Genomic DNA, 72,089 nt, shown 5'->3' on the forward strand with positions numbered 1-72,089 from the left:
TCCGCTGAATCCTAATTTGAGTTCGGCCATTGCATATGTCACTGGTATAGGATAGCAGCTCCATGGCAGGCTACCCTTATCCCTTGTCACAGATGGCTGTGGTTTCATTGTACTTAGGTAGGGCACACTGCACTTTAAGTCAGTGTGGCCATAAGCATACCAGGTCCCATGACATTCTAGCACCTATAGGGCCAGATTCATGGAATCTTTGCACTGGTGCGACGTGACCTTGCCCTGCCATCAAACACCCTGATTCACAGAGCTCTGCCAAGTGTATTTTTACAGAGTAAAGTCGCTTTGCACTGGTGCAAAAGTGGTGCCAAGTCACTCTGCAGTACAAACGTACTCTTTGCACCGCTCTGTGAACCAGGGTGCTTTTTGGCAGTGCAACGTCACTTGGAAGCACGGTAAAAGTTGCATGAATCGGGCCCTTAATGTGAAAACCCCTTAATGTTGCTTAATGTGCTAAAATGAGTAAAAAAATAACGTATGTGCTAAGGAACTCTTTGCATTGCATGTTTCATTGCACTTCTGTTTTTACTTCGAATTATATACAATTCCGATAGCACAGCGAGTAGAGTGCTCGCTTTGACATCTGTGCAGAGGCTGTTGACGCAGGTTCGAATCCCGGCATGGCCAAACTCACAGGCCGATTCATGGAATAATTAGCGCGGCGCAAGTGGCCAAAAACGTGCGATTCGCAGTGGAATAGCGAAAATCGCAGTGGAATAGCGAAAATCGCACGAAAAGCAGCGCACATCGATTCATGGAAGGCCGTGCGCGAGAAAACCATCGGACATGCGATAAGAAAGTGCGCGGCGCACGTTGGCGCACAGGCCATCTAACGGCATGCGCCAGGTCACAGCGAAAATCGCACAGTCCACAGCGAAAATCGCACATCGCACATAGCGCGGCGCACGCAACAAAAGTAGGCGGAACACGGGGCGTAACACTCGGAATGGGGAACAACTTGCCAAAATGTGGGCGTCACGGGGGAAGCACAGGGTAAAAGTGCGCAGAACGCCCACACGCTCGCCTACAACACGTATTCATGGAATAGAATAGGTCAAAAAAGCGCACGCTCAAACCAGCGCACAGGCACAAACACGACCGCCACAAGAAAGCAGGCGGTAGCGTCTCAGCGGCTGTAAGAAATGTGCGCCAAAAGGAGCGCCAACAAATAGCACCCATATACTGCCATGATGAATGTCCTATACTGTGGCCCTCCAGGACAAATGAGGTGCAAAGGGGTACCCACAAACACGGACACGCTGACAAAAAATACGTGTGCGCGGGAAGTCTCACACATGATTTGGCCGGGTACGTGGATTTCAGGGGTGCGCGGGAAGGTCCACACGCGATTACAGCAGGGTACGTGCATTTCAGGGGTGCGCGGGAATTTCCACACGCGAATAGCCTGGCCGCGTGTATTTCAGGGGTGCGCGGGAAGTTCCACACGCGATTACAGCAGGGTACGTGTATTTCAGGGGTGCGCGGGAAGTTCCACACGCGAATAGCCTGGCCGCGTGTATTTCAGGGGTGCGCGGGAAGTCCCACACGCGATTACAGCAGGGTACCTGTATTTCAGGGGTGCGCGGGAAGTTCCACACGCGAATAGCCTGGCCGCGTGTATTTCAGGGGTGCGCGGGAAGTTCCACACGCGAATAGCCTGGGCGCGTGTATTTCAGGGGTGCGCGGGAATTTCCACACGCGAATAGGCTGGGCACGTGTATTACAGGGGTGCGCGGGAAGTCCCACACGCGATTACAGCAGGGTACGTGTATTTCAGGGGTGCGCGGGAAGTTCCACACGCGAATAGCCTGGCCGCGTGTATTTCAGGGGTGCGCGGGAAGTCCCACACGCGATTACAGCAGGGTACGTGTATTTCAGGGGTGCGCGGGAAGTTCCACACGCGAATAGCCTGGCCGCGGGTATTTCAGGGGTGCGCGGGAAGTTCCACACGCGAATAGCCTGGGCGCGTGTATTTCAGGGGTGCGCGGGAATTTCCACACGCGAATAGGCTGGGCGCGTGTATTACAGGGGTGCGCGGGAAGTCCCACACGCGATAACAGCAGGGTACGTGTATTTCAGGGGTGCGCGGGAATTTCCACACGCGAATAGCCTGGGCGCGTGTATTTCAGGGGTGCGCGGGAATTATCACACGCGATTTGGCTTGGTACGTGTATTACAGGGGTGCGTGCGAAGTTACACACGCGATTAGGCTGGGTGGGTCCTGTCACCCTCGACGGCCCCTGCAGGCAGCCCACAAAACAGGGGACTACCCTGCACACCTGCTCATGTCTCCCACCACCCCCACCCCCCACCATCCAGGGGCAGCCTCCACCAGGCCCCCACCCATGTCCCCTATCACCCCCACCCCCCAGCAGTGCAGGGGCAGCCTCCACCAGGCCCCCACTCATGTCTCCCACCACCCCCAGCCCCCACCATCCAGGGGCACCCTCCACCAGGCCCCCACTCATGTCCCCTATCACCCCCACCCCCCTGCCACCAGGGGCACCCTCCACCAGGCCCCCACTCATGTCACCCACCACCCCCACCCCCCCAGTCACCAGGGGCAGCCTCCACCAGGCCCCCACCCTTTTCCCCTATCACCCCCACCCCCCAGCAGTGCAGGGGCAGCCTCCACCAGGCCCCCACTCATGTCACCCACCACCCCCACCCCCCCAGTCACCAGGGGCAGCCTCCACCAGGCCCCCACTCATGTCTCCCACCACCCCCACCCCCCACCATCCAGGGGCACCCTCCACCAGGCCCCCACTCATGTCACCCACCACCCCCACCCACCCAGTCACCAGGGGCACCCTCCACCAGGCCCCCACTCATGTCTCCCACCACCCCCACCCCCCCGCCACCAGGGGCACCCTCCACCAGGCCCCCACTCATGTCTCCCACCACCCCCACCCCCCCGCCACCAGGGGCAGCCTCCACCAGGCCCCCACCCATGTCTCCCACCACCCCCACCCCCCAGCAGTGCAGGGGCACCCTCCACCAGGCCCCCACTCATGTCTCCCACCACCCCCACCCCCCAGCAGTGCAGGGGCAGCCTCCACCAGGCCCCCACCCATGTCCCCTATCACCCCCACCCCCCAGCAGTGCAGGGGCAGCCTCCACCAGGCCCCCACTCATGTCTCCCACCACCCCCACCCCCACCATCCAGGGGCACCCTCCACCAGGCCCCCACTCATGTCACCCACCACCCCCACCCCCCCAGTCACCAGGGGCACCCTCCACCAGGCCCCCACTCATGTCCCCTATCACCCCCACCCCCCAGCAGTGCAGGGGCAGCCTCCACCAGGCCCCCACCCATGTCTTCCACCACCCCCACCCTCCCGCCACCAGGGGCAGCCTCCACCAGGCCCCCACCCATGCCTCCCACCACCACCACCCCCCCGCCACCAGGGGCACCCTCCACCAGGCCCCCACTCATGTCACCCACCACCCCCACCCCCCCGCCACCAGGGGCACCCTCCACCAGGCCCCCACTCATGTCACCCACCACCCCCACCCCCCCAGTCACCAGGGGCAGCCTCCACCAGGCCCCCACCCATGTCTCCCACCACCCCCACCCCCCAGCAGTGCAGGGGCACCCTCCACCAGGCCCCCACTCATGTCTCCCACCACCCCCACCCCCCAGCAGTGCAGGGGCAGCCTCCACCAGGCCCCCACCCATGTCTCCCACCACCCCCACCCCCCAGCAGTGCAGGGGCAGCCTCCACCAGGCCCCCACTCATGTCACCCACCACCCCCACCCCCCCAGTCACCAGGGGCACCCTCCACCAGGCCCCCATCCATGTCCCCTATCACCCCCACCCCCCAGCAGTGCAGGGGCAGCCTCCACCAGGCCCCCACCCATGTCTCCCACCACCCCCACCCCCCAGCAGTGCAGGGGCAGCCTCCACCAGGCCCCCACCCATGTCTCCCACCACCCCCACCCCCCAGCAGTGCAGGGGCAGCCTCCACCAGGCCCCCACTCATGTCACCCACCACCCCCACCCCCCCAGTCACCAGGGGCACCCTCCACCAGGCCCCCACTCATGTCCCCTATCACCCCCACCCCCCAGCAGTGCAGGGGCAACCTCCACCAGGCCCCCACTCATGTCACCCACCACCCCCACCCCCCCAGTCACTAGGGGCAGCCTCCACCAGGCCCCCACTCATGTCTCCCACCACCCCCACCCCCCACCATCCAGGGGCACCCTCCACCAGGCCCCCACTCATGTCACCCACCACCCCCACCCCCCCAGTCACCAGGGGCACACTCCACCAGGCCCCCACTCATGTCTCCCACCACCCCCAGCCCCCCGCCACCAGGGGCACCCTCCACCAGGCCCCCACTCATGTCTCCCACCACCCCCACCCCCCCGCCACCAGGGGCAGCCTCCACCAGGCCCCCACCCATGTCTCCCACCACCCCCACCCCCCAGCAGTGCAGGGGCACCCTCCACCAGGCCCCCACTCATGTCTCCCACCACCCCCACCCCCCAGCAGTGCAGGGGCAGCCTCCACCAGGCCCCCACCCATGTCCCCTATCACCCCCACCCCCCAGCAGTGCAGGGGCAGCCTCCACCAGGCCCCCACCCATGTCTCCCACCACCCCCACCCCCCAGCAGTGCAGGGGCAGCCTCCACCAGGCCCCCACTCATGTCCCCTATCACCCCCACCCCCCCGCCACCAGGGGCACCCTCCACCAGGCCCCCACTCATGTCACCCACCACCCCCACCCCCCCAGTCACCAGGGGCAGCCTCCACCAGGCCCCCACCCATGTCTCCCACCACCCCCACCCCCCAGCAGTGCAGGGGCAGCCTCCACCAGGCCCCCACCCATGTCCCCTATCACCCCCACCCCCCAGCAGTGCAGGGGCAGCCTCCACCAGGCCCCCACTCATGTCACCCACCACCCCCACCCCCCCGCCACCAGGGGCACCCTCCACCAGGCCCCCACTCATGTCACCCACCACCCCCACCCCCCCAGTCACCAGGGGCAGCCTCCACCAGGCCCCCACCCATGTCTCCCACCACCCCCACCCCCCAGCAGTGCAGGGGCAGCCTCCACCAGGCCCCCACCCATGTCCCCTATCACCCCCACCCCCCAGCAGTGCAGGGGCAGCCTCCACCAGGCCCCCACCCATGTCTCCCACCACCCCCACCCCCCAGCAGTGCAGGGGCAGCCTCCACCAGGCCCCCACTCATGTCCCCTATCACCCCCACCCCCCCGCCACCAGGGGCACCCTCCACCAGGCCCCCACTCATGTCTCCCACCACCCCCACCCCCCACCATCCAGGGGCACCCTCCACCAGGCCCCCACTCATGTCACCCACCACCCCCACCCCCCCAGTCACCAGGGGCACCCTCCACCTGGCCCCCACTCATGTCCCCTATCACCCCCACCCCCCAGCATTGCAGGGGCAGCCTCCACCAGGCCCCCACTCATGTCACCCACCACCCCCACCCCCCCAGTCACCAGGGGCAGCCTCCACCAGGCCCCCACTCATGTCTCCCACCACCCCCACCCCCCACCATCCAGGGGCACCCTTCACCAGGCCCCCACTCATGTCACCCACCACCCCCACCCCCCCAGTCACCAGGGGCACCCTCCACCAGGCCCCCCTCTCATGTCTCCCACCACCCCCACCCCCCAGCAGTGCAGGGGCAGCCTCCACCAGGCCCCCACTCATGTCCCCTATCACCCCCACCCCCCCGCCACCAGGGGCACCCTCCACCAGGCCCCCACTCATGTCACCCACCACCCCCACCCCCCCAGTCACCAGGGGCAGCCTCCACCAGGCCCCCACCCATGTCCCCTATCACCCCCACCCCCCAGCAGTGCAGGGGCAGCCTCCACCAGGCCCCCACCCATGTCTCCCACCACCCCCACCCCCCAGCAGTGCAGGGGCAGCCTCCACCAGGCCCCCACTCATGTCCCCTATCACCCCCACCCCCCCGCCACCAGGGGCACCCTCCACCAGGCCCCCACTCATGTCTCCCACCACCCCCACCCCCCACCATCCAGGGGCACCCTCCACCAGGCCCCCACTCATGTCACCCACCACCCCACCCCCCCAGTCACCAGGGGCACCCTCCACCAGGCCCCCACTCATGTCCCCTATCACCCCCACCCCCCAGCAGTGCAGGGGCAGCCTCCACCAGGCCCCCACTCATGTCACCCACCACCCCCACCCCCCCAGTCACCAGGGGCAGCCTCCACCAGGCCCCCACTCATGTCTCCCACCACCCCCACCCCCCACCATCCAGGGGCACCCTCCACCAGGCCCCCACTCATGTCACCCACCACCCCCACCCCCCCAGTCACCAGGGGCACCCTCCACCAGGCCCCCACTCATGTCTCCCACCACCCCCACCCCCCCGCCACCAGGGGCACCCTCCACCAGGCCCCCACTCATGTCTCCCACCACCCCCACCCCCCCGCCACCAGGGGCAGCCTCCACCAGGCCCCCACCCATGTCTCCCACCACCCCCACCCCCCAGCAGTGCAGGGGCACCCTCCACCAGGCCCCCACCCATGTCTCCCACCACCCCCACCCCCCCGCCACCAGGGGCAGCCTCCACCAGGCCCCCACCCATGCCTCCCACCACCCCCAACCCCCAGCAGTGCAGGGGCAGCCTCCACCAGGCCCCCACCCATGCCTCCCACCACCCCCAACCCCCAGCAGTGCAGGGGCAGCCTCCACCAGGCCCCCACTCATGTCCCCTATCACCCCCACCCCCCTGCCACCAGGGGCACCCTCCACCAGGCCCCCACTCATGTCACCCACCACCCCCACCCCCCCAGTCACCAGGGGCAGCCTCCACCAGGCCCCCACCCATGTCCCCTATCACCCCCACCCCCCAGCAGTGCAGGGGCAGCCTCCACCAGGCCCCCACCCATGTCCCCTATCACCCCCAACCCCCAGCAGTGCAGGGGCAGCCTCCACCAGGCCCCCACTCATGTCCCCTATCACCCCCACCCCCCCGCCACCAGGGGCACCCTCCACCAGGCCCCCACTCATGTCTCCCACCACCCCCACCCCCCCGCCACCAGGGGCAGCCTCCACCAGGCCCCCACCCATGTCTCCCACCACCCCCACCCCCCAGCAGTGCAGGGGCACCCTCCACCAGGCCCCCACTCATGTCTCCCACCACCCCCACCCCCCAGCAGTGCAGGGGCAGCCTCCACCAGGCCCCCACCCATGTCCCCTATCACCCCCACCCGCCAGCAGTGCAGGGGCAGCCTCCACCAGGCCCCCACCCATGTCTCCCACCACCCCCACCCCCCAGCAGTGCAGGGGCAGCCTCTACCAGGCCCCCACTCATGTCCCCTATCACCCCCACCCCCCCGCCACCAGGGGCACCCTCCACCAGGCCCCCACTCATGTCACCCACCACCCCCACCCCCCCAGTCACCAGGGGCAGCCTCCACCAGGCCCCCACCCATGTCCCCTATCACCCCCACCCCCCAGCAGTGCAGGGGCAGCCTCCACCAGGCCCCCACCCATGTCTCCCACCACCCCCACCCCCCAGCAGTGCAGGGGCAGCCTCCACCAGGCCCCCACTCATGTCCCCTATCACCCCCACCCCCCCGCCACCAGGGGCACCCTCCACCAGGCCCCCACTCATGTCACCCACCACCCCCACCCCCCCAGTCACCAGGGGCACCCTCCACCAGGCCCCCACTCATGTCACCCACCACCCCCACCCCCCCAGTCACCAGGGGCACCCTCCACCAGGCCCCCACTCATGTCTCCCACCACCCCCACCCCCCAGCACTGTGGGGAACCTGCCAGCAGGCCCCCACACATGTCCCCCTGGCCCCAGGTCCTGACGATACACAATCATGGCAGTAATGGCCAGCATACCCAGCACAAACACCCAGGCAAGGATTGCATCCACCCACATAGTGAATGCAATCACATGACACAACCCCAATGCCAAGTATGCAAAAGAACACATGTCCGTCACACACACATACACAATGGGTGCAAGTGAATGTCAAAACCCATATCATGACATGTAACAAACCAATGAGAAAATAACACAAGTGTAAGAAAATATAAAAAATGTGGCTAAGTAAATAAATGGTCCATGTCCGAGAACAAAAGTGATAAACAAAAAAACAAAGGAATAAAAAATTAAAATGAATTTGTCCAAAGCAATATCATGTCATAGGAAATTAATGAAAAACCATTACGTCATGGTGAAAACAATAAGAAATCAAAAAAATGTATCTCCCAAAAAAACAAACTATATACAGGAATGTTCCAGGGTCCATGAGCCCAACACCAAAAATGAAACCTACCACTAACTAATGAAAAATATATGTACAAAAAAGTGGCCATTGTCCGAGCGGTCCAAAATAATAAAAATAAATAAAGGAAACCTAGCACTAACTAACTAAATAACTATATACAAAGGCAGCGGGCAAGTCCTGCGGCTCACTTGGTGATGTTGCTGGCCAGGGCATCATCGAACTCCATGTCGATGTCCTGGAGGCGGGACTCTGTCCTGGCCCCGAGGTCTTGCAGGGACAACCCCATGTCCACCTCAAACTCCCTGCGAGCTTCCTCGAGGCACTCAGCCCGCCTCAATGCCCGACGCATGGAGAACTCCGCCCTGACCATGGCGAGCCGCTCCTCTTCCGCCCGCTGCCGCTCCGCACCTATCCGCTGGCCAAACTCCTCCCACACGGAACACACCACCATCCCAGGGTTGCCCTGCCCTCCGGCCGATGCCTGCCCCTCTGATCTTGATGGCCCCGAGCCATGATGCCTCCCACGTCGAGCCCGCTGCTGCCTCCGACGCCACTGCCTCTGCCAGCACGACGGCATCCAGGCTGATGGAAACCACCGACGCCGTCGTGCACGTGCCCTGCCCGATGATGCCGTCACATCTTCCATCTGCTGGGGTCCACTTGCTGTGTTGTCCACCCCTGCTGGACCTCCGACTCCCAACTGTGGCAGGGATGGGATCCCCACCGAGCTGGCTGCATTGGTCGGGGCAGGTCCACAGGGGGCCCTGGTGGCATCTGGGCCGGAAGACGGCAAGGAGAACGACCGGTGGATAGCCTGCACAGAGGAGGAGAGGGCCGTCCGATTGGCCAACACATGCAGGAAACCCCCGAACATGGCCGATCCCAATTGGGCCACGTCGGCACGGTGCACTTCGTGATGACGTGCGTGCTCCTCCCGGGAAGCACGCACGTCATCACGAATCGCAGCCGTGCGCATCGCGACCCCAATCAGGACCTTCTCCACGCGGCCAGGGGTTACCACGTACGCAGGTGGAGGGGAGTCAGGTGACATGGACATCCCCTCTACCTGCGGACGGGCCTGGGACGGGGCATCCCTGCTGGTGCATGGTGGTGCACTCACAGGGTCAGGGACAGTGACATGCACAGGCCCCTCCACGGTGACCTGTGCTGCCTCCTGCCCCTGGCCCTGGACTGCACCACTTGCACCAGCAGGGATGCTCCCACCAGGCCCCATGTGTGCACCAGTGTCGGCCTCCTCCTCCTCTGTGCAAACCACCAACCTGGATGGCTCCTCACCGTCTCCCGCCGTAGCAGGCCCCTGTGGGGCCTCACCCACCCCTTCCGCTGCAGCCGTGGGGGCATCCCCGCCGCCTTGCTCCACAGCGCCGTCTCCGCCCTCTTCTTCACTAGCCGCTGCGTAGAGGGAGACAAAGGACACAAGCATCAGGCTACTGTACAATGGTCCCCTAGACAGGAAGCAATAGCAGATGAGCACCACTGTCAAAGTACACTTCCATCATGTCCCTCCACAACACATGGGTCAGTCCAGGCAAAACACACACAGTAACAGGCATGGTGCATGCCATGGACATTTCCATGCATGTCCAATGGACTCTAGAAACATTCAATGATATGTAACTCACATGCATCATGGCTCATGTATATCACATGCACACACTTCACTTCAGTCACATCCATCTGGCCCCAAACACACCGAACACAGGCGAAACAAGGGTAAGTTGGGTGCGTCACTGAATCTGTGCATTGTCACACACATGTGTCATGCATCCATGGCATGCACAAGTCACAGACACGCAGGTCAGGCACACAGACATGGCTACCATATATGTACCTGGCATCAGCACCCATCCTTCACCCCCATCCATGTCCAGGTACAGAGACTGGCATGCTCTCATGTCCAAAATCTGCATAGGGCTCCCCATGCCGCATTTCAACACATGCAACAACCATGTGGGTCACACATCACTGGTCGCACATGCATTACCATGATGTCCCTGCACACATACATGCATACATGGCCCATGGCACACATACAGGCAAGTATCATAGAACCAGCACACCGCAACATGCCCTGTCTCACACAGTAATGCTTGGACACATACCGTTCAACTCCAGACGGGCCTCCCTCTCAAGGACCTGGGCGTGGAGCGCTGGGCGTACGCGTTCCAGGACCCTCTTCTGGATGGAACTCATGCGGCCCCGGCCCCCCTCCACGAGGCGCCGGGCCTTCACAAGGGTCCTGGACCTCAAGTCCTCCCAGCGCTTCTTGATCTTCTGGACGTTGCGGGTTGCAACCCCCTCCGCGTTGATGGCAACCACACAGTCGGCCCAGATCCTCTCCCGTCCTTCCTTGCTGGCGCGGGACGATCCAAAGAGGGCATCATACTGCCCCAGGACATGCTCCACCAGGACACCAACTTCGGTGGCAGTGAAGCTGGTGCCCCTCTGCCCCTCTGGCCTGGGGTTGCCACTGGTGCCAGATGTGGAAGTGCCCGACATGGCAACCCCAGAGGCAGGTGTTGGTGGGCAACTGGGTCCTGGGGCTGGGCTGTGGAGCGATGTAATCCCAGTTGGGAGTCTTCAGTTCCAGCAGGGGTGGACACAGCAACTGGACCCCTGCAGATGGCTGATGTGCAGGCACCAAATGGCAGGGCACGGTGGCAGCAGGCAGGCAGGCAGGCAGGCAGCAGCAGATAGCACGTGGGAGGCTGCTCGGGGCACTGGGGGGCAGTAACTCGGCCTTCTGGGCAGGAGCGTGGTGTTCCGTGTGTTTTAGGGTGGCCAGCTTGATACGGAGTGATTTGGCACGTGAAAATCCTGCACGTCAGCGTGAAATCCGAGGAAAGGCCCTTAGCGCGTAAGCGCGTCAGCACGCATACGCGATTCTATTGGACCAGAGTCCCTCAGCGCGTAAGCGCGTCTGACGTGACCCGCACGGGCGTTCCCCACTCAGCACGTGATGACGGAACACACGTGGAAATACTGCACGTCAGAGTGTCATCGCGTGATTGGCCTATGAACGTGTATTTCGTTGCGTGTAATTGGACAAAAGTGCGCGTACACGCGATTGGCCTATGTACGTGTATTTCAGGGGTGCGCGGGCACTTACACATGCAAGTACGTCAGCGCACCTGTATGGCTGCTGTGTGGGAATTTCCACACGCTATTGGAGTGGGAACTAGATTCCAGGGGTGCGCGGGTCACACGCTGTATCCCGTGGTGCGTGTGAATTTCCACACGCTATTGGACTGGGAACTGGATTCCAGGGGTGCGCGGGTCACACGCTGTATCCCGTGGTGCGTGTGAATTTCCACACGCTATTGGACTGGGAACTGGATTCCAGGGGTGCGCGGGTCACACGCTCGCCTAGAACACGCGCAAAGCATAAAATTGCGGACTTTAACAATAACAAGCTCAGACGCCAGGATGAACATACCGTTCCTAGCAGCAGTGGCAGTGGGCTACCAAAGGAGGAGGAGGAGGATAGTCAGGGCCAGAATATTCACACCCAGAACCAGCCTTTTCGGGATGCCTGATGACCAGGTGTATGGGAGGTACAGGTTTCCACCACACATCATACTGGACCTGGTGACTGAGTGGGAGGATGACCTCACATCACCCACCCTGTGCTCCCAAGCACTCAGCCCCCTGGAGAAGGTCCTCAATGTACTGCACTTCTTAGCCACTGGATCATTTCAGCGGACAAGTGCCATAGTGGGTGGGGTGTCACAGGCCACCCAGTCACGCTGCCTACACCAGGTCTTGTCTGCACGCCCATCAGTCCGCAGGCACATATACCTGCCCAGAACACCTGCAGAAAGGCATGCTGCCGCCCTGGATTTTTACGCTGTGGCACGATTCCCCAAAGTGCTAGGTGCCATCGACTGCACCCATGTGGCTCTACGTCCCCCCAGGGCATCTGAGCACATCTATAGGAACCGCAAGCACTGGCATTCCATCAACGTGCAGGTAGCATGTAATGCCAAGGGAATCATCACCTCAGTATATGCCAACTATCCCGGCTCCACCCACGACAGCTTCATTTACCGAATGTCCACCCTAAGCCGGGACCTAGAAGCTGGGCGGCATGGCGATACATGGCTGCTTGGTGAGTATGTATGCCACTGCACATGCATGCATGTTGGATACTGAGCAAGGTCACAACCCCACCAATGATACCAATCACCACCTCCACAGGGGACAGTGCCTACCCTCTCAGCCCCCACATGATGACGCCAATTCGGAACCCCACCACGCCACCCCAGGTAAGATATAACACAGCCCACATTACAACCAGGGGCATAGTGCAGCGCACATTCGGAGTGCTAAAGTCACGCTTTCGCTCCCTTGACCGTTCTGGCGGGCAGCTGTTATACGCTCCCCCAGTAGTGTGCAGGATCATAGTGGCAGCATGTGTCCTGCACAACGTTGCAACACGCCGGGGCCTGGCAGTGGACATGGTGGTGGCCCCACATCCCCAACCACATGCACAGCCGCTGCGCATGGGAGGGGAAAGGGCACGGGGGGAGGCAGCCCGTACACAGCTAGTGGCTAATTACTTCACATAGAAATCACACCCCTGTGGAGTGCACACTGCCCTGGCACATTCCATCTGACAATCAATGATGACTCAACCTGACACTGATCCTGAATGTCTGGAGAATGAACCGGGAATACCATGTCAGCCTGAGATTGTTCACCTGGAAGTGTCACAATGTGTGCATCCCTACCCACACAGACACCACCAATGCAGTTTTGTGAAGTTACACATTGAAGCAGCTAAAATGAATACCCACTTGCAAAATGCAACAAGAGGACAGTGCCATGTCAGCCAACCCAACCCCAGCACCGCCACACGACACACCGTGCCATGTCATGCTAATTGCAGGTAAACAAAGTAATCCCCACAACATGACATCAGTCTCACTATGTACAGTGGCACTATTAGAAACCTGCAACACCTGAAATGCTCACAGCAATGCCGGACCAACAACATACTTGAGCACGTAGTACCATTAACATGACATCACAAATGTTACAAATTAGTAGTCTCACCACCTGGAAATGCCTGCACTCCCACCACTACCAACTGTGCAGTGTTGTCGCCATGTAGAGTTGTAGGTGCACTGCTGCCAACATGATCCCCATCTCCAGACTAGAGGTCCTTGTGTGGACATGAGGAAGGGACCTGCAAATTGGGAGGTAGACACAGAAGAAGAGTTACACATCAATGCAACATGCAGTGTACAACACAACAGCAATATGCACTATGAATGTATACACAGTATTGACTACAGACTGGCCACACAGCTCATGGGAGTCCAACGTCACTGTGTAATTCACTGTCACTTGGGCACACCCTTTGCAAGCCCATGGAAACGGGAAGCAGGAGGGGTGTGTGTGACTCAAACCCAAGCATCTGAACCAAATACATTACAAGCCTTCATGTGCCCAGCCACAATGCAGCGTATGCCCACAGGAACCACGGAAGCCAACAGATCGAAGCCAACAGATCGAAGCCAACAGATCGTCCCAAAAAAATTGGGAATAAAAGAAATCAAAATAAAAATAAAAATAAGAAACAATCAAAAATGGCTATTGATGGGCCCGGGGGGGTTGGGGAGGCCACCCAGGAGGTCCGAGGACAGGATGCACGCCAGAACCCACCTGCGTGGATCCTGGGAAGATAAAACACCTCCATGGGCTCATGGCCCACACGGCTACCCTATTGTGGGAGTATCACTGCTGTCGCTATTATCACCCTGTGCAGCTGCATCCGGAGGTGGTTGCACTATGGGAGGCAGCCCACGCAAGGCCCTAGTCTGCTCCTCCATGGCTGCAAGCATGCGGGTGTGGTAGGTCTGGTTCTGGAGGATGAGTGTGCGGAGGTCCCCATGCAACAACTCACGGGATGCCCGGACCTCCGCCCTCGTTGCCTGCATCTCAGCTGAGAGCGTACGGGTGAGACGCTCCAGCTGCTGTTCTGTCCTTTGTTGTGTTGAAGCCTCAAGCTCAACAAGAGTCGTCCTGAGGTGAAGGAGCTCCTGCCTCAGGGCTTCCCTGTGGCCCTGGGACTCAATGGAGATGGCCTCCTGCAGAGTCGCCAGTGCCGCCCGCCTGTCCCTGTTGGACCCCAACATGTCCTCCCTGTGTGACTGGCAGATGGAGTCGGTTGCCTGCTCTAGTCGCTCCATCAGCCTTTCTGGGGGGACAATGGAAGTGGCCACCCTATCCATGGCCTGAGCCATCATCTCGGATGATGCAGCCTGTTGGGTTGCCATACCGTAAATGGATTGCTCCCATGCGGTATTGCCGGGTGGCGTACGGCCACCACGTCGGCGGGCACCACACCTGTCTGGGGCAAGGCGGACTGCGCCTTGCTGTGCCGGCACTGCCTGAGGCTGCAGGACTGCATTCCCCCTCTGATCTGCTGGCCCAGGAACAGGATCAGATGTCGCGGAGTGTGACCCTGCATCCGTAACCACCAAAGGCCTAGCTGCCAACACTGACATCCCCATTGAGGGTTCTGACCCTGGTGCAGGTGGGTGGGACAGAACAGATTCCCTCCCTGGAACACTCACCTGCGACGGCACGTAGGTCTCATCATCCGAGTCAACAGCTGAGTACAGCTCGGGGGAGGTGCAGCCAGAGACACCCCTTGAGAGCACGACCTGCAGCACTTGTGGGTTTTCACCCACCAGCACACCACGTCCCTCACTGGTGGTTGGTCGGCCCTCGGACCCCTCCTGGCTCTGCACCATCTCCACAACCCCAGCAGTATCAGGTGCGTCTTCCCCTGCAATGACATAATGACAAAGAAATGGAAACCCGCATTAGCACCATGGCACACAATGAGGGCTGTGAAACAAGAGAACCAGTACTTGATTGACACATGTCCCACATGACTAAGACCCTCCCATGCATGCACCCTCACTGCGTATGAAGGGCAGGCAAATGGCACACACTCATTACACAAAGATGGAAGATGAACACATTTCATGCATGCTGCCTGGCAGTGGCATCACACATTGCCCTGTGATTGCCAGGTGACACACACATGCCATCACACAGATGGCATGTGCCATTGCTATTGAGTGTAGATGGAGAGGAGGGCAGCACTTATTCATTCTGTCCAGTTCCCACATGCAATAGCTTTTCTAATTCTGACAGGTCTGCTTTATCACCTGGAGCTGCCAGTCCAATATGGTCCAATTGCACAGGGACATGTGTGAACATATGATATCCAGGTAACAAAGTAACTCCACTTTACCATGGCCATGCCATACATGTGACTAGAGGACTGAGGAATGCCTAGTATAAGTGGTGGAATGCATACAATCTGTCTGATTGAACATAGGAAAATAATCAACAATGTAGTGGCAAGGTGACACTTCAAGGCCAACTTGGGTGCTGTTGGGCTAGATGTCTACTGTTGGCAGAAGGGATACTGCAATGGCGAAATGCAGCTGCCCAGGATGTCTTGCATTAAGCACATGGCTGACCCATTCGACTCAGGCGCACACACTCTCACCTGGCACACAAACACATGCCCTCACACACACACCATGCACATGGATGACACACACATGCATGTGCACTCACCGGACAATGCCTCGTAATCAGGCAGATCTCCCACGCCTTGGATCTGTTCCTCCATGACGTAGGTCCCAGCGACTGACTCATGTGGAGTGAGTTCCATGTCTTCTACTGGAGACCCACCTCCAGTCACTAGAGTTGCGGCATGACTTGAGGCCAGCTTCTTCTTTGCCCTGCGCTTTAGGTCATTCCAGCGCTTGTAGCAATCATTGGCTGTGCGCCTCACGATTCCAAGGGCACTTACGATGTCCGCAATGGTCTGCCAGTGTGCCTGGCGTTGTGCAGGTGTGGTCTTGGATCCTGCAACAATGACCATCTCGTTATCATGTCCGGACACATACTCGACAAGTGCATTCAGTTCCACATCCGTGAAGCTGGGCTTCCTCGACGGACCGGACTGTGTAGCCGTGTCGGGGGCATCAGCCTGTGCCGGACGAGCACTCTTCCTCTTCCGCTTGGAAGGTGGTGGTGATCCTGAGTGTCCTGCGCCGCTCTGGACACTAGGGGCAGGAGCCCTGGTGGGCTCTGTATCAGGTGTGTGGGATTGCACACTCAGCATGGGAGTTGGTGCAGGCATTGGCTCAAGTGTAATGGTGTCATGGGGAATGTCAGCAGAATGGACTAGGACGGACACTGTCCTGGCTGGGTGTGTGAGAGCTGGGGTGGATGGAGCTGCAGCTGCCCCTGCAGCCTCTCCGCCCTGCCTACTTGGGGCAGCAGATGACCTTGCTGCCCCAGATCCACGTGGCATGATAGCATCAACGTGCACCAGCGCACGTGTCGTAGCCCTGCTGACCTGGAAGTCAGCCATGGAGTCAGCCAGGTCTGGTGCCACAATGGGCTGGTCCAACAAGGGCTGAGCATGGATGGTGTCAGCCACTTCAGCCTCAACGGGAGGGGGGGAGGGGGGGAGGGGGGGGATGATGGGTGCCCTTGACTGGTCCTCCACACATGGGGGGACAGGCTCACCCTGCAAGTTACGACCACGTCCCCTACCGGATCCACCACGGCCACCACTTGTGGCTCTTCCACCTTTGCCACCCTTACGGAATCCTCGCCTCCCAGCCATGGCACTGATATTAATGTGCGTATGGGAGTGGCTGTAGACAATTGTCCTGGGCAATTGGGGGTCAAAGGGGTTGGGTACCAGATGGTAATTGTACCCTAGTGCTCTAGCACGGCTGATTGTAACCCCTGGGGAAAGATGACGGGTCACGCAACGCACAGGAGGCCCAAAAAAGGGAGATGACGTGCACGCAACCCCTCCTAGACCACGTGTGCAGAAAGAAAAACCTGCACTACGCTGTGGCACCCAGTAACACAAGAATGAACGTATGCGTGTCACACGCAGCCTAGAATGACCTCTGAAGGGGTAGGCTACACACGGGGCAAGCACAGAAGTTGGATACGTGCGTGACTCACCGTCTGCCAGGTAAAAGAGCGTGAAAAATGAGCGCGTTTGGCTGGCTAAACCCCCGCCAAAAGAAGATGTGTACGCTGTCTGAGAAGACAGGACAACAGTAGAAGGGGACACTGTTTGAGGGAACAGGCCCAGGTAAACCAGTACAAGAGGAAAAATAGAGAAAAAGCTGTCAGAGGTAACAGGGAGTACGAACTGGAAACGCCGTGAAGTAAATCGCGTGTGAAACGACAAGAAGTACAGAATTCACCCACTCGCTCTCCACGAAAAGCACGTACAAGGAAATGGTGTTCTACATGTACCTTATATACAGGCCCACACGTACAGCGTCACTTACGCAGCGTGTACATTCACCAATCACACGCTTTGTCACTCCTGCGTGTAGATCCATTTTCACCAATCACACGCTTTGTCACTTCTGCGTGTAGATCCATTTTCACCAATCACACGCTTTGTCACTTCTGCGTGTAGATCCATTTTCACCAATCACACGCTTTGACACTGGGACGTGTCACGCAACAATTTCCTGCACGTGCAGGTGACTATAGGCGCGCATATGCTGTTGACGGGTTTACGCGCTAAGGGCCTTTCCTCGATTCACACGCTGACGTGTGGGATTTCACTCCCTATCAGGCTGTCCACGCGTTCACACACGAGAGACCATGCTCCTGGCCAGGAGGCCAAATTACTGCCCCCCAGAGCCCTGAGCACGCTCCCACCTGCCATCTGCTGCTGCATGACTGCCTGCTGGCCACGTGCCCCACAGTGCTGGTGGGTGGGGGTGTTGGGAGACATGGGTGGGGGCCTGGTGGAGGCTGCCCCTGGTGGCGGGGGGGTGGGGGTGGTGGGGGCATGGGTGGGGACCTGGTGGAGGCTGCCCCTGGTGGCGGGGGGGGTTGGGGTGGTGGGAGGCATGGGTGGGGGCCTGGTGGAGGCTGCCCCTGCACTGCTGGGGGTTGGGGATGGTGGGAGGCATGGGTGGGGGCCTGGTGGAGGCTGCCCCTGGTGGCGGGGGGGGTGGGGGTGGTGGGAGGCATGGGTGGGGGCCTGGTGGAGGCTGCCCCTGGTGGCGGGGGGGTGGGGGTGGTGGGGGGCATGGGTGGGGGCCTGGTGGAGGCTGCCCCTGGTGGCGGGAGGGTGGGGGTGGTGGGAGACATGAGTGGGGGCCTGGTGGAGGCTGCCCCTGGTGGCGGGGGGGTGGGGGTGGTGGGGGGCATGGGTGGGGGCCTGGTGGAGGCTGCCCCTGGTGGCGGGAGGGTGGGGGTGGTGGGAGACATGAGTGGGGGCCTGGTGGAGGCTGCCCCTGGTGGCGGGGGGGTGGGGGTGGTGGGGGGCATGGGTGGGGGCCTGGTGGAGGGTGCCCCTGGTGGCGGGGGGGGTGGGGGTGGTGGGAGACATGGGTGGGGGCCTGGTGGAGGCTGCCCCTGCACTGCTGGGGGTTGGGGGTGGTGGGAGGCATGGGTGGGGGCCTGGTGGAGGCTGCCCCTGGTGGCGGGGGGGTGGGGGTGGTGGGAGACATGGGTGGGGGCCTGGTGGAGGCTGCCCCTGCACTGCTGGGGTTTGGGGATGGTGGGAGGCATGGGTGGGGGCCTGGTGGAGGCTGCCCCTGGTGGCGGGGGGGTGGGGGTGGTGGGAGACATGGGTGGGGGCCTGGTGGAGGCTGCCCCTGCACTGCTGGGGGTTGGGGGTGGTGGGAGGCATGGGTGGGGGCCTGGTGGAGGCTGCCCCTGGTGGCGGGGGGGTGGGGGTGGTGGGAGACATGGGTGGGGGCCTGGTGGAGGCTGCCCCTGCACTGCTGGGGGTTGGGGGTGGTGGGAGGCATGGGTGGGGGCCTGGTGGAGGCTGCCCCTGGTGGCGGGGGGGTGGGGGTGGTGGGAGACATGGGTGGGGGCCTGGTGGAGGCTGCCCCTGCACTGCTGGGGGTTGGGGGTGGTGGGAGGCATGGGTGGGGGCCTGGTGGAGGCTGCCCCTGCACTGCTGGGGGTTGGGGGTGGTGGGAGGCATGGGTGGGGGCCTGGTGGAGGCTGCCCCTGCACTGCTGGGGGTTGGGGGTGGTGGGAGACATGGGTGGGGGCCTGGTGGAGGGTGCCCCTGGTGGCGGGGGGGTGGGGGTGGTGGGAGGCATGGGTGGAGGCCTGGTGGAGGCTGCCCCTGGTGGCGGGGGGGTGGGGGTGGTGGGAGACATGGGTGGGGGCCTGGTGGAGGCTGCCCCTGCACTGCTGGGGGTTGGGGGTGGTGGGAGGCATGGGTGGGGGCCTGGTGGAGGCTGCCCCTGGTGGCGGGAGGGTGGGGGTGGTGGGAGACATGGGTGGGGGCCTGGTGGAGGGTGCCCCTGGTGGCGGGGGGGTGGGGGTGGTGGGGGGCATGGGTGGGGGCCTGGTGGAGGCTGCCCCTGGTGGCGGGGGGGTGGGGGTGGTGGGGGGCATGGGTGGGGGCCTGGTGGAGGCTGCCCCTGGTGGCGGGAGGGTGGGGGTGGTGGGAGACATGAGTGGGGGCCTGGTGGAGGCTGCCCCTGGTGGCGGGGGGGTGGGGGTGGTGGGGGGCATGGGTGGGGGCCTGGTGGAGGCTGCCCCTGGTGGCGGGAGGGTGGGGGTGGTGGGAGACATGAGTGGGGGCCTGGTGGAGGCTGCCCCTGGTGGCGGGGGGGTGGGGGTGGTGGGGGGCATGGGTGGGGGCCTGGTGGAGGGTGCCCCTGGTGGCAGGGGGGTGGGGGTGGTGGGAGACATGGGTGGGGGCCTGGTGGAGGCTGCCCCTGCACTGCTGGGGGTTGGGGGTGGTGGGAGGCATGGGTGGGGGCCTGGTGGAGGCTGCCCCTGGTGGCGGGGGGGTGGGGGTGGTGGGAGACATGGGTGGGGGCCTGGTGGAGGCTGCCCCTGCACTGCTGGGGTTTGGGGGTGGTGGGAGGCATGGGTGGGGGCCTGGTGGAGGCTGCCCCTGGTGGCGGGGGGGTGGGGGTGGTGGGAGACATGGGTGGGGGCCTGGTGGAGGCTGCCCCTGCACTGCTGGGGGTTGGGGGTGGTGGGAGGCATGGGTGGGGGCCTGGTGGAGGCTGCCCCTGGTGGCGGGGGGGTGGGGGTGGTGGGAGACATGGGTGGGGGCCTGGTGGAGGCTGCCCCTGCACTGCTGGGGGTTGGGGGTGGTGGGAGGCATGGGTGGGGGCCTGGTGGAGGCTGCCCCTGGTGGCGGGGGGGTGGGGGTGGTGGGAGACATGGGTGAGGGCCTGGTGGAGGCTGCCCCTGCACTGCTGGGGGTTGGGGGTGGTGGGAGGCATGGGTGGGGGCCTGGTGGAGGCTGCCCCTGCACTGCTGGGGGTTGGGGGTGGTGGGAGGCATGGGTGGGGGCCTGGTGGAGGCTGCCCCTGCACTGCTGGGGGTTGGGGGTGGTGGGAGACATGGGTGGGGGCCTGGTGGAGGGTGCCCCTGGTGGCGGGGGGGTGGGGGTGGTGGGAGGCATGGGTGGAGGCCTGGTGGAGGCTGCCCCTGGTGGCGGGGGGTGGGGGTGGTGGGAGACATGGGTGGGGGCCTGGTGGAGGCTGCCCCTGCACTGCTGGGGGTTGGGGGTGGTGGGAGGCATGGGTGGGGGCCTGGTGGAGGCTGCCCCTGGTGGCGGGAGGGTGGGGGTGGTGGGAGACATGGGTGGGGGCCTGGTGGAGGGTGCCCCTGGTGGCGGGGGGGTGGGGGTGGTGGGGGGCATGGGTGGGGGCCTGGTGGAGGCTGCCCCTGCACTGCTGGGGGTTGGGGGTGGTGGGAGGCATGGGTGGGGGCCTGGTGGAGGCTGCCCCTGGTGGCGGGGGGGTGGGGGTGGTGGGAGGCATGGGTGGGGGCCTGGTGGAGGCTGCCCCTGCACTGCTGGGGGTTGGGGGTGGTGGGAGGCATGGGTGGGGGCCTGGTGGAGGCTGCCCCTGCACTGCTGGGGGTTGGGGGTGGTGGGAGGCATGGGTGGGGGCCTGGTGGAGGCTGCCCCTGCACTGCTGGGGGTTGGGGGTGGTGGGAGGCATGGGTGGGGGCCTGGTGGAGGCTGCCCCTGGTGGCGGGGGGGTGGGGGTGGTGGGAGACATGGGTGGGGGCCTGGTGGAGGCTGCCCCTGCACTGCTGGGGGGTGGGGGTGCAGGGGGACATGAGCAGGTGTGCAGGGTAGTCCCCTGTTTTGTAGGCTGCCTGCAGGGGCCGTGGAGCACATGTGAGGACCCACCCAGCCTAATCGCGTGTGACTTCCCACGCACCCCTGTAATACACGTACCCAGCCAAATCGCGTGTGATGATTCCCACGCACCCCTGTAAAACACGTACCCAGCCAAATCGCGTGTGATAATTCCTGCGCACCCCTGTAATACACGTACCTGGCCAAATCGCATCCCTGTAATACACGTACCCAGCCGAATCGCGTGTAAAACTTCCCGTGTACCCCTGTAATACACGTACACAGCCAAATCGCATGTGATAATTCCCGCGTACCCCTGTGATACACGTGCCCTGGCTAATCGCGTGTAAAACTTCCCGCCTACCCCTGTAATACACGTACCCTGGCCAATCGCGTGTTAAACTTCCCGCGTACCCCTGTAATACACGTACCCTGGCTAATCGCATGTAAAACTTCCCGCATACCCCTGTAATACACGTACCCTGGCCAATCGCGTGTTAAACTTCCCGCGTACCCCTGTAATACACGTACCCTGGCTAATCGCGTGTATAACTTCCCGCCTACCCCTGTAATACACGTACCCTGGCCAATCGCGTGTTACACTTCCCGCGTACCCCTGTAATACACGTACCCTGGCTAATCGCGTGTATAACTTCACGCGTACCCCTGATATGCACGTTACCCGCTTTGCGTTCCTTGTATGGCAGCCCTGTAAACTGGTCCAGGGTTAGCGCAGCCCTTTGCGATGATTTTGCGATTTTGATGGCTTTTCCTTGCGCGAGGGCGTTCTTGGGGGCGTTACTGGCGCTGCTGCAGGGTCGCTGCGATACTCTGCGCCACGGCTGGTTTGGGAGCCTAAAATCCATGAATACGCAGTGCGCGGAAATCGGTTTTAGCGCACGTGCCTGGCGCAGTCAATCGCACGCGGACACTCTGCGCCAGCCGCTTGCGACACTTTTCTGCGAAATTCTATGAATTACCCTGTCAGTCTTTCATCCTTCCGAGGTCGATAAATGAGCACCACACACCGTGGGTAATAAGAAGCAGTGCTCAGATACCTGAGCGTTCGTAGCGCTATACAAATGCTAAATTATTATTATATATACACATGCTATACAAATTAAATACAGGGGACGGTTTCATTTCCTTTGCATGTTACATTCAATTGTTTAGAAATATGGTCACATGTGTGTTGTAACCACCTTGGCTCCAATGTGTAATCCGGGTAAAAGCGTAGTTGGACTTCTTGTAAAAAGAGTGTTGGATAAGATTCCTTACCATTCTAAAACACAAGCAATATGGCCGTGTGTAGCACATTACATTAATCAGTACCGTAGAGAAACAGTGTATCTGGCCTTTTCAGGGAACGTTAATATTTCATTAGGAAACTATGCACCTGCTGCCATAATTATGTAATGAAGTAGTAATAGAGACTTGTAATGAGCTCAACTAGTTATGTGAACATGAAGTTAGGGTAACTGCACACATTCACTGCTGTTCTGGGAGGATAGCTCAGCGGCAACGTGCTCGCCCTGGTAGCAAGACAACACGAAGCAAAATATAAAATAAATAGAATGAACTCCCTACCAGTCAAACTTAGGGCCCAAGGGCCTCATTCCGAGATTGGAGGTAGTCATTTGCGCCATGACTGCCTCCAATAACGGTACCGGCACCGGTCTGGTTCCATGGGGACTTACCGGTCTAGTCCGACCTTTGCGGGACCGGTAAGTCCCCATTGAAAAAGCCATTCCGCATTCCCATTGAGCCCTATAGGGCTCAATGGGAATGGGGAAGGCGCTAATAACGGTACTGCAAATTGCGGTACCGTTATTAGCTCTGAAGTCCCTTAACGGGTCCCGTCCATAACGCCTGGTCAGACCAGCCGTTCAAGGAAGGACCCGCTAAGGGACCTCGTAGTAGGGCGGTAAAGGATTACCATCACTGGTCTCCTTAACGGTGCCCATTATCCCTTACCACCCTACTCGGAATGAGGCCCCAAGACTCCTTCTGGATTTTTTGTAAACAACTGAAAACCCATCGCTTTGTCCAAGGCTTGGGTGTGATTGTCTATAATGCACTGTCACAAGTCCCTCTATGCAACTATGTAAAGAATGCACTACCTTGCATGAACTGTATCAAAACGTGCTCATGCTTTTTTATCTCTGCACGCTCATAACCATGTAAACAATGTAATATTATCTGTAAGAAAAGCGCCCAGATGCTCTTGGGTTAGGTGTGCTATATAAATAACTGAATAAATAAATAAATCGATGAAAGGCGAAGTGGACTTGCTGCTTTTCGAACCTGTGAGATGCAGGTTGCACATATAAGGGTATGTGGGCCAGTGGTGAAGTGGCTAACTTTATTCAGAAGGCCCGTGAATGCATCTCAGCTTTCCTACTTGACACGATTGGTATGATCCTGGGCAAGTGAAACCATTTCCCCATGCTCCTTTTTCAAATTTTTCCTAATTATAAACAATTAGCCAAATAGCTTGAATGTCATTTTAGGTGCTATTTAACAACTAGACCTTTAAGCTCTGCTCTTCATGGAAGAACCGAAAAGGTATCCATTTTGCTTTGTTTTGCTGCACTTGTCCCTTGACACACTCATTCGCAAAGACCTGAGCAGCAGGCAGACAACCCAATGGATCTCTAAATCAGCTCCCAAAATGAGGCACTTCATAAACGTTTGAAAAGGAATTCTGAGGAGTTTTGTGGTATAAGTGATTACATTTTGACCACATATTGGCAGGTGATTTAAAACATCTGAGCAAAAGGTACCATTTATGGGCCTTATTTACAAAGCATTTTTCAATGGGGATTTTGCCATTGAAAAACGTTTTTCAAAATAAGGCCCTATACGTATTGGAGTCTGCTGCCCTGCGGCTGCATACCTTTTAGGTGGCTCTTTACATTGTGTCAAGTGTCATATACAATAAGCACGTGGAAGTGTTTTGTCTAAAGCTAATTCATCCCATGCCACAAAGCTATATGTTTCACATTCTTTGCACAGGGACAAGCAATACAAAATGAATGGATTTGCTCTGGTAATTGCCCATGCAGCCTGCCCTATACCATGAAGCAGCTTGTAGGTTAATTTGCTGTTGCAATCTGTTGTTTTTTTTTTTTGCAAAGAGGAACAACAACCTGAAAATGAGAAAACATAAGAAAACATTATCTGTGATTTATTCACAAACACACTGATGTTCACTTATATAGCAGGTAAAGTATGTGGGTCTGATTCATTCATTTAGTCAGAATTGGTATATGTTAGGCAGAATCACATGCAGTACCCTTTGAGACCACTACATGCAATTAGGACTACAAGTGTCAGTACAATTTCACCTTTGGTACAAGCCTGTACTACACAGTATTGTGGTACCGATGGCTGGGCAGCCAGACTTATCTCAAGAGTAAAGTGAGCAGTACAATGGATTACACAAAGGGGCAACAATCACAGTAATTCAAATAACCATTTACTCAAGGTTTCTTGGTAAAAGAATATACATTTATTTACACAGTCATTTGGAAAACATTACACTAGCAAGAGCAGCTCAATATCATATACTAATATACTGCAAATACAACTAATAAGTTACTGAACACGTTCAGCTCCCCTGAAGTGGGAGCAAAATAGGACTTCAGTTACTTTTAAAAGGGGTAAAAAGACAAGGTTAAAAGAAATCAAAGGCACAAATACTTTCAAAGGCAGGGCAAAGGGTTTCAGTTCACTACAACCTGCAATTCAATTCAATAGGTCTCGTCCAAAGTCGATGGTTCAGAGTCCTGTATAGGATAGCACAGTTCTGATGGCAAACGGTTAACCCTTTGCCACCGATCTTCGAAGAATTTAGTCAGACGAAAAGTTAGATGTTGGTTTAGGGAAGGACAAGCCTTCAAAGTCAGGAAAGTTTCACAAACTTTCAAAGCGGCTGAAAAGATTTCCTGACCGCATTTGCACAGTACCTTTAAAGTGAAGAAGAGCTGTAGCGGAGGCAGTTGTTCCTGTCAGTTCCTGCAGATCTTGCTGTTTCTGAGCTTCAGCCGTGGGGACAAGAAGGAGGACATCGGGAGGTTCCTGCACTGCCCAGGGAAGAGGCCGCAAGCTTGGCAAAATGTCAAGACCACAAACTGGTATCCTTCCCACTGGCTATCTGGTTTTACACAGCACTGTGCAGAGAAAATTCGACCAGTATGGGGACGGTGTGCAGGCAGGTTACGAGTTGGTTGTTCCCACCAAACTCAAGGGAAGAAGTTATCCTTGAGGTGCTTCTCTGTCCATGGAATTTCAGGCAATTCGGACCTGCAGCAGGGCTTTACCGGTGGACCAGGAGTTGCAGCAGTTGTCTTCCTTCAGCTCGTTTTCGGTTCTTTCATTCCAGTGGTCGACTCTTCTTTCCACGTCCCAGAAGCCTGCTTTTAAGCAGTTTTCCCCATTCATTCCAGCCTGACTGTCACTCACACAGCAGCGTGGCAGTCCTTGCCAGACAGCCAGCTGGCCAATCATGCCAGAGTGCATTCAGTTCTCCTAGGAGACTAAGCACAGGGAGTTTCGGGCACCTCCCTCACACCCTGTCCACCCCAGACACTCTGGCGCCAGAGTAGGGCTTCAGCACTGAAACTCATCAAAGGGCAACAAACAAAGGGACCAAACCTGGTTTGGCATGCAGAGTTGGACACTACAAGGACCTTTCCTAAAAGAAACGGCGAAATAAGTCGACCGGAGTCTGTTTTTACAGATTGGTCTTGGGCGCCATATTGGAAAACATGGCTGACCCGATTTTTAGCTACCGGTGTTCGCGGTTGGGAAAAATCATGGTAGATTGTTTAAAACCACTGCCACAAGCCATTTAAAGAAGGAAAGTGTAACATCTGACTGTTGCATGAGTGTTCAGACTCAGGGGATGCTAGGCAACCCCTCCAGCACTCTATAAGAAGATAGTGTATGATGGGTCTGTAAATTTAAAAAGACTAGTAAAGTCAATTTAACTTTACAGGCTCTGGGAGACAGTAGTCAGTCCCAGAGAAGGTATTTAAAACTTGTGGAGTTTAAAAGACACCCCTGTGCCACTGCACTAAAGGTGCTGTGTGACACATAAGAAAAAGATGATGCCTATGGAGTTGTTTAACAACACCCTACCCAAAGAACACAAAAGTAAAACACATCAAAATACATGGAAGAGTGGGAAAAAAGGCTCACACTCTTCGCAGGTAAATATTAAAATCCTAGAAATCCAGCAAAGTTGCTGGGGGTCTCAAAAGTTAAGGGAAATTAGCACATTTTGAGAATCCTCCCCAACAGTATATTATCATTTTTTTTAAACATTTTGCATATAGAAAAATCAGCATTCCAATGCAAGACATGAACAAAATGCATTCACTCCACGTTGGGCCGAATAGTCTGGCTCTCACTCCTGCCCTGATCCTGACATTCAGACAGTCACCTTTCATAAATCCAGCAGATTACATGTTGTGCTTTCATATGCGGAAATCTTATATTACTGGGATTGTGGACTGGTTTTTATGTTTTCCAAAAAACTCTTGGCTATGGCGGTTTGGTCTAACTTGGCGACATATTCTTGCTGGTTTTTAACCTTATATTAGAAAGTAGTTGTGTTGTGTGCAGACGGTCGCGTCTCACCGGGTATTAGGGTTTTGCCAAGAAAAAAAAACCAAAAAAGGAATGTAGGTAAGGTTAGGTAATCCGGAAGGAGACTGCGCCCAATATTCAAAGTTGAAATATATTTATTGTTATACAAAGTGCCCTTTTATGATGACACGTGTTTCGGTCTACCATAAGACCTTTTTCGAATAAGGGCTATTATCCTATCATAGCACCATATATTGATAGTAACGATTCACATCTGTACATTTCAAGTGCAATCCATTTCGAAGATCAAAGAACAAAAAGCAATGATACCAAGAAAATAAATAATGGTAAGAGTAAAAAAAAAAAATAATAGAAATAAAAAGCCAGACACAAAAAGGGTGGGGGAAGGGGATGGATAAGTAAGGGATACAAAAGTAGATGCAAACAGTTAATTAGGTTTGTGCTAATTAGTATGTATCCATTAAAACTATGAATTAGTGTTCAACATTTTACCTTCGAAGTCCTTTAATGCCCCTGTATAGTTTTGGCAAGTTTATTCCATATTGAGTTGGGTTAGATCCCTACGGATAGGAACATTTTAAATGTCATTTCTGTGACCCACTTGTATTACAAGAGAATATATACGTGCTTCCATCATATTCTCCTATCAGACTGTGGAGTTTAAAATAATCTTTCAGATTTTCTTCTATAAATAGATGAACTATTAATGTTAGAGTCACTAATATTACGCTTTGAATAGCAGACAATACGATAGATCTCCAAAAATACGTCATATCGCGGTGCGGGCTCCGCTAAAAGGGAACTGCACGCGTACCCGTGCCGGGTAACTTTTTGCCTAGTTCATATATGAGCCTTGAATTGTTAGACGGTCTCTTACCTTGACTAGGTCTCCGCGTCTGATCGCGTACCGCAAAAATCTCGAGGGGGCGCCATGTAGTCGTCCTCTCTGTATATATTGGTTAGCTCAGTGTTACTATGGTAGCGGACCTCTGATGAAGTCCTTTGTCTCTGTTTTAGTGAGGGACAACATGGCGGCCATGTTGTACTGTACTCGCTTGAAACCGAGCACAGTATACATGGTGCACGTTATCGTACTTTGATTATTATCACTGAATGTTAGTCATTAATAGTCCATTTAGTTTCAAGATAAATTGTGCATCTTTAATGTTTTAAAATTCAAAGTCAGTGATTACTGCTTAGATTTTGTAATACGTGCTGCAAAGTGAATTGGCAAGCCTCAGTGCCTATTTTCTTAGGCGCGTTACGCTAAGATTGTGAAAAAGCTAGATGTTATATATACATTAATGAGTGTCTTTGGATGCGAGCGTTACTCTTTTTGGTGCTTATTACAGCATTTTATTTTCTATTTCTAATGGATGGTCGGCCAGTCTGGAGGCTATTATGATGATAGTACCAAGTGTTAGAGGGCAAATCTAGGCCCTTATTCAATCCCTTATTCAAACTAATGCATTTAATGATGAGAGTGTAGTAGATACCAAATTATATACTAACACTTTTTAATCAATTTTCAATTTGAGATAACTCGTGAGCCTTGTCTGTTTAAAATATATTTTTGTAGTTACTATTTTCCTTTCTGCAATGCGTGCTTACAAAAGCGAGGTAACATTCCTCTGTACCTGTGTACTTGGGCGTATTAGGATGAGATTTATGAAATAACTGGGTGTTATATGAACATTAGTGTTAGTGGAAAGCCCCAGTCTATGGGCTATTAAGGTGATAGTGAGAAGTGTTGTACAGGGCAAATCTCTATCCCTTCTTCAAGTTTGGTACGTATTCACGATAACAATATAATAATTTCAAAGCTCAAATCCATGTCCAAACTGATGCACTTTTGATTACCAGTATATATTCCTGCATTAGGGCATATAATTCTAATAAATTATAATTACATAGTAGTTTCTCAGGTTTCTAAAGAAAAGACACCATTTCATTGTCTGTGTTAAGACCAAGAATCGTAGCATTCAGTTTATAAATTATTTTCGCCTCTGTTTGTCTTAGTTTCTTTTCCCTGTCACCTCCTCGCCTTCCTGGTGTCCCTCTTTGTAGACCAATAAACTTGATGTCTCCCTTGTTGTCCATTTGATGTTTATCTTGCCAATGGCATGCTAATGGTAGTTTTGGGTCTTGACTCCCAATTTTCGCTAAGTGTTCTCTAATTTGGGTTCTAAGTTCTCTGATCGTGCTGCCAATATAAACCAAATTACACACACAAATGATTCCATAGACTACATATTTTGTCCTACAATTGATGGATTGTCTTATCTTCAGGGTCTTGTTGTTGGTGCTGCAAAATTGATCCGTTTTTGAATGTGCATATTTGCACATTGTGCATGTCCCACATTTTCTGAATCCGTTAGTTGTTACTTTTAGCCAATTAGATGTTTCCTCCATATCTGACTCCGCCGCTAAATTTGATAGCCTTAATTTTTTTTTCAAAGTTTGCGCTCTTTTAAAGGTGTTCCTAGGTTTATCATCAACATAGTTGGCAATATTGTCATCTAATTTTAGATGACAATATTGCCATTAAAATTTACCGGCGGAGCCAGATATGGAGGAAACATGACTATTAATGACTAACATTCAGTGATAATAATCAAAGTACGATAACGTGCACCATATATACTGTGCTCGGTTTCAAGGCAAACCGAGTACAGTACAACATGGCCGCCATGTTGTCCCTCACTAAAACAGAGACAAAGGACTTCATCAGAGGTCCGCTACCATAGTAACACTGAGCTAACCAATATATACAGAGAGGACGACTACATGGCGCCCCCTCGAGATTTTTGCGGTACGCGATCAGACGCGGAGACTTAGTCAAGGTAAGAGACCGCCTAACAATTCAAGGCTCATATATGAACTAGGCAAAAAGGTTCCCGGCACGGGTACGCGTGCAGTTACCTTTTGGCGGAGCCCGCACCGCGATATGACGTATTTTTGGAGATCTATCGTATTGTCTGCTATTCAAAGCGTAATATTAGTGACTCTAACATTAATAGTTAATCTATTTATAGAAGAAAATCTGAAAGATTATTTTAAACTCCACAGTCTGATAGGAGAATATGATGGAAGCACGTATATATCTTCTTGTAATACAAATGGGTCACAGAAATGACATTTAAAATGTTCCTATCTGTAGGGATCTAACCCAACTCAATATGGAATAAACTTGCCAAAACTATACAGGGGCATTAGAGGACTTCGAAGGTAAAATGTTGAACACTAATTCATAGTTTTAATGGATACATACTAATTATCACAAACCTAATTAACTGTTTGCATCTACTTTTGTATCCCTTACTTATCCATCCCCTTCCCCCACCCTTTTTGTGTCTGGCTTTTTATTTCTATTTTTATTTTTATTTTTACTCTTACCATTATTTATTTTCTTGGTATCATTGCTTTTTGTTCTTTGATCTTCGAAATGGATTGCACTTGAAATGTACATATGTGAACCATTGTATACTTTGTTCTTTTCATGTATATCTATCGTTACTATCAATATATGGTGCTATGATAGGATAATATCCCTGATTTGAAAAAGGTCTTATGGTAGACCGAAACACGTGTCATCATAAAAGGGCACTTTGTATAACAATAAATATATTTCAACTTTGAATATTGGGCGCAGTCTCCTTCCGGGTTACCTAACCTTACCTACATTCCTGGTTTTTATGTTGTTGAGATATCTCAGCACCTAACTTTATGTAGGAGATATCCATAGGGTAACAATTGATGCAGGGAGATTGTTGTCACCCCCAATCAAAAACGCCACACCAACATACCTGTTTATATAATTCAAAATAGCTCTGTCTATGAACCATACCATACCACACAGATCCCTCCCCCTTTAACAGTAGGTAATCCAAGAACCAAGCCGTTGGGCAGCACAAATATATATTTATTAATTAATATGTAAAATTGATATTTACACAAAATCACACAGCATGCCACCTCACTCTGTGGCCCAAATGCTTTCCTTTCCTGACAATTCACGTTTTACACAAATTGGAAACACCAGTTGCTTTAGGATAACACAGATCACAGACTCTTTCACCCCACTACTGTACAGTTTTCCTTCTTTGGTTATTTCCACCCTGGTCATAGAAACAGAGGTATACAGAATACCTCAGAGCCTGGGTCACTCACAAAATACTCTTAATGTATGGAATTGTGCAGCACCCTGGACAAGAAGGAACAATTTAACTTCATAGTACACTTTGCATGGGGTTTACTTTATAACATGTAGCACCTTGAATGCTGACCGGATAGTACGCTTGGCAATACCCTTTACATAAAGTTTAATTAAAACAACATGCAATACTTTTCTATTGGAAGAAACAATTTCACACATGCAGCACTCTTTATTTTTAATCTCCCTGCACACTTGGCAATGCAAGCAATGTTGGAGCACAACAGACTTTTAAACACAAAATACTTTTTAATATATATATGGAACCCTTCTTTCTTCACCACAATGCAATGGAGAAGCTCTCTTCTACCAGGAGTCACTTCCTCTCTATTTGTAAAGGGTATGCTTTTAATCAGGGACTTCACTCTATTTAATTTGCCAAGTCACCTTTCTGCCCCCACACAAACCCAGATATTCAGTTTACATTTAACACCCCTCTTCTTTAAGGCAGGGTCTGATAAATGGTGAACAGTTTTATTAGTACACCACTTCCCTATAGGGGATTTTAGTATTGGCCACAATAAGGTAAGGGACCCCTACTTATTTTAAATGACTATACTGTTCATCAGTGCTAGGAGAGCGATCAGAGGTTTCAATCTCCACCAAGCTCATCCTGCATTCTTTGAGCATATGGGAGTTCATTAAATGATTACTTAGTAAAAATGCTAAGGATCTGCTTGGTCGGCCCATCCAATGAAGAAGGGGAAGATATTAAGTCAAACAGAACCACAAAAGACTTGGTTTGGTTGGACAAGTTACTTACATAGAATATCTCAGGGTTTTGTGCTCAGGAAAAGACACCACTTCCTGGATCATCTCATCGGGAAAGGACAGGGATCTAGTCAGACTTCAACCTCAGCCAAGGATAGCATCCAGCATCAATCACCCTTTATATGTCTCTCCTTGTATGGATTCCAGCTTCTGTCTTTCCCTGATTTCCTCCACCTCCCAGGCATTGTTGGTTTTCCTGCAATGTATTTTTAGCAGTTGCCACTCTGATGATTTCAGACAGACCTTACCTTTTCCCACTGCGCACCTCCTTACAAATGTTTAACCACTCCCCAAAATATCCAAATTAGGAGAGATTGACCCAATAGCTATTAACTCTGATTGGACATCTATTTTCCTCCCATTAAACCCTTGAGTGCCAAGGATGAGCTAACTTGTCCTTAGCACCACGTTTGCAGTGCCAAGGACGAGATAGCTCATCCTTTTTGGCATGTCCTTTTTGGCACTAAATTCTAAATACAGAGACTCTCCCCTTTCCAATGACACCTTCCTTGGAGCACTCCCTCCATGCCCGGTAGTGCCACTAGACCACCAGGGATCTGTTTTTGAAGTGGTGGGGGAGGGTTGAGGGGGCTGCTTACTATGTATGTCTTCCCCTCTTGCCCCCAAAGCATGGAGCAGTACATTTTGGCCACCCTGGCGGCAGATGGGGACACTAATGTGCCCATCTGCACCTAGGGAAGGGGCAATAAAAAAAGTATGTTTTTCTTGGGCTTGTTGTGAGGGGTGGGGGGCACACTAAACCATCATGGAAGTTTGTAATAGAAAAGCGCTGGCCCTCTCCCCTGACCCCTAATGCAATCTACCCCTAGATAGGGTTACATGAGGCCAACAAGAACTGCAGGATGGTTGGAGGTGAGTTCTCCGGCCTTGGGCATCCGTCTCCCATGTGGGTCTACCGTATTCAAGTACAGCTGTAGTCAAAGGGAGCTCTGGCAGGGTCCCGACCTTTCCCGGAGGGAGAGGCTGGCCAGCCAGATCTCCAGGATAGTTGGGCGTAATGTCTCTGGCCTCGGGTGGCTGTCTACCATATGGGGCGACCATCCACAAGTACAGTGGCTGTCCTAGGGAGCCCCAGAAGTGTCCCCTTCACTTCCCCGAGGGAAATTCTGGAATGCAGCCCTACCAGCACTCCAGGATGGGCCTGAGTGCTGTCCCTAGCCTTGGGTGGCTGTCACTCATGTGGGTTGACCATCCACAAGCCCAACAGCAGTTCCAGGGAGTCCCGGAGGGTCCCTGTCCTTTCCCAGAGAAAAAAGATGTAACGTAAACCAGCCAGAATTATACGATGGCTGGAGGTGATGTCTCTGGCCTTGGGCACCTGTCTCCCATGTGGGTCGACCATCCCCAAGTCCTGCAGCAGTTACGGGGAGCCCCAGCAGGGTCTCCATTCTTCCCCGGAGGGAAAGGCTGTAGCACAGCCTCGCCAGAGGTACAGGCTGGGCTTGGGGATGATCAACACACATGGGAAACGCGTGTCCAAGGCCTGGGACATCACCCCTAACCATACTTGAGCTCTGACTGGGCAGCATTACAGAATTTGGAAAAGGATGTGGAGACTGCCGAGGCTCCCTGAAACTGACGCTGGACTTGTGGACGGTCACCCCACATGAGGGACAGCCACTCAGTGCCAGGGATATCACCCCCGACCATCCTGAGCTCTGGCTAGGCAGCATTACAGAATTTCCCTCAGGGAACGGATGCAGACCTTGCCGGGGCTCCCTGGGATGGCCATTGGAATTGTGGACAATCGACACTTTTTCTTTTCTGTCGAGGTAAGTGCAACCACATATGTGAGGTACTGTTTTCATCCAGACACCTGTGCGAAAGTGGGAAGGTAGGACATGTGTTGTTGGTGGCGTGTTTCAGTGGTTTCCAGGTGGGAAATGTCTGGAAATTGTGTTTTTTCCCCTAAATTTCAGAATTTGCCAGGACTTGTGGATAATATATTCTAGGGCGATTCACCCAAGTCAGACCTCTGTGGATTCCCACGAGTGTCTTCTTTTCAGAAATGCATGGGATTTCCTATTTTCCTTGGTGGCTGCGACACCCCAGGCCCAAATCTGTAGGTTGTGCACATGAGCAAATTGCTGAAAAATCTGCTCTCCTGAAACACTTTGGGATACCAGTGGTTTAGCCTTTTCCCTTTGCGCCCAAGTAGGTGCACCCACACATGTTAGGTAATGTTTACGTCAGGACACATGTGGGAACACGAGAAGGTAGGACATGTGTTGTTGGCTGTGTGTTTCGGTGGTTTCCACTTGGGAAATATTTGGAAATTGTGTAATTTTTCGTATATTGACATTCTAGGGTGAATCAAGCAAGTCAGACCTCTGTGGATTTCCACAGGTATCTTCTTTTCAGAAATGCATGGGGTTACCTGTTTTTCTTTGTGGCTGCGATACCCCAGGCCCAAATCTAGAGGTTGTCTCCACAAACGCTTTGGGGAATAGCAGTGGTTTAGCCTTTTCCCTTTGCCCAGGTAGGTACACCCACACTTGTGAGGTACCAATTTCATTGGGACACCTGTGGGAATGCAGGAAGGTAGGACATTTGTTGTTGGTGGCGTGTTTCGGTGGTTTCCAGGTGGGACTTGTCTGAAAGTGATGTTTTTTTTTAAACTAAATTTCATATTTGCAGGGATTTGTGGGTGATACATTCTGGGGTGATTCCCCCAAGTCAGAACTCTGTGGATTCCCACGGGTGTCTTATTTCCAGAAATGCATGGGGTTCCCTGTTTTCCTTGGTGGCTGTGACACCCCAGGCCCAAATCTGTAGGTAGTCTCCCCAAACCCTTTTATGGATAGCACTGGTTTAGCCTTTTTCCTGTGCGCCCAGGTAGGTGCACCCATACATGTGAGGTACTGTTTTCATTGCGACACCTGTGGAAACGCCGGAAGGTAGAACATGTGTTGTTGGCAGCATGTTTTGGTGGTTTCAGGTGGGAAATGTCTGAAAATATTTTTTCCCCCCTAAATTTCGGACTTTCTGGGGCTTGTGGGTAAAACATTCTCGGGCGATTTGTGCAAGTCAGACCTCTGTCTCTGTGCATTCCCATGGGAGTCTTCTTTTCAGAATTGCATGGGGTTCCCTGTTTTCCTTGGTGGCTGTAACACCCCATGCCCAAATCTGTAGTTGTCCTCCTGAGCACATTCCTGCACAATCTGCTTTCCCGAAACACTTGGGATTACAAGTGGTTTAGCCTTTTCCCTTTGTGCCCAGGTAGGTTACCCACACATATGAGGTACTGTTATCATTGGGACACCTATGGGAATGCATGGAACCTAGGACATGTGTTGTTGGTGGCGTGTTTCGGTGATTTCCAGGTGTGAAATGTTTGGAAATTGTGGGGTTTTTCCTAAATTTCGGACTTTGCCAGGACTTGTGGGTAATACATTCTAGGGCGTTTTGTGCAAGTCAGACCTCTGTGGATTGCCACGGGTGTCTTCTTTTCAGAAATACATGGAGTTCCCTGTTTTCCATGGTGGCTGTGACACCCCAGGCCAAATCTGTAGTTTACCACATGAGCAAATTCCTACAAAATCTGCTCTCCCGAAACAATTGGGGTTACAAGTGGTTTAGCCTTTTCCCTTTGCACCCAGGTAGGTGCACCCACACATGTGAGGTACTATTTTCATCGGGACACCTATGGGAATGCAGGGAAGGTAGGACATGTGTTGTTGGCGATGTGTTTCAGTGGTTTCCAAGTGTGAAATGTCTGGAAATTGTGTTTTGTTTCCAAAACTTCTGACTTTGCCGGGGCTTGTGGGTGATATATTCTATGGCAATTTGTGCAAGTCAGACCTCTGTGGATTCCCACGGTTGTCTTCTTTTCAGAAATGCATGGGGTTCCCTGTTTGCATTGGTCGCTGTAACACCCCAAGCCCAAATCTGTGAGTTGTCCACAGGGTCAAACATAGTCTTCCCCAGGGCGGTTAATGTACCAGTGCTTTGGCCTTCTCCATTTGCGCAGAGGTGGGTACACCCCAACATGTGAGGTACCATTTTTTTCAGGACACCTGTGGGAATGTGGGAAGGTAGGACATGTGTTGTATTCTCTTGGTTTTCATAACCTTTTCATACATTTGCTAATGCACTTTGTTACACAACCCTTTCATTTAAAAAATGTAACCTACATTTAGTCACTGGTTTAGGCATTTTACGCTTTTGTGACCTGTACAAGTCACCTACCCTTCAAAAGGTCTGCCTGTGCTCTTTCAAAAAATGTATGCTTGCCATTCCTCACCACATTTGTTTTCCTTATTTACACATGCTAAATACGTCTGTTTAGGCCATCAGCATACAAATCCTGTGTACAATGGCTCCGTTTTTGGCTTGTGGTACAGCTTGTTTTGTGAAACATTGCGAAAAATGTGTGATTTTCTAACTAGAAGAGTCGAGGGAATGTAGCGGTGCATTGCTTTTCTCAATTTTCGCAGAAGCCATTACCTTACAGGTCCAACCATGACAAGCACATACCTTTTTTGATGTCATTTTTCAATTCTTTCCCCAAACTATGGGAATTTTACTTACATAGTTGTTGCCTGATCTGCACAAAGGGCCCCTTCCTAAACTTGGAATTATGTCTACTTTAAAGAAAGGTATGCCTTTCTGTCTTCCCATTCAGCTTAACTACCCTCCTCTTTCATTCCGACCGTGCATGTCCTATTGAAGAAAAAGGGGTACAATCGCTTACGTCTCACAAAACTGATGGTAACCTTAAAAAATATGTTTTTTAGCTTCCACTCATCCTGTTCATGAAAGCATGGGAAATGGCAAATTCAGAACAGCAAACCATTTGTTCCTAGCTCTTACAAGGAAATAAACCACACGCTCCTTTGTACATCATTTTATTGGCATTTAAAAACATTTGCTCTCTTTTCGGTTATTTTCTCTCACCCTCATACAGCAAACTAGGATTCTAAGCAGAGTTTTGATCGCCTACATGTGGCAAGAAAACAGGCCAGATTTGGCCAAGATACTACATGTAACAAAAAAGTTACAAGGGATTGAATGGCAACATACCTAAATCACCAAATAAGGGTTTGGCACTGGAAGTGAAAACTATTGGCATTTAAGGGGTTAAACAAAGCCTAGCCTCTTCTCTTTCGATTAGTTCCTTTAGTTACTAAGCCTTAATCCTTAAGAGTTATGACTCCACCCATCTGGAAAAGCATTTTCACAACTTCAAATATGCAGTGCAAAACTAGAATGTGGCATTTTTTTTAATTTACTAATGAACATACTAACATAGATATTTATGAACTGGTCTGACCATGCTGGACTTAATGAAATGTGTCTAGTTTCAGCACGGGATTGCAGGTTCAATTGACAGATTTTTGTAATGTATTCAACAAATATAACAGTTATCAACAAGAGATTTTCTATACAGATATTTATTTCAACACACTGTCATATATCTGAATCTCTGCTTCAAATAATTTCTGGGAAGCCATCATCACATTTTAACTCCTTACTTTGAGTGTTGAATCATTGGATGGAGCTTTCCATGATCTTGTAAAAGATATTTGAATTATGTCTTTGAGAGTTACAGTTCCCGAGATAATGGCCAAAGTATGTTCCTCCATACACCCCTATTTACAAATAATAACATGCATATTTTTCCCTCCAGTTTACAGTCATATTTATTTTCTCCCAAAATCTGTGATCAGGCTTGGTTATCTCCCACAGTTTACAGGAACCTGCCAAAAAGTAGTACCTTAGAATTGTTTCAAGGCTAATGGACTGGACATGTGATTCCTTATCTACTTTGAACAGAAGGTACAACACTGCCCCTTTACTCATGTCAAATGTTTTCAGCTCAGAGAAAGACCACAATTGTTAGGGAGGATTCTCAAAATGTGCTAATTTCCCTTACCTTTTCAGACGCCCAGCAACTTTGCTGGATTTCTAGGATTTCTAGCCTTTATTTCTACGCTTCCAAGTATTTTGTGTGTGTTTTACGTTTGCGTTCTTTGGTTATGGAGTTTTAAAACAACTCCATAGGCATCACTTTTTTTCTGTTTGTCACACAGCACTTCAGTGCAGTGGCACAGGGATGTCTTTCTGACTTCCCAAGGTTTAAATACCTTCTCTAGGACTGACTACTGTCTCCCAGAGCATGTAAAGTTAAATTGACTTTACTAGTCTCATTAGATTTACTGAACCAGCACACACTATCTTCCTATAGAGTGCCGGAGGGGTTGCCTATCTTCCCCCGAGTCAAAACACTCATGTAACAGTCAAATGTTACCTTTTCCTACTTTAAATAGATGGTGGCAGTGGTTTAGATCAACTACAATGATTTTTCCAGACTGCTAACAACGGTAGCAAAAAATCAGGTCAAAAATGTTTTTCAATATGGCGCCCAAGACCTATCTGTAAAAACAGACTCCGGTCATCTTTTTTCGCCATTTCTTTTAGGAAAAGTCCTTCTTGTGTTTGTCTCTGTGCGCCAAACCAGGTTTGGTCCCTTTGTTCATTGGCCTTTGGCGGGCTTCAGTGCTGAAGCCCTCCTCTGGCGCCTGAGTGTCTGGGGGGCAGGATGTAAGGGAGGTGCCCGAAACTCCCTGTGCTTAGTCTCCTAGGAGACCTGAATGCACTCTGGCATGATTGGCCGGCTGACTGTCCAGCAAGGACAGCCACCCTGCTGTGTGAGTGACAGCCAGGCTGGAATGAATGAGGGAAAACTGTTTAAAAGCAGGTCTCTGGGACTTGAAAAGCAGAGTTGACCACTCGAACGAAAGAACCGAAGATGAGCTGAAGGAAGAGGACTGCTGCAACCCCTGGACGACTGGTGAAGCCCTGCTGCAGATCTGAATTCCCAGAATCTCCAATCGACAGAGAAGCCCTTCAAGTTTAACTTCTTCCCTTGAGTTTGGTGGGAATAACTAACACCGTAAGCCACCTGGACAACGTCCCCATCTGGTCGAATATTAATCAGAGTGCTGTTGAAAACCGGATAGCCAGAGGGAAGCAAACCAGCTTGTGGACTTTAAGGCACTCAAACCTTAAACCAACGTCTTGCTAAGCTTTTGGCCTCAACCCTGGGCAGTGCAGGAACCTCCCGACGTCCTCCTTCTTGTCCCCACGACTGAAGCTCAGGAACAGCGAGATCTGCTCGAACTGCCAGGAACAACTGCCTCAGCTAAAGCTTTTCTTCACCAACAAGGTACTGTGCAACCGCGGTCTGGAAATCTTTTCGGCCAGCGAGAAAGTGTGTGAAACTTTCTCAACTTCGAAGGCTTATTCTTTCCTAGACATTTTGTCAAACTTTTCACCTAGCCAAATTCTTCTAAAAACCGTTGCAAAGACTTTACCGTTACTACCAGAACTGTGCTATCCAATACAAAGACTCTGAACCATTGACTTTAGCCCAGGCCTATGGGATGAATTGTTGGTTGTAGTTTACTGAAACCCTTTGCCCTGCCTATGAATGCATTTGTGCTGTTGATTCTCATAACCTTGTCTTTCTACCCCTTTTAAAAGGATATGAAGTTACATTTTGCTCCCACTTCAGGAGAGCTAAACTTGTTCATTTATTTACCGGTTGTGTATTTGTGGTTTATTAGTGTGTGATATTGAGCTACTCTTGCTAGTGTAATGTTTTCAAACTGACTGTGTAAATAAATGTATATTCTTTTACCAAGAAACCTTGAGTAAGTGTTTGTTTGAATCACTGCATTAGTTGTTCCTTTGTGTAACGTGTTCTATTGCTCACTTACACTCTTGAGATAAGTCTGGCTGCTCAGCCATCACTATCACTTTACTGTGTAGTACAGGCTTGTACCAAAGGTGAAATTGTGCTTACACTTGTATTCTTAATTGCCTGTAGTGTTCCCAAAGGGTACTGAAGGTGATTTTGTCTAACACTGGTGTACAGCGGCAAGGCTAAAGTATACAGGTTACATTTAGAGTGCTACTTTTACTTTTGTTCAAAAAATCCTCATAAGGCTAAGCAACACTAGAGGAGCAATTGTTTTATCATGAGAGATATGCAAAAAGGTTGAATTGATAGAAAAGTTGTTAGAATACCAAAGTCTGAGGAGTGGTTCTGGAACCCCCACCCCTACAGCAAATGTGGAAAATGTTGATGAGGATGATAATGTTTCTGAGAGAAACTCAAATGTTATGGATGAGTTAGATGAGGAAGAAGAGTCTCAAAATGTAGGCCCTGTTTTACCTCTATCTGCTCATAGGTCTCAACCTTTGAGAACATGGACCCCACTAGATCCAACACCAAGTCCTGAATTTGTCTCTTTAGAAAGAATGAGACTTGAGTTAGAGTTTAAAAGAATCCAAGCTCAAACTGAAAGCAAACATTACGTATTTAAACTCAGAGAAATGGAGTTGAGCCATGACCTTCAAATGAAAAAGTTGTCTCTTGAAACTGGTTCTCTCCCAGGGTCTTCTAGGTCTTCCAGTCCTAAGAGGCCTTGATTGCCCAAAAATGAATTAAGTATGTATGAGGTTAAGCTTGATATTTTGGATTGGTTGGCTGCTTTTGAATATAAGCATGGGATTCAAGCCATTACAGGGAATCAGCTGATTCCTTGCCTTTTTTCTAGGCTACCCCCTGTTGCAACTGGTGTGGTAATGGAGTCGGGGGATATAGACAGAAAGGAATATGAAACTGTGAAGCACTTGTCTGACTCTCAGGAAATTGATCCAAAGAAGTTAGCAATGGCTGCTGACTTGTGGGTTGCCAACAGGACCGCTCACACGGAATCTGGGGTAACTCAGAAGAAGAATGAGGGGAAGCAGAACAATAAAGATCCCAAAGAGAATTCTAATACCTCCACTCCAAAAGAGGGGCACAGATATAACAAGGGTAAGCCTCCTGGGAAACCAAATCAGGCTAGTGTACCTCCTGGTGCCAAACCAGAAGGAGGTCAGAACAAACCCCTATTCATAAAGACATTTGGAAAATGTTATGCTTGTGGGTCAACTGACCATGTGAAAGGGGATCCCAGATGTAAGGGTAAACCTTCAGGGATCCACACTGTCTCCTTAGCCTTCTCCCCAGAGGATGAAGTACCAATGGCAACTGGAAACTTTCACTTACTAGCTGAGGAACCCATGAAAGTCTCAGCCAGTGTTTCTTTAGTATCCCTTGGTCTATGGGAACAGCAGAATATGGATGTGTATCACTCTATTGCAGACAATACTAAAGAGTATTACAAAGACAGTGTTCTTGTGAATGGTCAGGAGACCCCTGCCATCAGAGACACTGGGGCCAGCATAACTGTAGTTGATGAATCATTTTTCAAGGTTGAGGATGTTGCTAAGGCACTCAAATTCCTAACTAAGCTTGCTGGAGGCCCTGTCCAAATGCTTCCACAGTTACCAGCTCTCATCCAGTGCAATGACATGACTGTCAAGATACCTGTAAGTGTGCAGAGTGAAGTTCCTGGGAGAGTCCTGTTGGGGAATGACTTAAAAACTCTTGGAGTTGTATCAAGCACCCCCAGGCCTCCCAGCAAACTGAAACAGGAGCAGGCTAGGAAGGTCAGAGAGAGTACCTTAAAAGGCTCTCAAGAGGAGATTATAGAGGAAACTATAACTCCCAGTCGACAGGATTTACTGACTACAATTTCGAAAAAGAACGAGGAAAAGGGAAACCTAAAACCTCTAGGAAGAAACCAGCCAGCACTCCTGTGCTACCAACAAGGACAACCCTGAGAGGACTGTCCAAAGTCACACCTGTGACTCCTACACCAGCTGATGCTGAGTGTGTGGAACAACCTTGTGTGGTTGAATCAGCTGCTGAGGAATCAGAGCTGGAAGAGGACCTTGCTCCTGTTGGAGATCTGGATCCTGCAGACCATCCTGAGCTGCAGTCCTAACTGGCAGAAGGTGGACCCTGTAGGGCAGACTTCAGCAGAGGTCAAAGAGAATGTACTACTCTTGAAGGTCTTCACCAACAAGCAGCTTCCCAGCTGGATGGGCAAGAGCCAGGGAAGCATAGGATGTACTGGGAAGATGGCCTCTTCTACAGTGAACCGACTGAGTCTATCCCAGGGGACTACAGAAGACTTGAAGTGCCTCTTGAAAGCAGAATCCAGTTCCAACAGTTAGCCCATGAGATACCTTTGAGTGGTCACTTAAGTTTTAAGAAGACCAAGGGAAGGCTCTCTTTACATTTCTACTGGCCTAAGTTGGGGTCTGATGTGGATACGTTCTGTAGGAGCTGTCACACTTGCCAAACCTCTGGCAACAGTGGAGCCAAGAATGAGGCACCCTTAGTGCCTCTCCCAGTGGTGGGAGTCCCTTTTGAGAGGGTAGGATCGACATTGTTGGTCCCTTAGACCCTCCAACATCTTCATGAAACAGGTGTATCCTGGTTGTAGTAGACCATGCTACTAGGCATCCTGAATCTATACCTATGAGGACTGTTACAGCTCAGACTGTTGCTAAGGCCCTACTTGGTATTTTTACCAGGGTAGGTTTTCCTAAGGAAGTCATCTCTGACAGGGGATCCAATTTTATGTCCCACCACATGCACGTTATGTGGAAAAACTGTGGAGTAACTTACAAGTTCTCAACTGCCTACCATCCTCAGACAAATGGGTTAGTAGAGCGGTTCCACCATACAATGAAGAGCATGATAGGTACTTTAGAGGAACCCCTTATGGGACCTTCTACTGCCGGTTCCATGTCATTTCATCACGGGATTAAACAACGATGGGTTTTTCTCCGTTGATATTCCAACGCGAAAACTCATCATTTTTAAAATGTTTATTTTTATTTTTTGGGGGGGTTCCCCGTCCCAAACTCCATCCCCTTTAATTATTTAACTATGCCCGAACACCCACACCCCATCTATATATATTTGTTAACCCCCCTATAAAATTCTATGAGTTTTCACGTTGAAATGACAACGGTGAAAAACCCAGCATCCTTTCATCTCATCATGAAAGGACGGTGTACCCTACTGCCACACCTTCTATTTGCATATAGAGAAGTCCCTCAGGAAAGAGTATGCTTTAGTCCCTTTGAACTTCTCTATGGCCATCCAGTTAGAGGCGCCGTGGCCCTAATTAATGAGGGGTTGGAGAGTGCTCCTTCCCCAAGCCAGTGAGAGTCACTGACTATGTGATAGGTCTCCGGAGGATAATGTCACACATGATGGCATAAGCATCAGATAACTTGAAAGCAGGTCAGGCTCTGGTGAAGCATTGGCACGACCAGAAGGCCACATGGTTGAGTTTTCCCAAGACCAGGTAGTTCTAGTTAGGGTACTTACAAGGCAGAGGGCCTTACAGGACAAATGGTTAGGACCCTTCAAAGTTGTGGGTAAACTTGGAGAGGTCAACTATCTGGTGGATTTAGGCAAACCTAAGGAGGCTCACAGAGTCTTTCACATCAACCGTCTAAAAGCTTATGTCTCAAGACCAGAAGTAGAAACTTTGCTTCTAGCTTCAGCCCAAGAGGAGGAGGAAAGTGAACCTCTACCTGACCTACTCAGAGGCCAGCCTTTAGACGAGAACATCGAAGGAGTTAATCACTGTTCTACTTTGACACCTGTACAACAGGAGGAGTGCAAGTTTCTGTTAAATCAGTTTGCCTCCCTGTTTGCACTATCACCAGGCTTGACCCCTTGGGCCAGCATGATATTCTCACTGGTGACTGTTTACGGACACTACACCGTCGTAGCTCGACCTGTTCTCCGTCGGACGTTCGATGCCCCGTGACTCCTGCTTGAAAGGGAGGACACTCAAGAAGGGTCGTCGATTCCCCGACGCGGAACGCTACAATGCCAAGGTACTTTGGGGTTGCAGAACTATTGGAAAGTCTAGTGTGAACAATATATGGACTAGGCTTGTATCTTTCTTCTACAAGTTGCCCAGGTGGGGGGATCTCCTCACAGAGCTGTGTTTAACAGTAGTTACCAGTATTCTGCCAATTGCTCAACCATCTTGCTTTCCTTCCTCTCTCTACTGCTGGTTTCCTCTTTATTTTGATCTGTGTGTCATACTGACCCTATACACTTTAATGAGATCTGATAACGTTAGTGGTACTACTTTAGAATTGTACATATTTGCCATTGTTGATTTTCGGAGTACAAAGTGAGTTATCGTGATCGTGTATATGACCTTGAATATTAATTATATAAAGACTGTGTTTTAACCGATACAGTGTGTGGACATTCCGTTGTGGGTGCTTGGGGACTACACTCTACTTAAGAACCAGCTCGCATCACCTCTTGAGAAGCTAGGCCTTGATTGCTCGTCCATTGCTACCAAAATAGAGAATCTTGGCAGGGGTCTCTGTGTCTCTCCTCTACCAAATAGGGAGCGGAAGTACAGACCCCCCCTCCAGTTTTTACAGCTGTTGTTAGCGGTGGGATGCTTATCCAGCAAGTGGAACTCAAAAATAGGGATCTTGAACTCAAAGACAAGGACACTGAAAGTCAGCGAATCCAGTTAGAGAAAGCTGAGTGTCAGTTGCCCAGCAACCAAGTTTATGAAAGATTTGGTTGGTGTGTATGCGGAGGGTTCTGATATCCTCCAATGGATTGAAGCGTTTGAAATGGCTTGTGCAATTCACGATGTTGATAAGAGAGATTGGGCTAAGTGTTTGTTAAGCAGAGTGCCTCAAACTGGATATGACTGTATTCTGAATCTGAGTGTGGAAGAAAGGGGTCAGTATGAGTGCATGAAGTCTGCTTTAATTGCCAAGTTTGGCAAGACGCCTACCCAATATCTTAAACGGTTCAGGGATTTTAAGAAACAAGAGAATGTGTCTTGGATTGACTGGGTGAGTGCTGCGCACATGAACATGATGGGGTGGATTGATGGTTACAAAGTGAAAATGTTTGTTGAATTGTCTCACCTCTTGTTTTTTGAGCATTTTTCGGAAGCCTGTTAACCAGAGCTGCGTCATTATGTTGCTGACCAGAACATTTTGGACCCCTTTAAGCTGGCTAGGTTGGCTGACAAGTGGGTCTCCCACCGGGTGTCCCCTAAGGACTCCAGTGAGAAGGACAAGGACAAAGAAAAGGGGACCTCTCAGAAAGCTGAGGAGTCCCAAAAGCAGTCACAGTCAGGTAAACCAAAACCTTCCTCTCCGAAGACCCAAAAACCTAGTGGGGATAAGTCTGTTGTGGGTGGGAGTAAGAGTAGTGGTCCGCCTGCTGCAAAGCAGGGTCCCAGTGGTTCCAGACCATACCCCGCACTCCTGGCACTTGTTGGGATTGTGGGGCTCTGGACCACCGAAGGGGTGAACCCCAAGTGTAAGGGTAAGGCACTTGGAGTTCAGGCTGCCAGCCTGACCTACCCCTACTCCGTACCTGAGGTGGAGGCCACTGTCCTCCCCTCCTCTACTGGAATCACCTTTGGTGCTCCCGTAGAGATTTCCTTAGTGTCCCTTGGGGCCTGGGACCAGTACGCAGAAGTACTGGCAACTATCCCAAAAAAAACTTGTAGTGTCCTCTTGAATGGCCAGCCTTCTACTGGTTTGAGAGACACTGTGGCAAGCATAACAGTGGTGGACAGGACCCTGCTCAAGCCAGAGGACTATGTAGGTGCTCCTCTGAGAACCACCAGGTTAGCTGGTGGGCCTCCCAAATTATCGCCTGTAGCCTTAGACAACATTACAATTGGAGACAAGACAGCAAAGCTTCTGGTCCTGGTTCAGGACAACGTACCTGCGAACATTTTGTTGGGAAACGATTTGGTCGAGTTGGGGATGATCACGGATGATCTACCCATGGCTGCTGTGGCGGTCACCCGATCGCAGGTCACACAGGGTCCGGCTGCAAGCCCGGTATCCTTGCCGATGGGGAAACACAAGGCACGAAAGAAACGGAAGAGTAAGAAGGTCGCCCCTGTGGAGGGAGACCCTGCTCTTCCCGCTGTTCCGACAGCACCCATTGGGACCCATGCTCCGGACGGGCTGGATCCAGTGGTAAATCCCGTCTCAACTCCTGTGGGAGACAGGCCAGAAAACTTTCCTGTGGGAGAGTCTCTTAACCCAGAGGATCAACCAGACCTTGAATGCTTGTTAGCTGAAGGAGGACCCTCCCGGGTGGACTTCTGTAAAGGACAGAGAGAGTGCCACTCTCTCGAGGGTCTGAGGACACAGGCCCTGTCCCAAGCACAAGGAGAGGTGCCTAGGACATTTCAGATTTATTGGGCGGGTGAGCTCCTTGTTAGTGAGCCCACTAAGCCTGAACCTGGTACCCTCAAGAGGTTGGTGGTTCCCCAGGTTTACAGGCCCTTCCTGCTGCAGTTGGCACATGAGGTGCCCTTGGCTGGTCACCTTGGTACCAAGAAGACTAAGCAGAGGCTCTCTGCCCATTTCTACTGGCCACGGATGGGAGTAGTGGAGCCCCCCTGCAGGACCTGCCCAACTTGTCAATTGTCTGGCAAGACTGGAGGCAGAGTCATCGCCTCACTGGAACCATTGCCAGTGGTTGGCACACCGTTTGAGAGGGTGGGCATCGACATCGTCGGTCCCCTTGACCCTCCCACGTCAGGTGGACATCGGTTCATCCTATTCTTGGTAGATCATGCCACCAGGTACCCTGAGGCTATACCCCTTCGGGCTGTTACGGCCAAGGTGGTTGCCAGGGCGCTCCTGGGCATTTTCACCCGTGTTGGATTCCCTAAGGAGTTGTCTCTGATAGAGGATCCCACTTCATGTCGAGTTACATGAAAACCATGTGGAAAGAGTGCGGGGTAACCTACAAGTTCTCCACCTCTTACCACCGTCAGACCAACGGTTTGGTTGAGAGATTTAACAAAACTCTCAAGGGCATGTTAGGCGCTTTGGAGGAGCCCTTCAGGAAGAAGTGGGATCTTCTCCTGCCATGCCTGCTGTTTGCCTACAGAGAGGTACATCAAGAGGGTGTTGGTTTCAGCCCCTTTGAGTTACTCTTTGGACATCTCGTGAGGGGGCCCCTTGCCTTGATCTGAGAAGGTTGGGAGGCCACCCCTCCAGGTCCCGCCAAACAAGTGGTGGACTATGTGTTAGGCCTCAGACGGAGGATGGCACAGATGATGGGTCAAGCAACAGCGAATCTTAAGGCCAGCCAGAAATTGAATAAGTTCTGGCCTGACCTTAAAGCAACGCAAGTGGATTGGACTCTGACATGGGAGCCTCGGGGGTAGCCCCTCATGTATTCCATGTTAACAGGCCCAAGCCTTTCCACAGGCGAGCCGAAGTCTCATGTCTCCTGCTGGCTTCAGGGCAAGAATAGGATGAGAGAGAGCCCCTTCCTGATTTGCTACATAGCAACCCTCAGGATGGCTCCGTGGAGGGAGTACATCTCCTTCCCGATCTGACAGCAGAGCTGCAGAGGGCCTGCAGGGCTTTGCTCCGGCAGTATGCCTCTCTGTTTTCACTGACACCAGGCCTTACACCGTGGTGTAGGCACGAGATTGACACTGGTGACAGTGTGCCTGTCAAAAGCAGGTGCTACCGTATGTCAGATACCGTCTAGAACCACATCCAGGCTGAGGCCGCCAAGATGTTGGATCTGGGTGTTATTGAACCCTCAACCAGTCCCTGATCCAGTCCTGTGGTCCTTGTCCCCAAGGCAAGTTCCCTGGCATGTACCAAGGATTGGAGCTTCTGTGTGGACTACCGAGGAGTGAATGCAATCACCAAAACTGACACGCACTCATTGCCCCGGGCTGATGAGCTCGTGGACACGATAGGTGCTGCCAAATTTGTGAGCACCTTCAACCTTACCTCAGGCTATTGGCAAATAGCTCTGACGGACCATGCCAAGGAAAAGACGGCGTTCTCAACACCAGAGATACTCTACCAGTTTAGAGTCATGCCTTTCGGGTTGAAGAACACCCCTGCCACTTTCCAGAGATTAGTTAACCATGTGTTCAGTGGGCTGGAAGCCTTTTGTGTGGCTTACTTAGACGACATTGCCATCTACAGTTCCACTTGGGAAGAGCATTTGACGCATCTGGATAAAGTGTTACAGCCGTTAAAAAGGTCTAACCTCACTATCGAGGCCAGCAAGTGCCAGATAGCTCAGGGGAAGGTCACATATCTTGGTTATGAGGTCGGAGGGGGTCAAATACAACCTCTCCCCAGTAAAGTACAGGACGTACATGACTGGGAGACTCCCACTACTCAAACACAGGTGAGAGCCTTTTTGGGCCTCACGGGGTATTATCACAATTTCATGGCAGACTATGGAACCATAGCTGCACCCCTGACAGCTCTGACTTCGCCCAAACAACCGAGGAAGGTTAATTGGACAGAAGACTGTCAGAGGGCCTTTGATGGCTTGAAAGGAAGTCTGTGTAGTCCACCTCTGTTGTGTGCGCCTGATTACAGCAAGCCCTTTATCGTTCAAACTGACGCCTGCGACACCAGAACTGGAGCTTTTTTGTCCCAGTTATATGACAAAGGAAGAGAACATCCGATCATATTCATCAATAGACAATTTAAGGGTAGGGGACTTAGGTGGGATACTGTTGAAAAGGAATGTGTTTGTATAGTTTGGAGCCTTAGGCGTTTTAGGCCCTACCTTACCGGGTCTACCTTCAAGGTCCAAACTGATCATAAGCCCCTTAAGTGGCTTATGCAGATGAAGGGTGAGAACACGAAACTGCTAAGGTGGTCCATTATTCTGCAAGGGCTAGACTTTACCATTGAGCACAGACCAGGGAAGAGTCACGATAATGCAGATGGCCTTTCCAGAAGGTATGTTGACAGTCTGGATGAGGGTGTCTATTCCGTAGGAGATTAGGCACCCTAACCTCAGTCTGGGGGGGCCACTGTGATGCTGGAAATGCATCGGAGGGACAGGGCCTACGTATCCTTGTCCTTTGCTGCTTTTTATCGTGTGTTCTTTTGTGTTTTCCGCATAGGAGTTCATGTGGGACTCCGGGCAGTGCAGCTCTCTCTCTTTTGGTTTGGTGAACAGACCCGTGGGATACCCTTATGGCACCCATGGGTAGGGGTACAACCCTGTGCCCCTAGTGTATGTTTTTGGGCACCTGTGTGTGACACACAGAGAAGGGTATGGGCTGGTGGCAGCTCTGTGCTGAAATGACTGGTGCCCTGAGTGTCCTTAATTTTGGGATGCCCAGGCCCTGTCATTGGAATCGTTAGATTCCGGATGGAGACAAAATGGCCCCATGGCCTCTTGCCTTCCATCACCTGTTACCTTGATCTTCCCGAAGTCCCGGGAAGCCCTGCCTCTGTCCCTTCCCCCTGACTGGCTGTTGGGTGGAAGTTCTGTATATGGTAGTGTGGGAAGTGCTGACCAGACTAACTGGAGCCTTCTCAACGACCGTATGTTGTGGGTACGCCTGTGGGTGGGACCTGGGTGAATGGAGTGTGTGACGAATACACATTCTATGTTGTGGGTGTCTAGTATCTGGTGTTTGACACAATGACTGAAACAGCCCTGTCCGAAACCGGTATGAATGCAGCTTGGAGTATCGAATGGCTCGGTACTTGTCCCAATACACTTAACTTGTTGAGAGTGTCTGGAGAGAAGTGAATGGCCTGAATGCACCGTGTGCCTGATTGGCTGCCTGCCTGCATGAATGACCGTTGTCGTGATTGGATGCTTCAGTGTGACCCAGCGGAATGAATGGGAGATGAACAGTATATCTGGGGACCTGTCACTGCTAGGAATCGTGTTCGGAAGCTGAAGTCCACTACGACGAGTAACTGGAGTATCTGAAGCTTAACCTTAAGCCCTGCTGGACGAGAAGCATTGCTGTTGCTCTCCTTCACAATCTGAAAGCTTCTGTGCCTCAACGACTGACCCAGAGAGGACCTGGTAAGGCACCCTCTTCCTTCGTGCACAGCTGATCTTTGCCTAAGCTCCCTGGTAGACAGACCTTCGACAGGCTGCCGACCCGATACTGGGATTGCTGTGGAACTCCAAGGAGAAGCGCCAGGACTGTTGTCTGCCACTGTCGCCGACCGCCATCGCCGACTGGAGCCGCCATGCTCCTGTTGCCTAAGAACTTCATTGATCCAAGGACGCTCTCATCCACATCGTCGCTGCTGTATCCTGCTGGAGAAGGCCTGACCGTCGACGCACCGAGGAGCATCCACCTGTGGGTTTCCCGCCACCCAAAGACCACAGAGACGCTGACGACTCGACGCCCTCGCTGGGCAACAGTTCTTTGTGGTCCAGAACTATCGACACTGAGGTGCCCCGCACCCCTCTTCCTTGCAGGATGTTTATGCTTCCCCGTCAACGAGTACCACTAGGAATGACACGGACACTTCACCGTCGTAGCTCAACCTGTTTTCCGTCAGATGTTCGACACCCCGTGACTCCTGCCTGAAAGGGAGGACACTCAAGAAGGGCCGTCAATTCCCCGACGCGGAACGCTACAACGCCAAGGTACTTTGGGGTTGCAGAACTATTGGAAATTCTAGTGTGAACAATATATGGACTGGGCTTGTTTCTTTCTTCTACAAGTTGCCCAGGTGGGGGGATCTCCACACAGAGCTGTGTTTAACGGTAATTACCAGTATTCTGCCAATTGCTTTCCTTCCTCTCTCTACTGCTGGTTTCCTCTTTATTTTGATCTGTGTGTCATTCTGACCGTATGCACTTTAATGAGATCTGATAACGTTAGTGGTACCACTTTAGAATTGTACATATTTGCCATTGTTGATTTTCGGAGTACAAAGTGAGTTATCGTGATCGTGTATATGACCTTGAATATTAATTATATAAAGACTGTGTTTTAACCGATACAGTGTGTGGACATTACTTTGTGGGTGCTTGGGGACTACACTGTACTTAAGAACCAGCTCGCATCACCTCGTGAGAAGATAGGCCTTGATTGCTCGTCCATTGCTACCACAATAGAGAATCTTGGCAGCGGTCTCTGTGTCTCTCCTCTACCAAATAGAGAGCGGAAGTACAGACCCCCCCTCCGGTCTTTACAGCCACCGAGAAAGTGCGTGAAACCTTCCCAACTTCAAAGACTTGTCCTTCCCTAAACATTCGTCAAACTTTTCGACTAGCCACATTCTTCTAAAAACCATGGCGAAGACTTTACCGTTACTACCAGAACTGTGCTATCCAATACAAAGACTCTGAACCATTGACTTTGGCCCAGGCATATGAGATGAATTGCTGATTGTAGTTTACTGAAACCCTTTGCCCTGCCTATGAATGCATCTGTGCTGTTGATTCACATAACCTTGTCTTGTTACCCCTTTTAAAAGTATATGAAGTGCCATTTTGCTCACACTTCAGGAGAGCTAAACTTGTTCATTTACTTACCAGTTGTGTATTTGTGTTTTATTAGTGTGTGATATTGAGCTAAACTTGCTAGTGTAATGTTTTCAAACTGACTGTGTAAATAAATGTATATTCTTTTACCAAGAAAACTTGAGTAAAGGCCTCATTACATGGAAGGCGGTAAGGGTTAACAGTCACCGGTAATGGTACCGGTGACCGTTAACCCTTACCGCCTTACTACGAGGTCCCTTTGCGGGTTGGTACTTTAACGCCTGCTTTTTAGCAGGCGTTAAAAACCAACCCGCAAAGGGACCAGGGTGCTAATTACGGTACCGCAATACCGCGTACCGTGTAATGAGGCCCTAAGTGTTTGTTTGAATCACTGTATTGCTTGGTCCTTTGTTTAACTTGTTCTACTGCTCACTTAAACTTTTGAGATAAGTCTGGCTGCTCAGCCATCGCTACCACTTTACTGTGTAGTACAGGTTTGTACCAAAGGTGAAATTGTGCTTACCCTTGTAGTATTAATTTCCTGTAGTGTTCCCAAAAGGTACTGCAGGTGATTCTGCTTACAACTATTTGCCTTACCTTTTACATATTATTCAGAGTTCAACCCTTTAAGCCTGCATCTGTATTTACACAGTTGTCCTTACTTCACCCCAATAGAGTCCTTGGTCATGCATGATCACAGCCCCCTTTCTGGCCCAGAGAGCTTCAAAGAGATTTTTATATAGAACGGAGATCAGAGTTTGACCCTTGCATCTGATGGTGGAAGGTGAACAGGTCTGGGCCTTTGAATTTTATGAGAAACATGTCTTTTGGGCTAAGCATGTCTTCTTGCATACATAACTGGTAGGTTTGAATGTTACAATTCATTTACACATGTGGCCTGCTTTAATATCTTACATCATTCCACTAATGCCCAACTTCAAATTATAATCCACATTTGAATGGTTAATGCCAGGGTGTTTCCACTGTTACAGTTCCTTTCAATCCACACTGCAAAAGGCCTCATTTATTTTCGGTCTTGTCCTTCGAACAGGGGGCACACTTAATTGTATTCTTCCTTTTTGTGTCAACACTGTTGGGGTATTTGAAAGTGTTCAAATTTCCATGCTGGCCTTTTTTGTTTGCCAGTCAACAGTGTGCTTTCAAATCATAGGAATGTATTTCTGCATTATTAGGCCCCGGTCCGCTAGACACAGTTTCCTATTGTCTTGGGGCAGAAACGACCCCACAGTCCCCACTCCTCCCCCTGCTCTTTTATCAAGGTCATACTCCTGGGAAAGAGCTGGGCAGTGTGGGGTTTGAATTTGTGTACACTTAAACCATCGGTTTTTCTTCATTCTTTTCAATTGAGAATATCACACCAGGGACGGTATTGCTTTCCTACTTCGCAGGGACGGTCTTGCTTTCCATCTCCTGGATTCCCAGGATATAAAAGGGGCCTCCTTCCTTCTTTTCCCAGGATCTTTGGCCCTTTCTGTACTCTTCATCTGCCGGTGCCCAAGCTTGAAGAATGAGGTTAAATTTCTAAATAAAGGAGTAAATAGAGTTATTAAGCATTTTTATTTAAACCTTATAGCTCCCAATAACATTTCTGAATAATACATTAATTTTTCATTGATTACCATTTTAATATAATTACTCACTGGTTATTTATTTTAGTTTCGATATATGGTTTTAATCTTACCTTTCATTCCTCAGATGGTTCCTCGGTTCTAACCTCAGTGAGTTCCTCAACCACTCTTAAAGCTAGTCTGGGATGACAGCTTTATAACTGATTGATTTGGACCCATTTCTCTTCAGTCTGTTCTCTTTTTGGGATGCAGATCTTATAGACAACAGGTGATATGTTGTCAACAATCTCAAAACTTCCTTGGTCTGGTTTCTGGTACAGTTAAACCTTGTCACCCACCTCATAATCCTTTTTCATGGTCTTCAAATCATAGTATGCTTTCATCCCTTCAGCTGACTTCTCTCAGTTGTGCTCTACAATAGCAAAAGCATGCTGGAGGTGCTTCCTTAGGTTCTCAATGTACTCATGAGTAGTGGACACGTTAATCAGCGTCTGCTCTAAAGTTCATTAGAGAAGATGCTGAGGTTGCACCATTTTTCGTTCGTTCTTAAGTTCAAATGGAGAAATTTCTGTTGCAGAAGATGGTGTAGACCTAATAGCCATAAGGACAAGTGGTAATCACATATCCCAACTTGGTCCAGAGTCAGCCACAAACCTCTTCAGTGTGCTTAAAATTGCCTTATATCTCTCAACCCCTCTGCTTGATGCCCGGCCTTAGGTGATTTGGTGTTTTTGTTTTTTTTTACCCCTAGAATCTCCCACATCTTGGTCATCACCTCACTGGTACAATGACTTCCTCTGTCCAACTCAATCCTTTTTGGGAGGCCGACATTAATAAATATGTGGTTGATCATTAATACAGCAGCTGTCCCCAGTTCAAGATGACATTCTACCAACTTTGTAAACTAACATGTTACAGTCAACATGTATTATATACAGGCCACTGCGTGAGTTGTCAGGCACAAAAGATCAACACATATACTATATATTGTAGAACGATTTGATCATCTTTGAATTCCACGGTTAATTCTGTTGCTCGTGACAGTAAAATGTATGCAAATAAGGTGCTGTGTGCAACCTAAGCCAGAACAATACAAGGGCCTTTCATAAGGTGCTGTGTGCAACCTAAGCCAGAACAATACAAGGGCCTTTCATAAGGTGCTGTGTGCAACCTAAGCCAGAACAATACAAGGGCCTTTCATAAGGTGCTGTGTGCAACCTAAGCCAGAACAATACAAGGGCCTTTCATAAGGTGCTGTGTGCAACCTAAGCCAGAACAATACAAGGGCCTTTCATAAGGTGCTGTGTGCAACCTAAGCCAGAACAATACAAGGGCCTTTCATGTAATCACATGCAGTGATTACAACATGTTCCAGTTTAACATCATTTGTTTTTAATAAAGTCGAGTCACTTTATTATCCATTTCCATATATTTAAAATATGTAATGTATACACCGCTGTAACTGCCATGACTAAAGCCACTATCCCATATGAAGCTGCATTGTGTAATTATGCTCAGTGACCGTAATATGTTCCAGTTCAATAAAACCTTTACAAAAATGGCACAGGTATTTTTCATCACATTTAGGCAACCCAATAAGGTCTGTTTTTAGTTTCTATGGACACAGAACCAGTCAGCATGGTTGGACACAACAATGCAGTCTTTTTCTATGTCTCACAGCACAACAGTATATTCATCATGCTTTCTGTTTCAATGTGAGTTGTAGAGATACTCTTGCATGGTAGGTTATTTCATGGGTAGTTTATTTATTTCAGGTTAACAGGCTTTAGCTTCCTTCAACAGGTTTCAACTTAGGAGCTAGTGAGATCTTGTGGAGAGCCCACTGGCTCCCACCACCCAGGCTACATCTTCATTCAACTGCCTTGATGAGAACTCCAACCACACCACATTCCACTCAGACACACAAGGTTCCATGCTGACATTCCACACTGACATCACCACTCACCAGACCATATTGACAGGGACCAGGGTCAGACATAACACATTGCAACGTGGCAGCCAGCTATCAGACTTTGATCTCACGCTGCATGAATCGCTTGTTGCAACTGAAGGCCCCATCATAGGTAAGTTATTATTCCACCTTTGCTAAATGCGGTCAAGGAGAGGCCTGTTTACACCTAGCGTTTATATTTCTAGTTGACTGCTATGTTTCCATGTATTATTATGCAGGGAACTGCATTGGCTAGCTTTATCACAAGCCACAGCCCCTGCCATACATTATCCGAGCACTGGTCAACTACCGTGTGTCACGCGTAACGAGTCGCGCGTAGCCTCACCATGCATTCACAAATTCAAGTCAGGATCCATAATAATTCATGCCACCTACCAGGCTCATAGTTGTTGTACATAACGTGCTGTTACAATGCCAGCTCTTTATTTAACTAGTAATAAGAGTGGCAGGTATGAATAAACAATTATACATGTCACTTATGTTTTATCACCTCTGACCCATCTTATGCAACTGGCATGCATCACATGGGGAAGTATCCTAGAATGTTATCTGCAGCAACATATGAAGACTGAACGAATTGCACACAGATCACAAACCGAATTAACTTTGTTGTGCCCTACACAATCGCACAGCAGCATGCTGTGAAATTGAATGTGTCAGACAGTGATGCTGACATTTTGCTGTTAAGAGCACCAAGATTACAGAGTTTTTAGTAGAATTGTTTGGAACGTCTTTTACTAATGTAAGATTACTTTCTCCTTTTATTGTTTCATTTGTTGTCAATATATGGTTTGGTTAAATGTGTGTCTATTTGCTTGCAATAGATGTTTGTAATTCAGCTGCTGATATTATTTACAACAGCCAATAGAAAAACCTTACAGCACTGATTAACAGCACCGCTCGATAAACATGTTGACTGCTTTCTTAAAATGATTGTGGGCTATTTTGTTATAGCTCTTGTGGCTATTTCGGAAATATTTGTCTGTTACTTGTGGGCTTTGTTGTAAAACCTTTTGTGATCATTTTTGAAATATTTTGTCTGAGGTGTTAAAAACTATATTTGGAATAACACGATACACTTTATGTGCTTCTAAGAAATGTGCCATTCATTTAGATTTCAAAGAGAGGCACACCTTGAAACTGTGTATTTGTTTGTTGCAATTATCATTTTGGTTGATGTTTGGGTAGCATCACCACGGTTTCATTGCAACTCCAGTTTATATATTATCCCGGGAGAGTAGCGCAGGTTCTCAGTTTGCATTCCCAGACTATTTGCACTACATTCAACATGTACTAATTTCCTCTAGAGGGGTGAATCACTGGCCTGATGAAATCTTCCTGCCTGTTGTGGATTAAAGGGTAACTCTGGTCAATGGAGCTCTGTGTGATTCCTGATTAAAGTGACTGGTCTCCCTTGATGCTGTGGTGAGACTATACTTTCTGTCTCCCTTAATCCACATACTTATACCTTCTGAATGGAGTCCCCTTGCAGGGATGACTACTGTAACAAACAGTCCCAGACATGACATTTCCCTGTCGATCGATACTGAAGGCAGGAGCTGGCATCAGGTTGACACAATGCATACTCAATGGCATTTGTCTCCTTTGTTAGCCTCTACAGCCAGGACCCATATAGGCCTGTTTGAATTAAACTCTAATTAGCATGTGAGGCTGCCACCAACAGAGCTAATCAAAAGGACAGGGTGGATCCATGAAGCCTTTGTTAGTTAATTAGGCTGGCCATGGCAGGGGAAAGTTTGGCCCTTCACCTTTTGAGATGAAATGTTGTAATCCTGGCTGTCATATCCCAACTAAATCTGACCGGGCAGACTGCACCTGTAGGCTGTGTCCACCCAGAGTACACAGGTCTTTGTGTATGTTGTGGGGTGAGCATAGGAATATGCGTGCGTATTAGCCCCACATATTTTCTGGAGGTTGAGCTACCATCATTCAATTTCATTTAAAATTTCAAAAAATGCCAGGTGAGCGCACACCCACAATGTGGATGGTCGAATTCCTCACATCCACATCTCCAGGCCCAAAGTCGGGACCACATTGATCCTGGTGGTTTGCTCTATTACCCAATCCAGTGCCCTGTGCTTGTGGAAATCGCCCTGGAAATCATGAACGTGCTTGGTAATTATATATTTGGGCAGAGAGTGGAAGTATATGGTCACAAATTCCCTGCTATTTGTATTCACCCGCCTGGAAGTCAGAGCAAATGCACATTTTAATTCTTGTGCAAACTCCCTAGGTGCCCGATCTTCCCCCATTGTAAGTTGTACTCAGCCTTGTGAATGTAAGCGTCCCCCAAAAACGCACACCCCTTAGTGAGAGGCAATAAAGGACACACCACAGAAGGGGAATGAGACCAGGACCAAGTGCGGGTGAGATCAAAAGGGTTTTATCTAAATCAATATAGGGCATGCAAAATACTCTGCAAACTCCGAGAGCGCTCTGTCTGACAATAGCAAAGACAGTCCTACTTATTACAAAACTACGTCACGCATGACACAAGCTATAGGGGGCACATAGTCTTAGGGATTGGGTCGGGAAGGCTAGGTGGTATAAATTGTATACAGTTGCTGCTCCAGGATTGGCGGACGTCCGTGCAGTGCCATGCGGGGTAGACGGGTCAGCTGGGCTCTTTGGGGTGGAGCTGCCGGCCGGACACAACTTGTATTGATGATTGGTAGCTGCTCTAACACTTGCCCTTGTGGCCAAACACTCGCAATCATTCGTCACATTCTACAATGTCAGGTGCCTTGTAAATCCTGCAATACATTGACCATAGCTCAAGGAGGAGACAGGGACATGGATATGTGATAGGGGGTATCCCTATCCATCTGTTGTAGTGACACCTTGGGTTCAAGTATGGTAGTCCCACGAGTCCATGTGCAGGGCCAGGAGTACAGAGGGGGGTTATTCGATCGCCCTGTCCTGGTGGCTATAATGAAGGACGGTATTACGATCTGTTAGTACAAGGGTGGGTGCCCCGCTTCGAGGGCCATTAACCTGGGGTTATCGGGGATACCAATGGGCCGTGGGGGGCATGTAACTAGTGCCCTGGAGATGGTGGGATTTAGGACCGGGTAGCTCATAATTCATAGAGCCTGGCTGCGGCGGCCTCAGCCATGGGGGAGGTGGATACTTGGAGCGGGCCCAGCGAGTTTGGGAGGGGAGGTGAGGCTGTGTTGTTCGAACACCAGCTATCCCTGGCGGGCCTGGGAGGGGAGGAAAGGGGGAGGCGACCTTGAATCTCTGGACCTGCTTCCCTGCATGGGGCAATGCATCGTACTTTCAGCAAGGGGTGGGTGGCAACACTTGGAGCTTCTGGTATTATACACATATATTTACATTAATATGGGAACACAGGCTGGAGAGGGTTTTGCCATTTAACACAGTATTTCACATCAGTAGTTGACATACGAACATGAGGTAGCATTAGGTTGGGTTGTGTGTAAGAGAGAGCACTGCATATTACATCACCGTACAATCTGGCTCCACTGCCTCAGCTGATCATTGTGCATTACAAATGTGCTTTGTTACCTCATGTACAGGAGCAATCACATATTACTCTTAACCCACACGTCTCCATAATAGCAGCAAACGTTAGTCAACATGACATATATTACACAAGTGCTTATTTCGTTATACAAGGTGCCTCGGGTGGGTTGGTGGGGATGAGGGGAGGAGGGCGCCACATATTCCTTGGGGCAGGGTACAGGGTCAGGTCAGGCAGGGTTGGGTTGGTTTCAGTTACTTTCTAATGAGCCCAGTCACGGCTGTGGCAAATGATGTACTGCGGAAGGCCAAGTGATACAGTGTTTATTTTGTTGTTTGTTTGAGTCTGGGTGCTCGTGAGAACAGACCTTCAGCAGTTCTACCATGAGGTGGAGGCTGGGGGGAGTGTATACTCCTGTGAGCACAGTCAAGCAGGGGTCAGGCTGCCGCTTTCTGTGTGTGTGGGTGTGCGATCAACTTTGCATGGACTGGATTTTAGCGCCTTTTTACACAAAATGGAGTTGTCTTAATACAAAATGGGGTCTATGCTATGTCTTATACTGTAGTCGTGCAGCCTCACATGTCGATCCGCAGCCACCCCGCCGCCTGGCCCCTTAGGGCGAGGGGGCCGCCGACGACTCATGAGTCTCCACCTGGGTCAGAGATGTAATGACCTATCCTCCCTTACATTTCCTCCCTTTCGTTAATTAAGTAACGAATAATGCAGCTCCCCCAACCGTTCACGTTCCTTCTCATCTAACACTGCCTCCTCCCATGCTGGTTTTCCTTTTATAGGAATCCAGGCTCTGCAGACTCCCCAGAGGCTTTCCCCCTTCTAGCGTATTCATCTGGTGTGCAGGTCATATATATACAGCCCCCATCTCCCTCCGGGTCTACCCATACCTCCGTGTACCACTCTAGTTCCAGAGGCTCCTTTTTTGTAGTGTGGTATAACCTATCCACTATATCCCCATCATAGTATATTGGGACCATTCTATAGTTTGGCTCAGAGTTCTCACCCGTCTGCACGTGTACCTCCTGTTGCATTCGTGCCACTCCCCCAGCATTGCCCATTGTCACCATCATCATTGCTCCATTGGGAACTGCGCCTGCGCAGCAGCGAAGACCCAGCTGGCACACACAAAAAATCAAGAGAAAAAACACGATGAGGGGCATCAGCATTTTGATGGCGAGTCCCATCCAGGAAGGTACCCATGAAAAGATATTGTCGAACCATGTGCTTGCCTCCGCGCCGCCTTCTTTCTTTGTGTTCCACCAAGTTGTGCACTGCGGTGATAACGTGCGATAGTGTCCCATTATCTGCGTCTTCAGAAGGCACGAATATGCAACACGCGCTCCCAGTTTTTCGACAAACACCTCCGTCCATCACCGTCAACAGGTCTAGGACATTCCTGTTCTGCATCGTCATTAGCCTCAGAGCCCTTAATTCCACCTTTATCATGTTTAGCCCTTCTTCAGTGTAATTGGCTAGTTGGATCAGCTCCCAACGTGTGATTTGGAGCCACTTTGCATTTGTTTGTGCCTGGATGCTTGGGACAAGGGATGCAAAGAAAGTTTCGGCCAAGCTGAACAGTCTGTACCGGTCTGGGATTTGTGCCAATAGCTCGGATGAGGCCTTGGATATGTAGTTTGACGACCTTTGTTCCCTGGATACGACCCCTTGGATGTTGTCCTTCGACAGGGCATACAGTGGTGGCTCTTCGTTTGGTCGTACACTCTCTGTATCTCGAGTTGCTGGTGTTCGTCCTTCTCCGATGTGGCTTTCCGGGATTACCATTAGAGCAGAGTGCTGCGTTGCAAGATAGCATGTGCCCCTCCAAGATGGCGGAAGGTGCAGGCATGCTCCTTTGCCGCACACCCAGTAAGTGTCCATGAGTGCTGCAGTTCCCTTTCTCATATCAGGAATCGTGAGGGTTTTACTGCAGTTTTTGTTTCTTCCCATGTCCATTTTTCCTTTCCCTTGTAAGCACAGTTCATAGTCCAATTCTTTTTGCAGTTTGAATGGTTTTTTGATTGCGCTCACCCATGTTAGCTTAGAGATATGTTCAGTCCAGACCAGGGTGCATGTTTTCTCAATCCACTGTCATTTTTCTGTTGGCAATCCTCGCAGTGCTTCTGCTTTGCATGTTATCACGTCATTCTTCCATTTGTTTTCAGAAAACAATGTTCCTTTTATGACGAAAAAAGGTTCTTTCATGCACACCACACCTTTCGCTCTGGAGTAGCATGTTTTCTCATTTTGCATCATTTCAAAAGATACAGTGTGTGCCTGGAAGGTGTTGTTAATTCTGCACAGGGTAAGATGAAGGAGACATTGGGCATCTGTGAGAAGCAATTCTTGTGGCAGCAAGACCTTAGGTGTACCTGAGGCATGGGGGATCAATGAGCACACATAGCAATTTTCATTTGTTGTTTGCTTTGCTGTGGAGCTCATGTCTGCATACCATGTATTAGACTGGTGTGGGTGTCTGGGGTCCTCTATTGTGTCTAGCCCTAGGCCGGAGTATTCATCATACCTTTTCCTCCCCGCTTCTCTCCTCCTTCTAGTGCTGCTAAGGAGTTTTTTGGCGTCCCTTTCTGCTCGAAGTACTGTCTCTCTGTCCCCCGCCCCTCCTTTTCCCACTCATCATACAGGGTCATGAAGTTGTTAGCCATTTCCACATTTTCTTTCATCCTATCTCTTATGTCATAATTTTCTGTTGGTGGACTGGTCGTTGGTGTGGGCGGGGTAGCAGTGGTGTCATATAGCGATGATATAACAGAGGGGTTTCGATCATTTAAATCATATACACTAATATTTTTAGCATTGTACTGTGATTCTGGAAATTGGGTTGGGCTACTGTTGGTCTCATTTTGGTGTTTTTCATGGTCGGTGAGGGCCGTACGCCCATATAAACTGGAGCCCGTCCCAAACCAAATAATTGCCTTCTTTAAACGGTTTTGTTTTATTCTCCATGCTGGTTCCATTTCCACCCCCCTCATTTATCTCAATAAAGATAAATGCAATTGCCCAGTAAATGACAAGCCCGAACATTAGTGTGAAAAATATAATTGCACAAACAGTCAAGCCACACTCGTATGAATAAGTACGGAGATTCAATGTTACATGTCTATTCCTAAATTCCCTATCTCTAGTCGTTGCAGGCTGCCTGTTCGTTGCCATGGTTTCTCCTACATATTGAAACATAAAGCAGTATTAAGCATTTTGTCATTAAAAAAAACTTACATTTCTCAACATTTCAACAGTGTGAGTAGGAAGTGAGCGATAGGCAGAGAGAGAGAGAGAGAGAGAGAGAGAGAGGCAAATTTCACTTATTTACACTGTCTTATTAATGATTGGCACACATGGAATTTTTATACATTTCATTTATTTACGATTTCCTTTTCAATGATTTTTTTATTTTTATTTTACTTGTACTTTCGTCATCGTATATCGGCATTCATTTTCATATGCACAGTTATGTGAACTTCAGTGCAGCTATGCCTTTGCCCTCCTATTCTTGTGTATCCTGAACTTTATCTGTTTCAGTGCTGTTAGTTGTATTCACACTGTCATAAGCTTTCCTTATGTCTGTTAAATGTATCAAATATCTCAGGCCCTTCAGTTTTACCGCCGTGGCCGTGCAATAAATTACCTCATATGGGCCATGAAATCTTGGGGCATTCCACCTATGTACAAAGCTTCTGACATAAACCATGCCTCCTGGCTCTATCTGCCCTGTTGGTGTTTCTTTTTCTGTATTTGATGCGCCTGCTTCTCCCTCGCCTGTGAATGGTGGTGCGAGCTGCCTTGCTATCATGCGGGCTGCTTTAGTAAGTTTTGTCAGATACTCATTAAATTCTTCTCCCAGTACGGTTGCGCTCCTGTGGGCGTCAGAATGTCTGCAAAGGGGTGAGTTTGCTGTGTGCATTCGTCTTCCTGTCACAATCTCATGGGGTGAAAGATGGTGGTCCTTGCTGGGCCGATTCCTCAGCTCGAATAGGGCCAAGGGGAGACAGTGCACCCAATTATTTTAAGAGTGAAGCAAAGCTTTGAGAGTCTCCCTTTCAACAGGCCATTTATTTTTTCCACCATGCCGTTACTTTGCGGGTGATAAATCGAGCACAATTTGTGTTTTATGCCCAACATTGATGTTACTTCCTTAAAGAGAATCTTAACGAAGTGCGTGCCATTGTCTGAGTGAATTATGTTGCAAATTCCCCAGCGAGGTAATACCTCTCTCACCAGAAACTTTGCAGCGCACTTTGCATCAGGACGTGCACATGGTTCTGCATCGACCAAGCTTGAGAAGGGGCACACTACCACTATCATGTACCAAGCTCCATTGCACCTTTCCCCCATGTCTGCATAGTCAATATGCAGCTCTCTGAATGGGCCTTTTGGCTTGGGTATTGTCCCTCTTAGTGTTCTCAGAGTCATGCCTGAATTGTATATCTGGGACGTTGTACATTCCATTGACAATTTTGAAAGTTGTTCTTGCAAGCCAGGGACGAACCAGTGTTCTTGTATTTCTGCAGCAATGTGTTGTTTTGCATTGTGTGCGGGAAAATGTAATTGCTGGAATGCCACTTCTAATAATTTAGTGGGCATGACCACCTTCCTTGTGTCGTTTTGTCGCCACAATAAATCAGTCGCTGACTGGCTGCACCCCCTCTTTTCCCACAGTTCTTTTTCCTCTTCTGTTGCTCCTTCTTGCAGCTCTAATATTTGTCATATGGGCATAGTGTTGTAACCGTCTGGGAGATCCTCCACTGTTTATTTTCTCACTAAGTACTCACCTGTCCTTTCTTTTACAAAATATGATGCTTCTTTTGCGGCAGCGTCCGCTGCCGCATTTCCCAAAGAGACGAAACGGTGTTGGTGGTATGGGCATGGCATTTCACTATTGCTACTTCAGTGGGATCTCTCAAGGCTTCTATAAGTTCTTTCAAGAGTTCTGCATATTGCACCGTGGACCCATCAGCCATGTTGAATCCCCTTCTCCCCTACCTTGCAAGTCCTCCATGTACCGTTGTGGTCATGTATGCTGAGTCTGTGTAGATTGTGACTGCACACCCTTTTGCAGCACACAGTGCTTCAATCAATACTATGAGCTCTGCCGCTTGTGCTGAGAAATGGGCGGGCAGCCGCTGCTGTATTAGCACTTCGTACTCACCTTCTTCCAATCGCACGACAGCCACCCCTACATGTGTTTCTCTGTTTCTGAATTTATGGAGGCTGCCACGTCTATGAAAAATATTTCACCTTCAGCTAGTGTGTTTTCACTCACTATTGTTGCCCCCTGTTCCTCTCCTTGATATGTTGCACAGTCCTGTGCTTGTACATCCTCCAAAGTGCATGGTTCTGAAATGAATCTTGGAATCTTGCAGGGTTTACTACCTTACACCTTACTACATGTATGTTGGCGTTTGATAGAATTACCTCGTATGCAGTGGCTCTCTGTGTGGTCAGCGTGCTTTTGGATCATTCTAGTATGGCGAGCAAGGAATGTTCCACGTACAGCGTCACTGAACACCCCATTACTATGGTGGCGCTTTTCTCAAAGGCGAACGTGGCGGCTGCGAGGGCCTGTTCGCACGCAAAGTGTCCCTGCATTACTGCGTCTAGTGTCGCGCTGTAGTATGCCACAGGCTTGTGACCTAGTGATGTCTTTTGTGTTAGGACTGCTGTCATGAGTGTTCCCTTGCAGTGCGAGAACAGGTAGAACTCGCGTTCATAGTCTGGGTTCGTGAGCACTGGTGCACTTGAAATGAGTTCTTTGAGTGAGGTAAATGCATCACATAATTCTGAGTCCCACTGTATCTCTGTATTTTCATTCTGCACTTCCTTGAGTGCCTGAAGCAATGGGCGTGTCTATGCAGCATAGTCTAATATCCATGCACGACAGTAGTTGCACATGCCTAGGAATTTTTGCATTTCCTTCACTGTTTTTAGTAGTCTTCCTACAGCTGACATGGCTGCCACCCTGTCTGGTATTATTTTCTTGCCATCTTTTGAAATCAATTCTCTAGGTTCAGCACTTCACGTTGACAGTATTGCAACTTTTCCCTGTCAACCTTGTACCCCTTTTGGGCTAGCAATGTCAAGAGGGCAATGGAGTCTTTTCTACATTCGGCTTCGTTTTTACTGCAAATCAGCAGATCATCCACGTACTGAATTATCGTGCTGACCGCTGTCATGTTTCCAAGATCTTCATGCAATATTCTGTTGAATATGCTGGGGTTCTCACAATAACCCTGGGGCAATCTGCAGTGTTCGTAGCTCCTCCCCCCTAGAGTGAATGCTGTCAGGTATCTGCACTCTTCTGCGAGTGGTATTGAAAAGAATGCATTCTTCAAATCCACCACAGTGAAGTGAGATGCATCTTTTGGGATAGTGCATAGAATAGATGCAGGATTTGAGACCAAGGGGAACTCTTTCTGAATGACGTCATTAAGTGGGCGTAGATCTTGGATCATCCTCCACGCCCCTCCTTTTGCTTTTTTGCTCTTGCCCTCTGTAGTCTTGCTGTTCTCTCCCCCTGTCCCGGGGCAATCCGTATGGGCTCCCTGGATGGGGGTGCCCGCAATACTGATCATCTTGGTAAACTGGGTTCGGTCTGCTTCTACACTCGTGTGAGAAATGTCCCCACCTCCCACAATTCCAACAGTTTCCTTGGCCCCCTCTGGGTCCTGTTCCCCCATTTCTGCCATTACCTCCATATCCCTGTCCACCTCCCCGGCGCCCCCTGTACCTACCTCTCCTGTTGCTGGGGTGCCACACTTGCCACTGCTGCCCTTCATAGTCCTCCTGTCCATTCCACTGTCTTTGCCCGTTGTCTGCCCAATTTGCAGCCATCCTCCCCTGTATCGCTACCAGTCCCTCCTCCTCTGCGTCTCTGTCATGGGGGAGAGCTGCTACAGCTGCAGCGGCCTTCACTAGTTTCATTTGTATTAGTTTAGCTTCATCTGCCAGCCTTTTTTGTACCACCTCCTTCTCCCTCTCTTTGATTCTTATGCAATGGTGAACTATTATGCTCTGTATTTCTGGCCATCCCTTCGCCTCAATCCCTGCCATTTTATCAAGCGCTTTTTGGACTTCTTTCGGGAGCTCCCTCTTTATTATGAAGTAAAATAAGGATGTTGATTGGTCATACGGTGTACCCGTTTCAGCTCTCCACATCTCCTGCACTCTGAAAATGTAATCCATAGCCTCTTCCCCATCATTCATGGTGCATTGCATCACTGACTGTAAATCTGGCGTGTCTGGGAATGTTTCCCTCAACGCGTCCCACACTAGTGCTCGCACTGTATTGAAAGCAGCGCCATCATGACCATCACTGTCCAATGTTATTCCTGGGAAACCTGCTTTTGCCCGCACCCGGTCTGATTGGTCACCTACTGCTGACACAAGTAAACTCTTGACATCTCCTATGGCTAGGGGTACTCCCGTGGTATGCTTCTCGTAGGCATATATCCACTTACTGGCTCCTCCGGATAGCGGGGGCAATGATTTTAGTAAATTAGCCTTATCCATTTGTGCCCACGGTATGTAATTTGGTCTTCCCGCCCCTCGATGTATTAGTGGGAGTTGTAGGCGTCCCTTGCTTCCTCTTCCAATACTCACCTTTGACCCTTTCTTTCCCACCAGGGCCATCCTTCCCATCCTGTTCCTTAATCTCCCTGTCCATTCTTGTTCCATTGCTCTTCTCAATGGTGTCTCCCCAAAATCCACTAAATCACCCCTTGTGGCCATTCCTAATCTCCCAGCTTCTTGCTCATCCTCTTCTATATCACACCATAGCTCTTCTCTCCCTTCGTCCGCCACTCCTTCCCCCTTGGCACTCCCTCCAAGGTTGTATGCTCCCAGCTCTACCATCCTCGTGGGCTCCTCCTGTATCCTGAATAGTATCTCCCCCTTTTTCCACCCCTCCTCATTTGATTTATCTAGGTTGTGTGATCGGGACAATCGTTCTAATCTTGTCGTGCCTGGCTCACTTTGTTCACATATGCTTTGTATCCTTGATAGCTCTTCTCTGGCTATTGAGAGTCATGCTTCTAAGTCTTCTGTTAGTTTGCATATGTTCACTGATGGCGTACTCACCTGCCCATTTGTTCGGGGACAATCATATGGTGGTGGTGTGGTTGGTCGTGCTGTGGGGGCAGGGGTGCTGGTGGGCACATATGTGGGGTCACTATAACCTTCAGCAGGTGCAGGTCTATTCAAGAGTGGGTACAATCGGGTTACCTCCACCGATCCCTCTTTTCCCACCTCCTCCTTACCCCCTTCTGCTCTTGTTGATGGGGTGGCAGTGAGGGCAGGTTGATCGAGTGTGGTGTCTATTTTCTTCTGTGGGGGTATTTCCTTGAATAATCGCCACAGATCTAGTATTTCTCTCCTGTTATGAAAATGTTTTCCCTTATATTTTAGGAATATGCAGGTGGCCACCATATCCAGAATGCTCTTATCAAAGGACCCTCCTTGTGGCCAAACCTGGGGGAGACCATCCCCCTTCAGCTCCTTGACCCACTGGTTATTCTTTCCGCATGTCCCGGTAAACTTTTACAAATGTGCGCTAAGGGTGTCTCCGCCCCCATGTTTAGACCTGTGTTACTCTATTCTCTTGAGTCAGTCTCTTCTATCACTATACGTGTGTAACTGTATATGTGGGGCTCTACTCACTGTCAGTTTCTAACTATCAACTTATACTTTTACTCAACCAAGAACTTTTCTTTGTCAAATCTTACCAGGTCACACTTACATTAACCACACCACCTGGAAATCACTTAAGTCAATAGTAATATATATATAGACAATTGCAAAAAATCATAAACATACAATGTGCACAACATACGACAGACATTCATCATATTTCAACATACACGCATAGCATTTACCCTCCCTGCCTGGCCCTTCGCCTTTCTCTACGGCGATGCCCCCTAACCCTCACACAACTTCTTTTGTTTATTTTATTTATTTATTCCCTTATGCGGACCTTGTTTTACCCCAAATAAGAAGGAGAAGAGAAAGTAAGGCTAGTTCTAACTTATTTACCATGTCTCTTTTACTTAGACACCCTCAATTTATTTTTCCATTGTTTTACTTATTTCCAGCACTAGTCGAGATAGCACTACGCGGTGGAGTTAGGTTCCCGTCCTCTTTTCCCTTGTTCACTTTTGTATCCTAATGGCCATATGCAAAGAAAGAGAAAGTATTAGAAATTGAAGGTCCCTTTTATGTCCCCAACGTCTTTCCCCTTGTCCTCTGTATTTTTTTTTTTCCTTTTTAGTATCGCCCGCAGTTAATACTCACGTGCCCGTCTTGATCCGAGACTCTCCGGACTTGGTCCGTCCAAGCTGCGTGGCCTCGCACTCAATGGCCCCACCCGGCTCCGGTGAGCAGTACTAAGGGTTTTTTCAAACGGGACCCGTACCCTCTCGCCCTAACTGCATGCACACGTCTCTGCGTACAAGTTGCCGTAGGTGGGTGGTTCTGTTGAGCGGGCGCGCTGTGCGTCTCTACTGCGACTGAGGCTGTCTCGTGTCAAGGGGACAATTTTTAAAATAAATTACGTCTATGGGGTCACCACTGAATGAATGTAAGCGTCCCCCAAAAACGCACCCCCCTTAGTGAGAGGCAATAAAGGACACACCCCAGGAGAGGAATGAGACCAGGACCAAGTTCGGGTGAGATCAAAAGGGTTTTATCTAAATCAATATAGGGCATGCAAAGGACTCTGCAAACTCTGAGAGCGCTCTGTCTGACAATAGCAAAGACAGTCCTACTTATTACAAAACTACGTCACGCATGACACAATCTATAGGGGGCACATAGTCTTAGGGATTTGGTGGGGAAGGCTACGTGGTAAACATTGTATACAGTTGCTGCTCCAGGATTGGCGGACGTCCGTGCGGTGCCATGCGGGGTAGACGGGTCAGCTGGGCTCTTCGGGGTGGAGCTGCCGGCCGGACACAACTTGTATTGATGATTGGTGGCTGCTCTAACACTTGCCCTTGTGGCCACACACTCGCAATCATTCGTCACATTCTACAATGTCAGGTGTCTTGTAAATCCTGCAATACATTGACCTTAGCTCAAGGAGGAGACAGGGGCATGGATATGTGATAGGGGGTATCCCTATCCAGCTGTTTTAGTGACACCTTGGGTTCAAGTATGGTAGTCCCACGAGTCTCCATGTGCAGGGCCAGGGATACAGAGGGGGGTTATTTGATCGCCCTGTCCTGGTGGCTTTAATGAAGGATGGTATTACGATCTGTTAGTACAAGGGTGGGCACCCCGCTTCGAGGGCCATTAACCTGGGGTTAGCGGGGATACCAATGGGCCGTGGGGGGCATGTAGCTGGTGCCCTGGAGATGGTGGGTTTTAGGATCGGGTAGCTCATAATTCACAGAGCCTGGCTGTGGCGGTCTCAGCCATGGGGGAGGTGGATACTTGGAGCGGGCCCAGCGAGTTTGGGAGGGGAGGTGAGGCTGTGTTGTTCGAACACCAGCTATCCCTGGCGGGCCTGGGGGGGGACGAAGGGGGAGGCGACCTTGCAGCTCTGGACCTGCTTCCCTGCATGGGGCAGTGCATCGTACTTTTGGCAAGGGTGGGTGGCAACACTTGGAGCTTCTGGTATTATACACATATGTTTACATTCATATGGGAACACAGGCTGGAGAGGGTTTTGTCATTTAACACAATATTTCACATCAGTATTTGACATACGAACATGAGGTAGCATTAGGTTGGGTTGTGTGTAAGAGAGAGCACTGCATATTACATCACAGTTCAATCTGGCTCCACTGCCTCGGCTGAATATTGTGCATTACACATGTGCTTTGTTACCTCATGTACAGGAGTGATCACATATTACTCTAAACGCACACATCTCCATAATAGCAGCAAACGTTAGTCAACATGACATATATTACACAAGTGCTTATTTCGTTATACAAGGTGCCTCGGGGGTTTGGTTGGGGTGAGGGCAGGAGGGCGCCACATATTCCTTGGGGCAGGGTACAGGGTCAGGTCAGGCAGGGTTGGGTTGGTTTCAGTTACTTTCTAACGAGCCCGGTCACGGATAGGGCAAATGATGTACTGCGGAAGGCCAAGTGATACAGTGTTTATTTTGTTGTTTGTTTGAGTCTGGTTGCTCATGAGAACAGACCTTCAGCGGATCTACCATGAAGTGGAGGCTGGGGGGAGTGTATACTCCTGTGAGTGCAGTCAAGCAGGGGTCAGGCTGCAGCTTTCTGTGTGTGTGGGTGTGCGATCAACTTTGCATGGACTGGATTTTAGCGCCTTTTTACACAAAATGGAGTTATCTTAATACAAAATGGGGTCTATGCTATGTCTTATACTGTAGTCATGCAGCCTCACATGTCGATTCGCAGCCACCCCGCCGCCAGGGCCCTTAGTGTGAAGGGGCCGCCGACGAGTCATGAGACTCCATCTGGGTCGGAGATGTATGAGAGGGGGGTCCTAATGACCTATCCTCCCTTACACTTGCAAGCCTCATGTGGATTCCTGTGGGTCCAAAAAAATGGCCGCTTTATAGTTGGACCATTTATAAAGCTCATGGTCTTCCAGTCCTGCAAAGAAACTGGCGTGCTGTGGTGAAAACATCCATTTCACAAACTCCATGCAATTGACATCATTTTTATTTCACATGATGACATCATTTGTTCCTGAAGTTGCAAATGTTTCCACACCAAATACTTGCCGTTCTTGTGGCATGGGGTCAAGAAGCTCTTTATGGCCTTAATTTGCCTGATGTGGTCTTTAACAAAACCCTTTCTCTGTTTTGTATTTCTTTTTCGCCTCTGAACCATAGTCCGTTCTCCCTCGGAATCAGTGCTGCTATTGGCACTCCAGTGCCTGTCTCATAAGCGCTGCCTATCGCTATGAAATTGGGAATACCCCACAGATTTATGGGTTTTGGATGCCGCCTTTTCACCGGTGCCACCATGAGCTCTCAGGGTCACATTCCATATCGTCATTTTGAGGCCCAGGATAGAACACAGTCTATTCTTCAGACTGTTGCCAATGTATACAATCCAACCTTCCAGGTAATCTAGGGGAATCCACCCATTCACCTGAATATCTGGAGGTTTGTAAAATGCTCTTCCTAGGCTGAAGCTCTTTTCTTTTCTCTTTAAGCGAAGCGGGCTAGGTGGTCTCTTTCCAATATCATTTTCTGTAAATCTAACTTTATGATCTTTTCATCATGAGCATTTTCAGGTTCAGAAGTACTTGCCGGACTATATTTGGCCTCTCCCGACACACTGATGTGACTGCCCTGCCTCTATTTGGTAGAGGTGTATATCCATCAATTTCAGATAAGGACTGGCCTTCCTGATCAGGTTGGCCCACCACCTCATGTTTCCCTGTTCTCTATAAGTGGTATGCATGAGGTCAGTTCCAGTCTGTACATGGAGGTTATAGGTAAATGGCATGAGGTCCGTGCTGGGAGGGGCAACTCTCCTTGCTCATTGGGCCCTATTCCATACCCTGATTGGTCAGCATCTCAGTGCCTGTTTATATTTTCAGATTTCACTATTTAATTCTCACATGTGTTTCTCTCTGCCATGATTTCCTACTTATGTTCAGGGAGTTGGACTTTTAAATCTGACACTGCTACTTGGCTAGCTTCAAGCACACTGCACTGAGCCGCCATTTGTTCCCTCATGGGCTGAACCTCTTCCTCAAGAATTTCATATTCCCTCTGAGATTGTTCTGTTATGCACATTTCTCCTGGCACTTTTCCTTTTAAATAATACATTCTCTCTCTAGTGTGTCTCTACAATGCACTGCTTCCACCAGGTCAACTTCTGCTTTTCTCAACCGCTCCCTAAAATCTATATTTTCTTCCCATATTCTGGTCAGTTCCTAATCACCTGGCTGACCCTTGACTACATCCATTTTCAACTGATTCACTTTTTATAATACAACATTCTTATCCTTGTGTAAGACATTGTTCTCCTTAATCAGTCGCATTTTCTGTTTCAGAATATTTCAATCCTTGTGCATCTGATCAAAGTCATTTTGGGAGTTAATCTCTTTTATAATTAACTGGCTGCTTTCATATTTAAGCTCTTTCTGGAGGCCACCATTTCTTCCAACATTGCACTATTGTATGTAGGTTGATCATTCAATTTTTGTTGCAGTTTTCTCAAGGTTTCCACACACTCTTTATGTGTGTCCTAGAGAACTGCATTTCTCACTCAACACTGTCTTGTGAATATATTTGTATCTCACTCTTGAGTTGCCCAATGACGTTTGAGCTCTAAAATCTGACTTTGTTGTCATTTATCTTCCAATTGCATGAGTGATTGTTGGGTCTTTTCCAGGTTTCCAGTCTGATTCTGCATACTGGCCTCTTTATTTTATAATTGCTCCTCAATTAACTGCCAAATAATATACACCTGAGCCATGAGTTGGGTCATTTTGGGTCATTTTGGTCTGTTCCTCACGCACATTTTGGGTCATGTAAAACTTGCCAAGGGCTTGATATAACTTCCCACCATCATGGAAAATATCTGTGCTTACTGATGTAACATCCTGTACCATTCTAGCTTGCCAACCCCCAGCCTCCTGCTCATGCCAGTCTCCCCAAATGAACAGCTTGGCTGGCAGATGTTTCCTTCCCTCTTCCGTTTCAATGGTGCTCATTTGTAAAAGTGTCTTTTTGCAACCTTATAACTCTCTAAACACAGGAACAAAAACCTTGCACCTTATTCTTGTTATTGTAGGGAAGGGTAGGTGAATAGGACCCCACTCCC

Source organism: Ambystoma mexicanum, chromosome 4q, assembly GCF_040938575.1.
Source record: "Ambystoma mexicanum isolate Mex_15411 chromosome 4q, UKY_AmexF1_1, whole genome shotgun sequence".
In the NCBI taxonomy this organism is placed as follows: Eukaryota; Metazoa; Chordata; class Amphibia; order Caudata; family Ambystomatidae; genus Ambystoma; species Ambystoma mexicanum.